At 36.3% G+C, this 60,982-nt stretch overlaps 4 protein-coding genes and 1 pseudogene across 5 annotated transcripts; 2 read left to right on the top strand and 3 right to left on the bottom strand.

Moving 5' to 3' along the window:
- The first annotated feature begins 1,145 nt into the window (after positions 1-1,145).
- LOC127943128 (regulator of G-protein signaling 21) lies at positions 1,146-4,449 on the top strand. 2 transcript variants are annotated; one of them, XM_052539323.1, is made up of 5 exons: positions 1,146-1,944; positions 2,081-2,140; positions 2,258-2,319; positions 2,436-2,602; positions 3,545-4,449. In XM_052539323.1, the coding sequence occupies exons 1-5, from the start codon at positions 1,829-1,831 to the stop codon at positions 3,737-3,739; spliced, it is 600 nt and encodes a 199-aa protein (XP_052395283.1). In that variant the 5' UTR covers positions 1,146-1,828; the 3' UTR covers positions 3,740-4,449. The 2 variants fall into 2 exon arrangements, with proteins under 2 accessions (XP_052395283.1, XP_052395282.1); XM_052539322.1 differs by having other exon boundaries at positions 1,151-1,944; positions 2,255-2,319.
- A 3,253-nt stretch (positions 4,450-7,702) lies between these two features.
- On the top strand, positions 7,703-11,089 carry LOC127943129 (regulator of G-protein signaling 21-like). Its single transcript, XM_052539324.1, has 5 exons — positions 7,703-8,858; positions 8,942-9,028; positions 9,236-9,297; positions 9,596-9,762; positions 9,852-11,089. Exons 1-5 carry the CDS (start codon positions 8,752-8,754, stop codon positions 10,029-10,031), a joined length of 603 nt encoding a protein of 200 aa, XP_052395284.1. The 5' UTR covers positions 7,703-8,751; the 3' UTR covers positions 10,032-11,089.
- Positions 11,090-14,615: 3,526 nt separating this feature from the next.
- Positions 14,616-20,712, bottom strand: LOC127943444 (ubiquitin carboxyl-terminal hydrolase isozyme L5). Its single transcript, XM_052539918.1, has 11 exons — positions 20,497-20,712; positions 17,517-17,580; positions 17,337-17,442; positions 17,122-17,247; positions 16,978-17,039; positions 16,752-16,882; positions 16,611-16,674; positions 16,426-16,528; positions 16,234-16,347; positions 15,147-15,245; positions 14,616-14,829 (listed from the first exon to the last, which is right to left on the bottom strand). The coding sequence occupies exons 1-11, from the start codon at positions 20,570-20,572 to the stop codon at positions 14,785-14,787; spliced, it is 990 nt and encodes a 329-aa protein (XP_052395878.1). The 5' UTR covers positions 20,573-20,712; the 3' UTR covers positions 14,616-14,784.
- Positions 20,713-21,514: 802 nt separating this feature from the next.
- Positions 21,515-22,451, bottom strand: LOC127942596 (uncharacterized; annotated as a pseudogene).
- An 18,663-nt stretch (positions 22,452-41,114) lies between these two features.
- On the bottom strand, positions 41,115-49,869 carry b3galt2 (UDP-Gal:betaGlcNAc beta 1,3-galactosyltransferase, polypeptide 2). Its single transcript, XM_052539738.1, has 2 exons — positions 49,183-49,869; positions 41,115-45,886 (listed from the first exon to the last, which is right to left on the bottom strand). The coding sequence occupies exon 2, from the start codon at positions 45,631-45,633 to the stop codon at positions 44,320-44,322; it is 1,314 nt and encodes a 437-aa protein (XP_052395698.1). The 5' UTR covers positions 45,634-45,886; positions 49,183-49,869; the 3' UTR covers positions 41,115-44,319.
- Positions 49,870-60,982: the final 11,113 nt, after the last annotated feature.

The following is a 60,982-nucleotide window of genomic DNA, read 5'->3' as shown; positions in this document are numbered from 1 at the left end:
GTGAACACTTCAATGCCTTCATCCATTTTTAGATAAGCTTATGGAGACAAAACACAAAGTCACTTATTACGGATTAATAGAGATTAAAAAAAAAAAAACACTACTCATATATATATAAATCTTGTAAAATATAATAAATAAGTGTATAAACAATTGTGCTATAAATGATAATGGAATAGGATTGAGTAAGATGCAGAGATGCACTAGGAAGGAGGGGTAACAAATAAATATAGGGATATTGCACATTTTTATTGCATTAGCATAAGTGGGGAACATTTAACTGTTCATGAGGTAGATTGCCTGGGGGAAGAAACTGTTCTTGTGCCTTGCTGTTCTGGTGTTTGCGGCTCTGAGACGCCGGCCAGATGGCAAAAGCTCAAAGATGGGGTAACTTGGATGTGAGGGATCCAGAGTGATTTTCTGAGCCCTTTTCCTCACTCTGGATGTATACAGTTCTTGAAGGGTGGGCAGGGGAGCACCAATAATCCTTTCAGCAGTCCGAACAGTTCTCTGTAGTCTTTTGATGTCTGATTTTGTTGCTGAACCAATGTAAAATGTACTTTATTTTTTATTTTTTACAAATATCCTGAATTATTAGTTTTTTTTTGTTGAGTTGCACCAAATTGCATTTTACAAACTAATGCAATCTTGTCCTAATAAAATATCAGATGATCTATTTTCAAAGAGGTATTGACCCTTTAAATACTGTCACAGGAGGGGCCTGATATCACATGCTGTTTTCATGCATATTGTTTTGCACCACATGACTTCGATTTTGATGAGCAAGTTAAAAAAGTGAAGTTCAAAAAAATGTATTCATTTAATTTGTAATGATTTTAATTTTTTTGCACCACATCACTTTGATTTAACACGTTTTTAAAATATATTTTTTAAATGTCAAATGTATTTTTACATTTACCATGATTTTGTGGAACATTTTACAACCTGAACTCATCTATATATATATATATATATATATATATATATATATATATATATATATATATATATATATATATACCACAAGACTTTAATTTAATAGATTTTTAATTTTTTAAATTAACAAATATTATAAATATATTATTGCTTTAACCTGACTTTAACTTCTACAAACAAAAGTTGAATAAATATTTTAACTGTTCAACAAAACAATTGCAAAACGTGATTTTAATTAGTTGGATCAGCAAATAACCATCTTCAATACTTCTATATTTCTGGCCATACATCTCTTTGAAAAGTTTCATTATAGGTTCTTCTGATCAGCATGTTGGTTCCTAAAAAACCCACCAGAGACCTTGCAGATCTCCAGCACTTGTCCTCTGACATCAGGCAGTAAAACTCTTTTGGTTCTAATTGAAGCTTTTATTTTCAGCGCAGGTGAAGCTAGTTACTCATTATCTAAATGTTTGCGAACGGAATCATTTGTGCAACTACTTCAATGCTAATAAAACAGAAAACAAAGAGTGATGAAACGGCCAGACCATCTCATTTGCCTCTTATTTCCATTTGTGTTCCATTACAGTTTGGCCCTGTTTACGTCTGTAGATAAGTGAAAGACCCAAAACATGCAAAGTCGACATTTGCTTATCGGCTATTTTAGCAAGGTACATTTGTATTTACATGGCTAAAAATATGGAGGAACCGGCTATGCTTTTCGCACATAAGCTGTTAGGGAGGAGGGGGAGGGTTCGATGGGGCTTCCTCTTTGTGGTCCCTGTTGGTGACACCAGCACCTAAGCAACCGTCGCAGGGCATAAAAAGCAGAGCCGGATACGCAGAAGGGAAACCTGTAGAGCGTCAAGTGCAGTATGATCACTAGCAGGAGCGCATGGCTGTGGATTCCTGGGCAATAAGCCCTCGCTCTACCATGCCTGGCCTAATCCCACAACCTCTCCCAACACATTTCAACATGGACAGAGACGACTACAGGAGAAACAAGACCTTGTAAGTGTGATCTACAGGCATTTGCACTCAACTATCATCTCAGGGGGAATCGATTGTGAGTCCCAGCATGCTTTAGTGTAGGTTTGCATGTGTGAAGCGTAAAATGCCGACAACAAAGCTGACTTTCTCTCTGTAGAGGAAAGAACCTCATGTGCCGACTAAAGTGTTTGTTCACCAGTTCATCTGCTCCTGAGAGGTAAGGAAACAGTGACACATCTTATAAGGACACCAGGTCCAAAATTAGTTCAAACAAGAGTTATTGCTTCTAATCCAGTTACGGTCAACTAATCGAACCCCCGTTTGATCTCAGCAGGCTAAGTTTAGAAGACACCCAACAATGGTCGCAATCTTTGGAGCGTCTTCTCGGCTCCAAATGTAAGTCTTTTCCCAAGCTATTTTTGGCATCGGTTTGCTGAGGTCAGAGTAAAGTAAAACACGAGTAAATTAAAGAGGTGCTGGTTTTCATTCGCTCCGTGTGTTTTGACGCGCAGATGGCCTGGCCACATTCCGCACCTTTCTGAAGTCGGAGTTCAGCGACGAGAACATCGAATTCTGGTTGAAGTGCGAGGACTACAAGAAGATAACGTCGTCCCATAAGATGAGCTCGAAGGCGAGGAAAATCTTCGAGCAATTTGTGGAAGCTGAATCTCCGAAAGAGGTACAGGACACACAAGTCAACACCCTGTCGCTGTATAAATCAGGCAGTGCTAGTAGTGGCTGTTGTGTTGCGATATGCTTTCAATAGTTTTTGACATGTTGCAGAGCCACTTTCTCCATTTGAATGAAAAGAACTTTATAGATTTCATTCATATTTAATATATATATAAAGTGTGTGTATATATATATATACATACAATTTAATATGAAATAAATGATTACAAATTTGCTTTCATGAATAATATAATAAAAATAATGAATCATTCATTGGAAGTACATTTGTATTGAATTTGTATGCATACTGTATACAGTAGTAATGTAATTATCATTCAAGTCAATGAATAAAATATACTATTATATATTTAAAATAATAATTATAAATAATTGCAGTGTAATGTAATAATGCTATTTAATGATACTAAACAATCTTAAAAAATTATAAAATATCTTAAGTACATTTGTATTGGATAAGTATCTAAAATAAAGGAAGATATGTATATAATAATATATAAATATATGTAAATGAAGTAAGAGTTATTCACTGCTAAAGTCTAGAAGTGAGTGTACAGCTGATTGGTTCATACTTGGATAGATTATGGACTTGCAACTAAAGCCGTTTTCCTGGGGCCACCATGGGGCCCCCAGCAGAGGAGTCTGACCCCTGGAAACGGCATATCTAAAGCGCATATAAATATAGAAACAACGTTTCATTGTGAAATAAACAAAATCTGATTTCGGCCTCTTCACAGCACAAACTATGGCTTCTGAACACCTTAATGTTGCATTGTTTTATACTTGGTATGTCACGGTCTGTTTTATTTCTCGCAATTACGACTTAATTTCGCAGATTTACGATTTAATTTCTCATTATTTGGACAATACATCTCACAATTGGTCACTTCCAGTGTACACACAGTGTCAATGGCTCTCATTTGCATCGCAGATAAACATCGACTATCAAACACGGGAGGAAATCAAGAGGAAAGTGAAGAGTCCGACGCCGCAGTGTTTCGACGAGGCTCAGAAGATCGTTTACGGACTGATGGAACGTGACTCTTACCCCAGATTTCTACGGTCTGAGATGTACAAGACCCTTCTTGAGTCCTTTGCTGCTAATGCGGATAATGCTCAAACATGACTCTATGGATATATCACACCAAAGCTAAAACTGGAACGGTCTGGTCTTGTATGCAGGTCCAGAACCCTAAAGCTTGCGCCCCTGCTGTGTGGATCAGACCCCAAAAGACCCTTGAGACTAGAAGGAGACAATATGGAGCGATGGTTGGGAATGTGCCATTGATATCAAAGTCCAACACGTTACTGAAGCAGCATTAGTGCTTCTTAACCGAGGGTGCTTCCTGTGTAGATAAGGATGCAGCTCCTTCAAGCCCTTCCGGTGGTTTCTGAAGCTACAGTGTGGGCGCAACACTATTTTATTTTCCTGGCACTTCCAGAAGATCTTTAAGAACTTCTTCACCATGTCCTATAATGACTTTAGTAATGAAAAGCTACCTCAGCCAATTGGTTGAGTTAGTTTGGACACTTTTGTGAGAGGAACTTGACACATCCTATTTCAACATCAGTGTCTTCTTGCCACACAGATGTATAACATTAAAGAAAGTGTGACTTTATTACCTTCTCGAGAGGTCAAGTTTAAATATATATAATATACAGTTGTAGCATATGTGCCACACACAATAACTGTAGGCATTACCTGTAATGTTATAACGTTTAATTTAAATAAATATGTTTTCTATTTATTAGCCACAGCCACTGGTTGGATGTTGATTTTTGTTCTGTCCACTGTCATTTTTGAGGAGAATAAAATAAAGATTAGACACTGTTGAACTTTTGACTCGGTTTCCTTTTTGTCTTTGGTTTATGAAGCCCTTTGCTTTTCTTTTTAGCGAAAAAAATGAAATGAAATGAAATTGAAATAATTCAATCACCTAGATCACAGATTTGCATTTAAAAACAAGCTAAATATTTCTATACTTTATATTATGCCTTACGTCCAGTCAAGTAAGCTAAAAAGACACACACACACACACAAAACATTCAAAAATCTTTATTCTATTAAGTATTCTGGCCAACAAGATGAAATGATTAATGATTTTGATATTCTAGCCGATAACCGATAAACGGCAGATATTATTTCCCCAAAAAAACACATTAAAATGTCAAAAAATTCCACTATCGCTTAAGTTTTTGGAAACAATTCCACTATCGCTTAAGTTTTTGGAAACAATTCCACTATCACTTAAGTTTTAGGAAACAATTACCGATAAATACTGATAAATGAAAAAATAACCAATATGGTGTCAGTATGCTGTGTATTCCCAATGAAATGTCTTAGCTTGTACAGCTTTGTCTCTTTTTAGGAGATAATTTATCCTGTTTAAAAGATGTTTTCACTGCAAAACAAGATAGTACATCCACTACCGATACAGTATAAAATACCAAATACATCACTAAATGTGAACTTTACAGTTTCTGTCTACTCATTCGATTAATATAAGAATTATTTTCTTCTAACCGTTGGTCACCAGGTCCCATGACTACACAGTGAAACAATTACCTTTGAAACGGGAACAGACAAGTTTCAGTTCCCACAGAACAGGGAATTAAGAAAGAAAGACTTCTAAGTGCCAGAGAAGTGTGCATCGCAGCGGCTGCTGAAAAGTCATGAGATCTTGCAACTCGCATATTTCTGCTATTGCATGTCTAATGTTGCTAACCTCGTTCTTGACGCAAAGCCTTCCTCTATGAGACTTGCCATTTAGTAAACACTTCACACTAATTGTAGGGACTGTCCCGCTGGAGAAACTTGAACGTGTTGGTCAAGGGCACATAAGCAGAACTGTGACCGGAAAAACGGACTCCTTTTAGGGACTTAAGTCTTTAGACATCTGTTTCATGGTTTCTCGTGCAGAACAGTAATGCCTAATTTAGTTTATAATGAACTTACAAGCTTTAAATATAGAGCCATTCAGTAATGATGTCTATTTACAGTCAATTGGGAATGGTAATGTGCCGTGTCTAAGAAGGAAGATTTCCCAGTGACTTGGATATGCTAGAAAATGGTTAATTTCAAGTCATAAATATTAGCTTGTTAGCCTGTTCGCATCTTGTGTTTACAGAGCACATGGCAGTTTTGCGTGTACTTTATGTTGTAAAAACATAACATGAATGTATGATTTAGCCATTTTAATAACAGACATAACTAAAAAAACAATCATTCTGTTTCGGGACATACAGCTCTACCTTTGTTAGGTTTTGGAACAGAGCTAATAGCTAAGATAAAACTGTTGTTCAAAGATGACCAAAAGAGTGTAGCAAGGGGTGAAAACTGGTCAGAAAGATTCCAGAGATGAACTGTCAAGCTGGACTAGAACATGACTGCTTTATTGATTTCAATCTGTGAATAGTAATTCATTAGCATGTTAGCATGTTGTATTTACAACGCACACAATGGTTATATATTTAATGTGAGTGTACGTATGTAGATGTTATATGTAAATGTTGTTTATGTGTAATTTATGTTGTAGAACACACATCTTACGCTTACGTAGGCCACAACAGGTTTTGTGTAATTTATGTTGTAGAATATAACATGAACGTTTATTCAAGTAATGCTAATCAACGTCATTACTGAAAAACATTCATTCTGGACAGATTAAATGTTGTACTTTTACTTCTCGCACACACACACACAAAAACTACAAAGCATGAAGGTTATTTCAAGTTCACCAAACAAGCTGGCTCTTTTATGGGAAAAACATTGTGCACCCTCACCGAAAGACAGTGCTCTTGATTTCATGCTAAGGTACTTTTGGAGTCCCCCCATGAGTACAGCACGTGTGTCATTGCTGGGAAATACCTAGTGCGTAAACATTTTGGACTATCGTCTATTCGAACGGAAACTTGGCAACAATCTCGCTGCGAACCACTTAAGAAACACACTGATATTTACAGTCTGAACACCATAACAGATGATAAATCTTTTAAAAACACTGGGTCTGACATCTGCAAAGCTGCACGATATGAATGGGGTCATAAAAATGGACTTTATATGGAGCAGTTGTAGCGAGTCCATTTGGAAGGTCTCCTAGCGTGTCTTTTTCCCAAAAATGCTGATCTTCTGATCGGCCGAGGTTTACTTAAAAAAACCTGCCTCAACAGCAGATGTTAATCTTTGCAATGACAGTATGACATAACAAATAGGAAGTGGTCAGAAAAGCTCATTGTGTTGCAAAAAGATATTATTCATGCAAAGATGTGGAAAATGTGGAAAGACAGCATTAGAGATGAATTCTTTTTAATTGGGCCGGAAACCAATAACCTTGCAATGACCTTAACAACCAAGTCGCACAATTTTTTTTTATTTTTATGTGAAATGTAGAAAATTCAGTTCTTTGTTAGTGTATCGCTTCTGTAAGTGCATGGAAGCTTCAACTTAGTCCAATTTTAATGATCCCATGTCTATGCAAATCAAACTTTTTTCCATACCCTCTTTAGCGCCATATAAGGCATTGACACTAATCAGGTACGCATATCAGAATTTGCATCTCATTGACTAAATGGATGGAAACATGCATAGTTCTGATGCCACACCGGTGACAGGAACAAACCGCTCTGTGTGTGCTGTTCAGGGATGGGTCCTCTTTCCAGCACCTATGGCAGAAAACCAGTATTTCATGTTCAAAGTGAATAGGATTAGGTGAATTACACAGTGTACCATTACTATGACAAATGCATATTTCATAACTATTTCCATCTGGGTTCTAATTTGAGACATCACATGCATGAGGATTTGTAGCTAGATATGTATGCATGTTTATATATAAATATATATTGTAATATTTTATTTTATCTATATATCCATCCGTCTGTCTATATAAAATGTGTATATAATATATTGTAATATTCTATCTATATGTCAAATATTTATATCGAAATTATATAATCATAAAGGCAAACTGCATATAACAATTTACTGTAAATATATATCAAAAGTGTAATTATAAATAAAGCATTTATATATATATATATATATATATATATATATATATGCATATCTGTGATCCATACAATGTTCATATGCCCAATATCATAATTTCGCCATCTGACTTGAGAAATGCACTTGTTGGATGCGGTTGCAGTCTTTTGAATCTGACATTTAAGTTGCATCAGAAATAAGTTAGCATTTACCATTTAGTCATGCAGTTTGTCATACAAACAGTTCCTGTGCAGCAGTTAAATCAGATATAAGGGACGTTTTTGCATTAGGCTCCACTTTTAAAGACAAAACCAATTCTCATGCACAAGAATGGCTAAAAACGGTTCGTCTGTCATGCAAACATGTTGACTTAATTTAGTCAAGGGTTCAATGCCGTTTATTTTGTCACAGATGTTTACTCTTTTACCACAGCACTGTGTGTTCATTGGTGAAACCCTTGAAACACACGAAATGTGATCTACTGCTCTTTTTCTTCAGGAAATGCATTTTTCTGTATCATCTAGTAAATCTGAAATCCTTCACCCGATGTAATAAGCACACTGATCAGTTTAGCCTGATGCTTACAGTTAAAAAGCAAAAATGGCACAGAATAAAACATGTTTTGTAGTCTGACTCACATCCAAAGTAATTAAAATGCTGAGCTCTTTTTTTTTTAGAAACTCGTTTCTATAAATAAAGCACTGTGGAATGCTGTTTGGGAACAAACCTGTTTGCTTAGTACTGTTTGTCTGAGACGGATATTGCGTCAACATCCTCAAGTTACAGACGTGACTCAGTATTGATCGTCTTGAAACGTACACGTTCATGGTCTTTATTTTCACAACTTTGCGCATTCTGTAATAAAAACATTCAAAATGATTTAATAACACAAATGGAAATTAAGGGGAAAGGGTTTGCATGGCATCAAATAATGTTAAATAAATCAAAAGTTAATTTCACAGACATTAATCCTAATCTAATGCATTCCAAGTCAAAAGCTGGTGATTATTTGAGAAAGAGCTGCACACTCACACACTGATGCAGGGCGGCCAATCAGAGTCTTCCCCTGTTGATAAGGCCCCACCCAAAGCACAGAAAATGGTATAAAAGCCCCACACTGCAAGTCACTGTATGTTTCAGTTCAATGGAAAATGATGGATAGACTGGCAAAAATGAAAAAGTCAACGCAAGATTCGAGCAAGGAGCGTTTGATCTACTTCAGGAACCCTGATACGACTACAGAGCAGAACGAAATGAAGTGAGACTTTTATCACTTTGCTTTTTGTTTTATGCAGAACAATTAATCCGTGGTTGCTAATCTTTCTGGATTATGATTAACAGACAAACAAACTGGAGATCGAGAATGTTTTTTAAGACTTTTCCTGTGAGAGAATCACGCCATACAATGCCACAGATAAAATCATACGGGTGAGCATTAAAAATACTTTGCATAAATCACTAAGCATATGTGCATGTATTAAAGTGGGATAATGGATTTATAAAAAAAAAGACATCAGATGAAAATCTAAAATTTTAATCTAAATAAAATAATAAATTATTATATTAAATTTAAATACAATTATTAATTATTTAATTATTAATATATTTTTTTTCATTCTCTTTAAATTCCCACAGGCCAACTACTGTAGAAGTTACTCGATGGGCTCAGTCTCTGGACAACTTGCTGAGTAGCAAATGTAATTATTATTTCACTTTATGAATTTTATGTCCATATTTATAATATTTTATTAAATCATTTTTTATATATTTTCTTTTTAGAATTTCTACACATATAAAATATTTATTTGTTATTTTTAATATATTTAATATTTATTAATATTCCATAATATATATATATCTTTTTTCTTTTTTTTATATATATCTTTTTAATCACACGCACAGGTGTACAAAAAATGTCTTATTTTTTTATTTTAAGTTGGAAATGCACCACATAGTGTAATGTTAACTGATTGATTTAATATCCTCATTTCTCAGGTGGATTAACTGCTTTGCGACTGTTCATGAAGTCTGAACACAGCGAGGAGAACATCGAGTTCTGGATGGCTTGTGAAGAGTTCAGAAAGATCAGGTCCAGATCAAAACTCAAATCCAGGGCAAAAACCATATACGATGAATTCATCAGGCCAGATTCTCCAAAAGAGGTGAGGTTTAGTCAATGACAACAAAGTGGACTCATTTTCATTTAGCTGCACCACACATTCCCTTGATTTCTTTCAATTCTTCGCTCTAGATCAACCTGGACTTCTACACAAGAGAGTCTCTTCACCAAAGCCTTCTGATCCCAACGCAGTGGAGTTTCAAAGCAGCCCAAAACCGAGTTTACTTCCTGATGGAGCACAACTCGTACCCTCGGTTCCTGGACTCTGAACTCTATCAGAAGCTCTGCAGGATTGCTGCAGGAGAGCGATAATGTGTTCAGTCGCTGTATTTCAACAGATGGCCGGTCCGTTTTAGAATGCTGTGCATCCAGTGTTTCATGTTCTCTGTAGTGATAGTGCTACTGTGATTTCAGTGTATTTAAATATTGCATATTTTGCACAGATTTGTAAATAGTTAAGACGAATGTCTGGCATTGGTATTGAATGTTCACATATGTGAACCTGGAGCACAAAACCAGTCTTAAGTCGCTCTGTATATTTATTAGCAGTAGCCAAAAAAAAAATATCGCATGGATCAAAATGATCGATTTTTCTTTTAAGCCACAAATCATTAGGATATTAAGTAAAGATCATGTTAAATGAGGATATTTTGTAAATTTCCTACTGTTAATATATCAGTATATCAAAACTTAAAAATTAGTAATGTGAATTGCGAAGAACTTCATTTGGACAACTTCAAAGGGGATTTTCTCAGTATTTCGTTTTGTTTCCAACCTCAGATTCCAGATTTTTAAATAGTTGTATCTCGTCCACACATTGTCTGATCCTAATAAACCATACCTCAATGGAAATCTTATTAATTCAGATGATGTATAAATCTTAATATCGAAAAATTGACACTTAAGGTTTTGTGGTCCAGGGTCAAATATATATTATGTTTTGGTGTTTACTTGTAGGTCTTTTTTATAATTTTTTTTGCTTTTCAATGCAATAATGAATAATTTTTTGGATTAAATATTTTTTTAATTGTCATTCCAGTACTTTCTGGAGTTTTGGGGGCACTGCGAATAAAACAAAATGTAAGCAAAAGGTGTATAAATGTTAAGCGGCTGACAATGGATTTGTATTTTATTTTTACCAGCATTGGTTAATATTGAATATTTAATTATTCATGCTTATTTCCCCATGTTTTTTTTTTTTTTTTACCTTTGCTATCATCTAACCGTTTCTGAAAGTTAATCTCTAAAAACACCAATTACAATAATAATAACACAAATTTTTGGATTGAATAATATTCATTAGTCCTTCCATTATACTGTAAATAATAATTGTAAATACTGTAAATAAAAGATTATTGGATTAAGTATTACAGGAAACTACTGTTTTATTCTTTCTACTTCTACTTCAGAATGTAAAGTTTAAATTCAAGTGCACCATGGTACTTGTCAATCTCTGTAATTATTTGTAAAATTTACAAGCAATATATGAGTGATAATTACTTCTACACAATTTTTTAAGCCTACCTTTCTAGACTAATAATGATAATAATTATTATAATTATATATACAACCAAAATTGTTGCGTGTGCTATATGATAATCTGTGAGAACAAATTTCCCGTTAAGGGAAAATAAATTATCTATCTAAAATGCTATAGGAATATTGTTATTATATACAGCAAATCCTATCACTTCCCAACTTGTTACACATTTGTTGATGACAGCATTCCTGCTTCATATTAATTCAAGTTGAAGTGTAAATTCAGTTGCATCACAACAACAGAACATTTCATAAACATCCTTGCACTGCTATTGGTTGGGCAAACAACTAGCCCCGCCCCAAACTCACAACATTAATTGCTCTGATACCTTTAAAGCTATTTTTAGACCAAATAAATGCCTTTCAAGTAAACGATCAGATCAGTTCAACGTCCCATGACCAGTTTTACAAGTTTGTCTCATTAACCAAAACAAACTAAAGTGCAGTTTGCGCAACAAGCTCACCCACATTTGATGAATTACTGCAGACTTCACCTCTCCAAACATTTACAGAATACTCTCGCGTACTCACGTCATTTCACTGGTATATCAAACTTTATCATCTTCCCATTTAAGGCATGACTGAAAGACCTGAGATGTACCTGCAGAACAAAACAAAACTCACGTAGAGAAAAGCACTGAATGCACATAGTGAGCAGAACATTCTGAGCTTAACATGTTTGTTTTGTTCCAGCTGCAAACAGCACACGTTTGACACCGCTAAGTGTGTGTGTGCAAGGGGTTTAATTTACCTCCAAGGCACATCTGTGTTCCTTCTGGTCCTGTAGATGACCTCATGGCTGTCCGACACTGAACAGACACCAAACACTGCGTCTGTTTAACCGATCCAAGAACGTGTTCACAGACTCAACAGCTATTTACAAACAGAGCTGGCTTTCTTCAACTCAATTCCCATGGTTCACCTTCATCTCTGCAGTGGGCCTGGGACACTTACTGGATGCAAAGCTTGAAAATATATGAATCTCAAAGCATGTTTTTCAAAGCAAAAAAAGAAAAGATGAATGGGATGACCTTTACGGAGACCTGGACTTCATTACCACACTAAAAATCAGCTTGGGATCAGTTGGTTTAAAATTCAAAGGCAAAATGTATTAGAAAAAAAAGTAAACAAAATACAAAACTGTATAAACAATATTTTATCAATTCAGAATTGAAAATGTGTACTTGTGATTCACACACACACCAAAAAACAAATACAAAAAAAAACAAAAAAATAATAAATAAAAAAACACCTTCCACAAATTTTGAAGTATGACTTCAGAGTTTAAAAATACTTTTTTGGGGCCAATAGATACATGAACACAAATGCAATTTAAAACAAATTTAGTGAACAAATAATAGTAATAATAATAATAATAAATATATATTTATTTAATATATTTAAATATGAATGAAGTGTTGAAAAAGACTTCTGAGGGAAGCTAAAAAGCAGCTATAGAAAATGTGTTTTGTAAGGCCGCACCAGAATAACCTCTCGAGACTTCTGTAGTTTGAAGGTATTCAACACATGTTGATAACGCAGATGTTTGGAATAGTTCTGAAATTCAGAACATGTTCACAACTTGCACACTATTAAAGACATAACTCAATTTTGTTGTTGTTGAAAAGAGTAAGATTTTTCACATAATAGGGTCGAACTTGACACTTTCACAGTGCGTGCGCGCGTCACACAGCAGGTAATGACGATATCATCATCACGCACCGGCGCAGTTTCACGATATTATCATGGCCTCGATCAGCTCTGACGGCTATAATGTAAGATAGCGCGTTCTTTCACGGCGTTGTGACACGGTTATCATGTACTACAGCGGCTCTGCGAAGATCACTAGTAGTCTGGGGAGTTTAAAAGAATGTAAATAAACAGTCCGGCGGCAAATATAGAAAGCAAGTCACTGTGTAAACGACTGTCGCGCGCTGCGAGTACAGATGAAAAACACAAGGCTTGCCAAGCTCTCGGCTGATTTAAGCCTCTGCTTTAACGCTGCAGATCACTGAAAGGCCCGTTCAGCTTTTTTTGAACACTTAAGTTTCCATCACTTAATGTATACGCCTGCACGAGAAAGGCAAAGGTCCGAAATTTCGAAGAAGGGTATATGTTATACCTACAGTGCTTTTGCATGTTATATTTATAGCACCTCTAGCGTCATCAGACGGAATTGCACAAATTACCACCGCTTTCATGCAGAGAAGCGGGGATTGGATTTTTTTTTTTTTTTTTTTTGCATGAATAAAAGGTATTTTTCATGTTATGTATAAATTAAAAACTTACTTAAACTTGAAATAAAAATAATAAAAATGCCGTAGTATATAAATAAAGCCAAAATAATACTGGCCTCTCTCTCTCTCTCTCTCTCTATATATATATATTAGAAGAAAAAAATAAGACATTGAAATTACCCATTACTCAATCAGTGAATATTTCTGAGTAATTTCATTTTTGAATTTAACATGACTTTTAAGTCACTGCAAAAAATAATAATATAAAAAAATAAATAATAATAATATTAATAATAATAATAAAAAAACCTGATGAACATTTGTACAAAATGACTACAACTCATATATAAACAATAATGGTTTATAAATAATATAACAATGACATGGCCTCATATATTTTGCAATTAAATACACACATGGAAATTACATGGAAATATTACCCATTACTCCACCAGTGAATATTTCTCTAGTAGAAATAGTACTTAGTTTCATTTTTTTAGGTCAATGTTCGATTTTAAAGTCAATGTAGACAAAAAAAAAGATGTTGAACATTAGTCCTGTTATTTGTCAATGGAAACATACATATACATATTTAACACCTTTTCTGCATTAAAGCCATATTGAATAGCTAGTGAGTTATTTTTGAGGATTGCAAACATGCAAATAGAGATATATTTTCACTACTGGTTGCTAGAGTTGGAACAACAATCCTGACCGCAGTCTCTCTGCCCATGAGTCTGCGTCACACTCCCAAATTAAACATCCCAGATGACAGGAAACATCAGGACAAAACCCAGCTCTACTTACAGACATGAAAAACACAAAACCGCCATGTAAAGCAACCAATTCTTTGAAAACAAGAAGCAGTTTGACATTGCTTAACAGACTGGAAGAAGTTTTCCATGTGTTATTAATATAGATTTATGATACATCATAATTTAAAATCTTTCTAGATTCGGCTGTTACTGACCGAAGAGATTTTCCATTCTGATTATGCGCATTATTAATAGATCATGAATAACAGAATAATATATAACTTAGTGCTTTAATGTACAGTATTTTACAGCAATTTAAGTAGACTTTCACTGTGTGCTAATAAGAAAAACATGAAACAACACTATTACTGAACAAATGAAATTTATATGAAAATAAGACATTATTTAAACATCTCTTCGCATGCATGCACAGACATGAAGGAAATGTCAGCTGCTCGTTTTATGGATAATAAAGACAAATGCACATCAAGATATTCCGTGGCATAAAATTAAACCGGGTCTAACAATGTGGGGTTACTTGGCTTCTTGTATTTTTTTGGCACTTTGTTTTTCCTTTGCCTGAAGAAACAGAGAGGAGAAAAAAAAAAGACAATTTCATTTGAGAATTTTGAATATGAATACTGGAATATTTCCAACACTGCACTCTGGGTGTATAAATGCAAATGTACTAGCGTATTATATGGATGCTCTTACAGCAGAACTATAATAAGTTTTATTTATTTTTATATTTTTTGCATAATACCATTTAAAGTTCATTGTCTTATTTGCTGTGAGGTTTCATGCAAATCCAATTACCAAGAGAACAACTGCAAGCTCAACAGCGTAGTTCAAGCTAACGAGACAGCACTGTCCTCTAGTGGTGTGACTGGACTTACCTTCTCCACCAGAGGAATCAGCTGCTGATATTCAGCCAGCGTCTTCAGTAACTCCATTATAAAGGGCAGGTAGTTGTGCTTCCTTCTAATGTTCTCAACCTTCAAAAAAAAAAAAAATATTCTAATGTTTACGTTTCATATTCTTATACTTTATTTAAAAAGCATTTTGCAACCACCACCACCACCACAACAACAACAACAACAACAACAACAACAACAACAACAACAACAACAACAACAACAACAACAACAACAACAACAACAACAATAATAATGTTATTGTTTTCATCACTGGTCCTTTAAGTTTTCTTTAACTTTGTTATAAAATATCACTTTATAATAATTATAAAAATATTTGTATCATTCATTTATATTTTATAAACAATTAAAAGTAAACATAACAATTATTAAAAATTATTATAGAATTACAAATATTATTATTATATAATATATATAATATGTGAGTTATAACAAGTTTTTTATAATACTTTTAATAATAATATTACTATAAGAGTGATATTTATAACTTCAAAAATAAATAATAATTATTATTGTTATAAAGTTACATTTGTAAAACTTATAGTTTTTGAAGTGTCAATGAGGAAAACAACAAAATTTAGATATTTGACATTTCATACTTTATACCATATTATAGTACGTATTAATATAATTCACATTTTTAATTAGGAAAATAATAATAATAATAATATTACTATTATAATAAAATCTATTTATAACATATATAACCTAAAGGCTATCTTTTTAATGATCAATGAGGCAAAAACAAAAAATGATATTATTAATAATAATGTTATCTTGTTTTAATAATATTAAATAAATATTTAATAATGTTACATTTTATGATGCATTATACTCATTTGTAATATAAACTTTTAAAAGACAAATTAATAATAATAATAATAATCATAATAATATTATGATTATTATTGTTAAGTTATATTTTATAACATGCATAAATAATTTTTATTTATTGTTTTTAAAGGCTCAACAAAGAAAACCATATTAATAATACGCTATTAACAAATGACTTTTTAAACGCTCACTGACGGACAATAGAAGTGCATACTTTGTATCTTTTAAGTTTTTGGTTCTCTTCATCGATCAGGAGCTGGTACTTGGCGATCTCTGACTGGATAGAGCTGAGATGATTTCCACTCTGGTCCGTGTCCATCGGCTCTTCCTGTGAACAGCAGAGACGTCTTTAAACAATCTTCAACATTCGGTCGTTCCAGCATTTGACGCAGTCAGAAGATCTCACCTCAGCGAGCTGCGCCTGGAGTTCAACGATCTTCTTCTCATAGATCATCTTGCGGTCTGAAACAATGGCCATCAAGTTGAATCGAATCTCACCCTCGCTGTATCTGGATGAGTTCAAAAGCAGAAATTCTTTAATAAAAATAGTTCTGTAGAAATATCACCGGCTCAAACCAGTTTGACGCTTACTTCTGTATTCTTTTCTCAATGACGGGCCGCACAGCACTGATCCAATCATCCTGGTCACACACACCTGACAATATAACAAAATCATTTAAAAACACGAAAAAAACTGCTCAACTACAAACGATTGAATGCCGATTCATCTACCCAAGTCTATGGGTCCTTCACGAAGTCCATCCAACTCATACAATCGACCGTTAACAGGAACGTAGCTCACAAAATGAAAAGCGTCCTCTTCTTTAGCCGACGACTTCGCGTCAAACTCAAACATCTGTTGTCTACAAAAAAAAATAAAAAGACAATTTCCAATTATATAACATTTGTCATATGGTACAACAGAAAACAAATGAACATAAAAGCATGTGAAAATAACCTGGCGAAGCTGTTGTGAACTTGTCGAATCACTTCAGAGTTACTGAGAGCAAGGCCCTTCATCTTAAACATCAAAGACAAAGACAAGCTTAATAAACAATAATATTGAAAAATATCTGTTAAAATAAAATACGCACCAACTTACCGCAGCGTCAAAACTCTGTGAAAACTCTTTAAACTCGGACAGCGTTTCCCCGAGGTGCATATCAGGATGCGTACAGTTTAACAACACACTGACGATCGCTTGGGTCGCACAAGCATTATTGATGACCTGAAACAGTTTGCGAATATTCATTTCTGGTTATCCTTTTTACACTTTGTTACAGATCGCTGGATTTAGTGAAATGCATGACTGTGCACCTGCTTGGCGAAGAAGATCTGATCCAGCCTTGAGTCTTGAACTATAGACCCCGCTGGCTCCTCACCGGGTTGCCACTTGAAGAGGAAAATCAGTCCATGAACGGGCCTGGAATGATTTAGATGCAGTTTAAACACTGGAGGAAGACTGGATATAATAATTGATTCAAGGATGTTGCTTACTTGAGATTTTCAAAGTTTTCTGGCTCCATGCTCCATATCTCTTCCACCTGTGCGCCTTTGCACCCTGATGACAACAACAGAAACATGGATCGATGCTTAATCGAAGATTCAAAACCCACAAATTCTGCCTGTGTATATTCTGAATGTAATGTTCAAATGTACCAGTAGGGGTGCACGATTATGACAAAAATCATAATTGTCGATTATACCCTTGAAATTGTAATTGCGATAATTAATTACTTTTAGTTATTTTCTATAATATTAAGCCTCAAACGTAAACTATACATCAGATTGGTTTCTTCTTTAAATTAGGGCTATCGAAAAGTTAAAATATGAATGGCATTATAAAGTTATACTAAAACTAAAATTAAAATCAAATAAAAAAACCTTAAGATAACGCAAAAAAAAAACGCATCTTAAGTGCGCAGAATAACATAAGTGGACTTTGAATGATTACGTTATTGTGGCATCCATAATTGTAATCGCGATTAGTAATTCGATTAATTGTGCAGCTCTATGTACCAGTATAAAATAATTCTAAAAATCCTGAATCTTATGTTTGATTACACCATTGACAGTCCAGAAACATTTAAAAATACCAACAACGTTCAAAAATTGTCTCAATTGAATCAATAATGCCTAAACATGATGTGAAGTGAGGAACACTGGGCAAAATGCCAGAAAAAAAATGTTTTTGCAAACGATGCTCATATTGTTCACATTTTTACACAAAAATATGAACTGAATCCTCAGATATTCGGAACGTGACAAAATGATTTGACTCTTTGCAACCTGCATATGATATTCAAAGACACTGAATCAAATGTTTGGATGCATAATGTCCACTTATTAATAAAAAAATGTATTCAATATTCAGAACACACAAATGATGTACAGTAGTGTTGACATGACATGCAAATGCTGCTCTATTATAATGAACTGAATAGGGCTGGGATAAACGATTATTTTAAACGATTAATCTAGCGATAATTTTTTCGATGCATCGATTAATCTAACGATTAATTTTTTCAGACCGATTCGATTTCGATTATCTCCCCATTAATTGACTACTAACAATTTATACATGTTGATTTACATATCTGAATGAAAAAAAAAACATGAATTCCTTAACATTGCAATATATGTTTAAATTACAAAATAAAAGACCGACTAAGAATGCATTTGCACTTGTATAGAGATAGCATTCAATAAAACCTTGAAGCCTTGAAAACACATAGTTTACTGAAACAAGCTTACTGAACACATAGGGCCTAGTTTACTGAAAAAAGTTATTCTTTAACATGAAAATAACAACAACTTGATGTCTAGCATTCAATAAAAAAGTTCACCCAAAATACTTGTTTAGAGCAATTGAAAGAATACAGTATCCAATGTAAACTTGAGGGCTTTAAGCTAATACAGAGAGTGCTTTTCCAAAAAAAAAAAAAAGCCAGCAGCCTGTCATGAAGAAAATCAAAATCTCCGAATGCTCCACGTGAAACTTTGGTGTTCCGCCCTTTTTCTATCGTGTCTAATGATTTTGGTAAATATGCACGAGGGAGAGAGAGAGAGAGAGAGAGAGAGAGAGAGCAAGACAGTGCTCATGTAGTTTGAAGACTGTGAGTGCGCGAGAGCGAACAATGCCCATATTTTGCGTCGACGTAACCGATGACCTCGACGCGTTGTCCCATCCCTAGAACTGAAGGTTCGAACACAATATGAATGTCCAAAATGTCCACAAAAATATGAATCGAATGTTCAGAACGTGTCCAAATATAGAGTTGAAATGTTTGTAATGGGACCAGGGGCCAGCTGCATAAACTTAGCCTCGGTGTTAATACATTGTCTTAAGAACTAGTCTGACCAACTAGCAGTCATAGCATAGTCCACCCGTACATGATTTGGGATGCACCTTTACTTATTTAATGTATACAAAAAAAAATTCAAAATTCAAAATCCTCATCACTAATGTCTTGACATTTGATGTGTTTATTGAACCAATCAGATAAGAGTGAATGGAGAGTCAGTGACAGCCTCATATGATTGACTTCAAGAAGGTGGACCCGCCCCCTTCCTCATGGTCGGGTGAGAGAATCTTGCTAAAACTGTACACGATTGTATTCGGGTTACTTGTGAAACTTTTTGTCCTACATATGCAGTCATTTAGACATTTGCAAATTTTTTTACTCATACAGATTGGTTCTATGCAGTCAATCCGTTTTGCAGTTTTTTAAACTGTTGTTTTTGCTTGCGAATCACAGGCTTGCAGTGCTTTGGCCGTATGTTGGCCAAAAAAACAAGAAAAAAACAAAAAAACAACTGTGCCAAAAGTGTAAGCGCATAAAAATACAAGTCCAAAGTATAGAAATCATATTTATTTTGTATCAGCATGAAGCAAGCTGCAGTTTCACACTATCTACTTATTTGTATTTTTTATGTATTTTTTATTCTTTTATTATGTGTTTTATGTTCTGTCGCTGTCATTCTGTTGTACTGCGGAGCTTCTGTCACGAAAACAAATTCCTCGTATGTGTAAACATACCTGGCAATAAAGCTCATTCTGATTCTGATAACGGTTAAACAAAGCAAGTATTTTCTTACGTGCTTGAAAGACGATTTACACCTTTACAAAGATAATCTTGAGCATGCCAATTTAATTTACCCTTACAGTCTTATGTACACTTCCCCAACTCTGCATGCAAATCTTTATGGCATCATTTTACCTCCATACCATTAGACACAGGTTAAAAGCAGCAGCACTGTGTCATTCCGCTTTTTATTATCAAGTGTAGAGCAGCGCTGCCTCCCATTCAATTAATTCTGTGAATTATATGGATTTAAACGACATTGCAGGCAGGCAATCACACCCTATATAATCTACAGATCATGCTGAAATTCATAATCACTCCGCTGAAGCAGGACTGAAGCCCGCCCCGCACCGCTAGTGTAACGTTATCTAATATAACATTAGTGCACTCACCAAAGCCCTTGATCAGCTCTGTGAAAACCCCTGGGTCGCTCTCCATGAGACACCATTCCCCAGCGCTTCCAGCCATCTTACGAATTATTATTATTGTTTATTTTTTATTGTAAACGGAAAAATGTGTTCGTGTAGCGGTTAGACAAGGCTAATGGGACTCACTCGTGCATACGGTACTTTTCCCGGCATTCCTTTCGACATGCGTCATGTTTCTGCTTCACGTGGTGCTTTAGAAATGTGAGGCGCGCTTCTGCCTCCACGTGTCCAGGAGCGAATTCGAGCCGTTCTTTCAAGCTTTTTATTTAAACAATTCAATATTTCAAAATGTTTACATTTTCATTTAAAATATGCCAATATTATGTCAACACACGCTTTATATTAATAGATATATTAGCATTTAACAGGGCTTTCAGACTAGAAACAGGGTTGACATAATTTTTTTAATGACATTACCATTGAAGCCAAAATAAATATAATAATAATAATAATAAATATATGTTAATTTAATAATAAATATACAGTTCAGACCATTTGTTTTCTCGCAAATTCGAGTTTATAGCTGTCAGTAACAGTTTGTCTTTGCAATTGCGAGATCCAAAGTAAAAAAAATAAATAAAATAAAATAAAAAGTGTGAAAGGCATTTTTTTTTTTTCGGATTTGCAAAAAAAAATCTGAAATATAAACGGGCTTCCATACATTACTTCTTAAAGCCAGAAAGATATTTATTACCATCAATAATTTGTTTACAATGATGAAAAATAAGGTTTTATATCAATCCAGTTCTGTGCTTACATCACAAAAAAAAAAAATTTTTGTAAAATATTTTATTTGGAATATGTATGTACATTAAGAAAGGCTGAGGTATTGTACTCAGGTAAAAAAATGTAATCTAAAATGCTTAGTGTAATACCATTTGGTATTGTTTTTTTTTTTTTGTTGTTTTTTTTTTCAAGAAAACATACAGTGCATGATAACACCAAAATAACAATACTTACAACAAAGTCGATCAATCAAATACATATTAAAATGCAACTACTTAACCTCTGTTTGGGCTGTTCAAGGGTGACCAATGTGTATAAACACATATTTTTATTGAGCACTGCCTGAGCCCTCGGGGCTGGTACTCAAACAGCACGGCCTACACTGTTCAATAAGAGACAGAAGTTTCCCCTGCTGGTGCAGCTGTTTTGTATCTCTGCCTCCTCCAATGCACTGCCTGCTAATAAAGACTCTTAGCACCTGAAAGAGTTGAAAGGATTAAGTTCAACAACACTATCTAGACTAGAACAATATATCTCATTGCATGAATAATTCCAATCAACATCCAGGACTGGAACTGTTTTTTTTTACAAATAAATAAACAGCAAGACTCACTGTTCTGGCACCTGTCATTTGTGCTAAGGTCTCCTTGAGACGTCTACCATCATTGTGCTCATCTAGTTCAACAACTTTATATGCAGCTCCCTCTTACAGAATGGGCATGTGGTTTTGGAGAATATCACAACACAGTTACTGGAGACAACATTCTGTATAAAAAAGTTCCAGTTTAATCCAACATGAAGGTAAGTTATTAATTACATAATTTTGCTATCTGTCCATGTCCATGCAATTAAAATCAATAGGACCCGCTGTTTGATTACCAACATTCTTCAAAATACTTCAGGAAAAACAAAATCTTTTGGGTGGACTATCCCTTTAAGTTGGTAGTAACTAACTTAATGAGTTTGTGTGTGTGTGTGTGTGTGTCAGACGATGTAGCCATTATTTCAAAATAAAAATAACTGTTTTAAATGATTAATTCACGAATATAATACTGATCTGGGCTGAGTAAAAAAAAAAAAAAGGACAGACTTTTATCTTCGACTCACTATGAACCAAACCAAACCAGTATAAGCACCTGGACAAATTGACATGAGCCTGACAACCCAGGAGCTGACGAGGTGAAATTGCCCATTCTAGATAAACGACATAAATATGCCAACTCAACTCATAACTCAAAACTACTATTTACACAACAACAGACTTAGATTTACACAGAAGATGACCTTGTCATAATCACTGGTTTGTAAAAAAGACACGTTGAAGATCCAAGGAAAGCAAATGCAGTTAGTGCAGGTACAAGAGAAGGTCACCTTCGGACTGTTATTGTGCCGTTCCCGGCTGAATCAGGTAAGGATCTCACAGGGGGGATTTAAACATTTAATGAACCTAAAACAGCATCAAAATTCTAGAATGACTTTGTATCATTGCAAATTCGCAACAGTATTCCGCCATAAATCATACACGGCATTGATTGGTTCACCAGCGATGAGAAAAGGAACAGATGTCACGTGATTGGTCACACTTTACAGTACTAACTCTATGGCCAGTGGCACACCCAAACCTTAACATCCATTTAAAATAAACCCTTAACAGTAAAAGTACATTTCCTCACATTTCTATAGCTATCTTATTTTTAATATTTAAGATTGTGCTATCTGTTTCACTTCTGAAAATGAGAGCATGTTTTAATGAGACTCTAGATTCATTAGTCACTGGACGAAAACAACTAGAAGAAAAACAAAGTGCAGTAAATGGTAGCTATTTGAGCTACAAACCAGTGTTTGCAGTTATGACAGTACATTAATATGATAAGAATTACCAGTTTGCAGTATCAACCAGCATAACGAGCTGTTTTGTACAGCCACCCACATTCAAATGAACATTAAAATTAAGGGGTATAGAATTGTTTTATTTTGTCCTTTTTTTTTTTGTCTTTGTCCTTCTAAGTTTGTTATTTTATCCTTTATACTAAATATCCATTGGGTGGCACTATGCCATTCTGTAAAATACATTACACAGAACCAACAAAGGATTATTTTTTTCTTCTTGTGATCTCAGTTTTCCATTTTTTGGGTGATTTAATGGTGCTCCCTATCTCTGATTTTCACAAAAGCTGCCATATTACCATTTGCAAGAAAAAAAAAAAAAAACACATAAGGCAACCCAGTAATCCTTATGAATTAACCGAAGAGAATTAAGGCTGTTCTTGTCACTTTGTAAAAGAACATCAGTTATCCATCTCATAGTTATTCTGTCAACAATACGTTTCGAAAACCCAAACAATGAGAATGTTAAATTTTAAAGCACAGAAATGGCCCTAAAATTGTCCTGTAGCCTGAGGTTGCAGCTTTCTCTCTTTTAGCAGATTTGAAACAAAAAGAAACTTTGAATAATTTATTGCTTACATATTTTAAAGTTTAATGGCCTGAACTCCATACTCATTAACATTGTGAAAAGAAGATATGCATTGTCTTCACTTTTCCCTTTTTTTGTAATAAGCCTCATAAGTTTAGTTTGTTATCCTAAATTTTCAGAACCTGTCCTTATTGGAACTCTGTTGTAATTCACTCTAATTTCAAACCAGGTGTTTTTTTTTTTTTTTTGCATATTTCTCTCCTGATTCAGACGAGATTACTTTTCACTGGAGAAAGCAATTGTTATGGATAAAGTACTTGTATTTCAGATGAAAACAGTAGTTTGAAGTTAAGCAAATTTGTTGATTATAAACACACAGCCCCCACTCTGACGGCACCCATTCACTCTGACAGCAACGAGTGGACTCTCATTCTGACGGCACCCATTCACCCATGCTTTTCCATAATGAGAAGTATTAATGACGACAAAATCGAGTCAAAAACGAAAGTTTTCTAGAATGTTACTAGACCTGTGGGACAACATAAGACAAAAAAGATCATTTAATTATTAATTATCTTATTACGAAAAAACAAACAAAACAAAAAAACACAGGCTTTTATAGTGCAAAAGCACACTCACTCTTCTGCGCTACAGAGGCCTTCTTTTTTCATTTGCCCTTTTCTGATCCAGCAGTTATCAAGGGACTGTGTGTAAGCCACACGTCACAGTAATGGCGAAATCCTCCTTAGTATTTACAGTCTCATGACAAGTAATGACCGCCATACACGAACCGTCGGCGAACTCATTCCCCACCACATCCAGGAGCAGACGCCCCCCGCCCACGCTCCCTTCAGTGCGGTGTCATCGGAATATGCCCCGCTGATTTAATATCTGTTTGCTGCATGCATTTGCGGGTAGCCATGCAATCAAGCAAGAAGCCACTGCTGCGGCTGCTCTCATAAATCACCGTCCCTGGCGGACAATCACGCCTGGCTTTATGGAGGCAGGCACTAGTGAAGCCACTGATTACATTCACTGCCTTATTAAAAGCGTTCCCGCCGATGGAAAGGTGCGCGTCTTTATTTATCGGCCTGGTGTCATTTGCGGACGCTCTGTCTTTCACTCTTAAATGATTTGGCACAGTAATGGAATGACGCCTCATTGGAGTTCACAGGAGGAGAGGGTGCCGTTCCAATAATCTCTCGAGTATCACTTCACTGAACTGCCCGCGATTCCTCCCTCCTGTCAAAGCCAACTAACGTCTCCCCCTGAAGAAGGTACTACAACAGACTCGTCTTGGCAATAAGCTGTGGCATTTCGTTAGAGAAGGTTACTGCACTTAGTCACATAAGGGCTTGTCTCGAAGGCTGCATTTTGCACTTTCAGGTGGGCTTTGGACTTTTAGACTAGACAGAAGCCATGGTTGCAACTGATGGGGTGAAAGATGCAGAAATCTTTGAAAGATGACAAGTGGAGTTCTGGGTGTAGAATGACCGATTGGATCCATCCATTAATTGTTAAGATATTAGTCATTACCTTCGAATCACAGTTTTAAAATTAAATAAAAAGCAACAATTTCAGTACGACCCAGTATTAATTCAGTGTTTTTTGTGAAGCGCTATAAAGCATTCCTCGTATAACTTTCCATGACTTTTGCACGCCCTTTCTAGTCATTTATACAGTTACTCTAAGATTATGAAAAATATTTTTTATATTGATTACATCAATTACACTTGAATTTTTTTATTTTTTTGCTATACAGCTCTAAAATACAACTTTTCCATGACTTTTTGAGATATTCCTCATTTACATGACTTTTCCAGACCTTCAAATCTAAAAAATGGGTAAAATTTACAGTGAGATCCAGTATTATTTAATTCAATGTATGTTGTGACACAAAAAATCAACAACAACAAAAATTACAAATTGTGTGATCCAAGTCGTACTGTGTTCTTGTATTATTTTCAGTGACGTCCACATGGCCTTTATTGTCATTAATGCTGTATTTCTAGGATTTTTAACATTTCTTTTCCACATAGTTTGACACACATTTCCATTTGAATGTCAGTTAGGAGTTAAAATCCCAGATTAAAATACATAAAAATTGTATAATAAAAATATAAATCCAGTAGGATCCAGTATTAAGGATTCTTTGACAATAAATAATAGTAATAATAAAAAAAATAAAACAATAAATCCCAAAAATTCACTATTTTTGCACTAATTTTGATAATGATGTCAGCTAGGAATCCATGGAACAATTACACTTGACATTTTTTTTTTTTTTTTAACTAGCAAAAATAAGTATAATTTATTATTTTTTAGAACTTATAAAAAAAATTATTTATGTATTTTATGATAATAATAATAATGAAAAGTGTATACAAATTTTTCCAAGACTTTTCCATTATGTCAGCTATGAATACGTACTTGAATTTAAATTTATATACTATTCATGTAACTGTAAATGCTAGTTGTTCATTAATTTGAAAATCTACTAATTTCCATGACTTTTGACTCACCAGATTTCACAAGTTTTCAATGATCTGGATTCACAGCATTAAAAAACATAAATGAAAGAGAAATAGGTCATAATAAAAATGTATATTTCACACCACAGTAAATCAATGCTAACAATAACAAGCAAGTATAGTTACTGCAAATGTCAGGGAAAAAGACGGCTGGGTTAGCAAATTCTCACTATTCTCATTGCGAATTTTTTTTTGCTTTAAAGCACAAACACAAATTGCTTTTAAAAATACCAAATTATAACAGTCCACCACACCAACAGCTCATCTGCAATAAAACAGCTGAGCCTTGCATTAGATGTATTTGCTTCTACCACATGAACACATCAGGAAGTGTAATTCGTCTGAAATAGAGTTCAGAAATGATATGAGCCAAAAATGAGATCAAATGGAAGAGAAACGCAAGATAAAAGGACACAGAAGAACAGCAAGGGAACGTGAATTAAATAATAATAAAAAAACAGACTTGAAGAAATGAAGATAACTGTGATAAACTGCTAAATATTACATTTTTTATTTAGCTGGTATCATGATAGCAGGATTTAAATGGAAAAAGATAGTGTGAATGGCCCTCAGATGTGTTTTAAAACTGTATGATGGGGGCTTCTGCTCTGTATTCAGGAGGGATGGTTTGCCCTTGGTGGCATTTGTTGAAAGGTCACACATTGGTGATCCCAGTTGTTCAAGGTCTCAGAAGGGATTTCACAGCTTCTTGAGCGCAGTAATCCACTGGTGTCCATTCAAGACGGCAAATGAAATCCACCCCAAAGAGGGACTGGGGGAAATAGATACCTCCACCTGAGTGGAGCGCCGCTATAATTGGACAGTTCCAGGTGTGAAGAAGTGTGAATCATATTTTGATTGGGAGGAAAAAGCAATATGTCATGGAGGCTTCACAGCTTTTCAGAGATACAGTGCAAGGCTGGTTCTGCTGTGTTCAAGAGAGAGAGGAAAAAACCTAAAGTTGATAAAGTACAAAACCTTCATTAGCTACTTCTTAAAGGAATAGTTCATCCAAAAATTTAAATTGACTTTATTTGTTATCACCCTTTAGCCATGTAGGGTGTAGATCGAAACAGATGTTGAGGAAATAAGCATTGCTTCACTTGCTCATCCTCTGGAGTGAATGGGTGCCGTCAAAATGAGAGTCAAAACTCACCTGATTATGACATGTTTGTTATTTAGTTCATTAAGTTCCCTCGGTTCATTGTCAGTCGTTGTTTGTCTTTAAGTGCACACTGTAACACTAGCTTGGATACACCACGTTTATTCTTTGATTAGAAAACATATTGTAAAGTGGTCTGTAAAGTGATTCTTTTATAAGATCAAAAACCTTGTAAATTTGTGTCTGTCTACTTGACTTCAATCTGCTTACATGTAAAATTAGGTTAGCAATCAGCTAGCAGCTAAGGTCCTGTTAACACCTGGTCGCTTCATGCATTTTTTTCCCGGTCTGATATTTATCTGTTAAAATGGTTCCATGTACACTTGGCCACATATACGTTCCCACAAAAATGGAGGTAAATCTGATTTTAATTCCCATATATACGTCAATTCAACAGATGTCACATCAACGAATGCAAAATATATATATATTTTTTTTTTTTTCTACAATTTGTTTTACATGCAACTCATTTTAGTTGCATGTACAACAAACTCATTAAACTGTGAAAGTTAGAAAAAAGTCTCTTGAAAAAGAAAAAAGATGAACGAAGTCAGCCTTTGACCAGAACAAATAATAACATGAACAGAAATGCAAATGCTACACTAAACTAGTTTGATTTTATAAAACTTTATATTAAACTATCTAATAATGCAAAGATTAGAATTGAAAACTCATTGCACTTTAATAAAAGCCTACCTCCCGAAAACAAAGCCGAAAAGAAAAGAGGCTGAATTAACATGGGACATAAAGTGAAAAATTAAAATGACATACAGGGACAGACTCAAATATATACACTCTTAAAAGTACATTTTTATTTTTTTGGCAGTTATGTTTCCACAAAGAACCTTTAACAGCACAAAAGCTTCTTATTATTAAAATGTTCTTCACACCAAGACAAAAATGGTTCTTCTAAGAACTGTTGACTGATATTTTCTTTTGAAAACTGAAAACCATTCTTCTATGGCATTGCTGTGAAGATCCGCTTTTTGAACCCGTAGCAAATTTGCAGAATTCATATTACAATCAACTAAACCGTTTAAGCATTCAGTGTAATTTCAAATCAAGAAAATATTTTCGTGTCCATAGAAAATAACTTTCTTACATTGCTAGTGCAGCAGAGCATGAAACAAGATCAGGAATTGTTAAAGGGACATTATCCACAAGCAGTCACAGAATCAGAAACTTGTGTAATTTGTGCACAGAAGTTTTATTAACTAAACACTTACACAAACTAGTCTAACAAACACACACACACACACACACACACACACACACACACACACACACACACACACACACACACACACACACACACACACACACACACACACACACACACACACACACACACACACAGTAGATGAATGAAACCAGATAATGCAGCTATGGAAAATGAGTCGGTTAACCAAATGAGTGAAACCATTAGTGCCATTTTAAACTTGGGTCTGATACTAAACCTCAGTTTTGGTTAGTTAAATGTGTGATATTTGCATTGCCTTGGCCGTTGAACAAGCATCTGGATGCAAGGAGATAAGAGTGCAGAAGAAGAGAGAAGAGAGCAGCGGGTCACGGATGTGAGGCCTTTTAACTTCTGGTAACTGTTGATTTTTCTGATGTAAATAACGTTATGTGAATATTCACAGGCTGTTTTAATTTTGGTATAAATGCTTTGAGATAATATTTAGTGTTTTCAAGTCCTTTTATTGTAGCACCCAAGCCTCCCAATAATCGCAATAAGCATTGTGCTTTTTTTATTATAACACAAAGTCTCATGCTTCTGTCAATTTTAAGATCAAAATACTACTAATAAATATGTTTTACTCTCTTTTATTCGTAGTGAGATAACTACATTCACCTCAGTTCAAGTGGCATGTGAATCAAGGACATTTTCCTTTTTAATATTTGCAGCATGAAATAAACATGAATAAATATTTGAATGCATATTGAAAAAATAATAATAATCAGAACAATTCAATACAAATGAATGTCTCATGAAACTGATCAATTAGAGTTTCAAAAACATCTATAAGCTTATGTTTTACTGCTGTGAGGTTAGTGTTGAGAATGACAGGTTGGATGCTTTTTATTTTTATAGGTGTAATTTTTTAATTATCACTCAATATAACATGATTTTATTATCGTAATTGTGACTTTATTCTTAAAATAGTATGACCTTAATTTTATTTATTTCGTTATTTTTCAGCGTGACACTAAAATGCCGCTGGCTTTTTGTACTGTATGCAAACACTATCTTGGCATAGCGGCCCAAAAACAAAACAAGTAAATAATTGTAAAAAATTAAGTTAATGATACTGGCTCCCCATATCTCCATAATGGATGAAATGCACTGGATTACATAATGAAATAGTTTTTAATTTTTTATTTGAATGATTTCGTTTTGAAGTAGTAATTTATAGCATTCTATAAATATGTTTATCATGTCAGTGAGGCAAGCACTTGCTGAGTTTCAGTTCAGTTTGTGTGAAGCCTCTGTGCTCAAGATCGAGACTGCAGAAAGCCATCCTTTTTTCTTCTTCTTTATTTTACACAAGCACAATATTTTGTTGATATTGTGATAGCACACAAATAAAACTATTTTCAGTTCTGAATGATGGATACTCTGACCTTTATGAGAAAAAAATTATGCCATATTTTAATTTTCCACTCACAAAAAAGTGATCGTGTTGGTGCCTCCATGTACTTCAAATCGCACTTCAGCTTCCACTCTTCATACAAAGGATCAGGTATGTATCACACATTTATCTTCATTTTTTGTACTTTATATTGTGAAATGCATTAAAAAATTATTCAAATTGTCTTTATTTGAGAAGGTTATATGCTCAACTCACTGTCTGGTGCTGGCCACTGTAAAATATAAAATATATTATTGTAAAGCATAACAAATAATTGTGTGTCTGATCCAGGTGTTACAAACCTTTTAAGAGTGCATGACAGACACATTATACTGAATTGATTTTCTGTACTTCTACAAAACAAATAAATCAGAAACCTAAATAGAGGAGGAATCTGAGACCTGAAATATTCTTGATAAACTCTCTCGTCTCCATACTGTACGCTTTGAAGGTATTCTCAATCGTATCAACCTGTCACTTGATTTGTCAGCCCTTCATTTCCCCTCCAAATAGGTGGCCTGGATCTTAAGACCCATCTATGTTATCAGTACTTTTCCGCCCAAGACGTTCAGCATCCTCAGCATTGGAGCTTTTATCAGTTGGCTTCAGAAACTCCTGCTGCCCGCCAACAGCTTGCCTACTTTATCTCAGGCAGGAATTGCGTTGACCTTGCAGCATCTCCTTATCGAGGCTAAAATAATCTTTTTTCACAGTAAAACACATCATGTGTTAAATGACAAGTATGTTCCCTCCTCTACTTCACATTGCGTGACTGCCGTCTCTCTCTTAACATTTACCATTTCAGCACTTTATACTAAATATTGTCTTTGAAATGGCTCTTCTTGTTGAAGGAACAAACTGTATTTCAGTAATTTCGCTGTTTGCTAAACTCTAATAGCTGATGTAGACTGTCTTAATGTAAAAAACAGAATACATTGCATTGCAACTGATTGCATGGTTAATCAGCATATGTTTTTTAGTATTGTTTCAGCACCCGATTCACAAAAGGTACAAGCGTATCAGTAAACTATGCTAATACATTTCATCATTTAATGAAAAACTGTTGCCACAAACAAAGATTTCTTTTAATTAAATGTTTTGTTTGATACAATTTAAATTGCAATTAAAATCTTTCCTTCTGTTTAATACAATTTTGAGTATAATGGAATCTTATCAAGAAAAACATATTTAAAAAAAGGAAGTTGGCATCTTTGTAAAGATGAACGTCCTTAAAACATTTCCTTCAGTGTCTTTCAAGATGGCATGGGTCATTTGATCAAGGTTAATGATTTATCTGTGTTAACATCTATTTGTAGATTTCCTTGAAAAGGAAAGACTCCGAACACCCAAATGCTCCCCAGGCGCTGCAAAGAAAAATGGCTGCCAACTGCTCCGGGTGTGTTCAAATTCTTAGTATGTCCTAATCATAGACAGTAAAAGAAATGGACACAGCGACCCCATTGGAACTCAATTGAGACAAATGAAGCCCAGTTTTAGCGTTTTTTAGCACTTCCGTTTCTGACGCGCAGACTCAAACGAAGCTTGACGACGTCATCAACCTGTCTGACAGATGTAAATCTTCTAAGTGGCTGTGCGTGCAAACTGCCATCGTTAATCTTGCAGAGACGGCGAGCTTGAGCGGGGAGTTCTTTGTCGTGAGTGAGCAGGAGTAAGTATTCTGATTAATTATTTTGTATAGTATTTCAAAATGTAACGCCACTACGCCATATTAAGTTAATTGCCTGCGAGCTTCTCCTCCTGTCTGTACGGTAATGCGACAGAGAGCCGAGTGGTTATGACGCAATCGTTAGCCTATTTTTTACAAAAACTGTTTATACGGGGCCATAATGTAACCTAGAAGGTAATGGAGCCCTTTATACATTGTCGTGTATCTTTAGAAATAAATAATGGACAGAGTCTTTAAACGCCTCAGATGTAAAGTTATTCGCTGTCAAAGTGACGCCAAAATGAATGGGAGTCAATGGGAATGCTAACGCAAGTGAAGTTCTGCTAAAAGATGGCAGCCCCCACCCGACTTCAACTTCCGGTCGAGTTCCTTGCCCCTTGGTCCTAATAGGCTACACATCACATCACTTTCACTAACCATGAAGAGACTGGTTTGAAGCTCAGATAGTGTGACCATTTACTACACTTTGTAATTCTTCTAGTTATACAAGTCTTGCACATTTACAGGAAATAGCTTTCTCCGATGTTAACAAAATAAGGTTAAACACCACTCAACCAATGCAGTGAGTTGGGGTGGCACTAAGGGTGCATTTGAAATCACGCACTGGCTAGTAGGTACTACATTTGATTTGAAACTTACTTTGCAACCTTTAAAAAAGTTTGTTCCATAGCAAATTGTTTTGAACTAGTGGTTTGGAGAACATATAAAACGTCAAAAGTCACGTGATTTTAACAAACAAAGCTTTGTAATGCCATTATTGTTCTGAAATGCTTCAAAATTTCAATGGTTCACCAATGGTTTTATACATGTTTGGCCCGAGTTTTTGTTGCATTTACACAGTTTTGACCAGCAGGCGTCAACTAGCATGAGGAGTTTTAAGCACTTTGAAACTGTGCATCATTTTGTGAAGTGATTCAATTGATTCTAATCTTTAAAAAGGTTTCACTATACCTCTGTTATTTCCATCTACTGTTTTTCTAATACTGTGAATTCAGAGATACAGTTATTTTGCCATACTTTTTTTTCACATACTGTGTAGTATCGAAATAGGCATATTTGGACACATCATATGTTTTTTTTTCTCTTCCAAATATGCACCATTTATTTTAGCAATTCCGTTTTGTGCCACTAGGGGAGCAATAATTACACATTTAAACTTCAACAATCGTTAAGGCTTATTCACGCACGTCCTGATTTTGCCAAGTCCGATGTGTTCCTAGGTCAACATATTTTGTTGACCCTGGAACAACATTTTACTCCAAAAAATATATTCTTAACCATATCCCTACACCTAAACCTAACCTTAACCATGAGTAATCCCTAAAATCAGAGGAAATGATAGATGAATGACACTGATGTACAAGCACCAAACACTGATTTTAAGCATAAACTTCACAAAATCTATAAACTGGTTCTTCGAATCTGATTGGTTAATCACAATGTTGTTCCAGGGTCAACAACGATGTTGTCCCAGGAACATCTCTCACTTGGTAAAATCAGGTTAGGCCTTATTCACACCAGGAATCATAACTACAACTATTGCGATAAAGTACTAAAAATTATTCTAAATGGTTCTAAAATTGTTATAAATACACAATAGTGGAGTTCACACCACAACTATAACAATATCGGGATAACTTTCAAAATTATTTTTTTTCCCCAGCTGATGAATGACAAAATAATGACAGCTAATCAGAATCCATTAAAATTTAAAGGGCTCACACATTTTAAACAGCAAACAAAATTGAGGAGAAGCTCTACAGAGCAAAACACATAGAACATAAAATTCTCTCAAGTATTCACAATTAGTTTCGCGACATTGTCTTGCCACCTTTGAAGTTTCACTGAAAAAGACTAAGCCTTGTTTTTATTTCACTACACAAACTCTTTAGCTAAATTCACTCTTAAATTAGACAGATCTATATTAACTGTTTAGATGCACTTGAAATATAGCACGCTGGTTAAAGCATGTAAATGCATCAAGAACAGCAAAAACTGAAACTTCATGCAGTGACAACCATTTTACAGAAATTCAATGCAATGTGTACAGAACTGAACTGAACAGCGTATTTAAATGTGTATCAGAATTGTGTTTTTTCTGTATGTGGTGGAAGAAATCACACATTACTTGCATGTTGGTTTGTTCTGACTCATGAATGATGCCAGATTTGCTAGGGGGGAAAAAAAATCACACATTTCTTGCATGTTGGTATGTTTTGACTCATGAATGTTGCCAGATTTGCTAGGAACCCCCCCCCCCCCAACCCCCCCAAAAAACAAGCTCATATAAACCACAACGTCCTCAAATCCAAATGTGTAATCTTGGAATAAGCTACATACCAAAATATTGCAAATGTATTAACTCCATAAACTGGATTGCTTTATGAGCCGTGCCCAAACAACAAGCTCAAAGACACTTAAAGGGATACTCTACCCCAAAATGAAAACTTAGCTGGTGTGGATTAGAGTTGTTCCGATTCCGATACTAGTATCGGAAATATCTCCGATACCACAACAAATTCTGGCATCGGCATCGGCGAGTACATGAACCCATATACCGATCCGATACCATTTTCTTAAAAAAGACCTAGTTATGACCGCAAGCTTTGCCTAACCGCTGCACGGTTCTTCTTCGCTGCTCAAAATGCATTGAAAACACAGGAAGTTGTGCTGTGTTGCCACAAGCAACCCCTGTTTAGAGCAGCGAAGAAGAAATGAAAACGCGTTAGCAGCCCTTATCTTTGGCTGTGTCCAAATTCAGGGTCTACATCCTTCGGAGGACGCATTTGAAGGATGTTACGTCACAGCGCCGCGACGAAGGCTGTCCAAATTCGTAGGATCCTTCAAATGCGGCCCACAAATGCGTCCTCCTTTTCCCCGAATTCGAAGGATGGGTGTGATGGATCCTTTCGCGTCCTACCTATCCCATAATTCTTTTCGGCAGGACGAAGCGAGCGGTAGCGGAGTGGGGGAGGAGTATTATTTTCGATGTTTTTTAAAAACTGGCTTTTCAAAAAGATATATTTTCAGTGGTTTTCTAGTTAGGCATTTTGTTTTAGCGTTAAGCATTTTTTTACATGTGTACGTGTATATGTAAAATAAAAAACTGAACGTTTACTTTTGTAAACTAGCTTCTGCCTTACTGCCTGTGTGAATATCCCCTTACACACAGCTAATTTGTTAGTGATTGAAGCTGTTTTAACGCTTCTAAGGACGAAAGAGCAGACAGAAGTGTTTATAAAGCTCCGGGGAGAGAACGATGAGCTCTTCACCGGCGTCTTGCTTGGCGCTGTCACGGTTGCTAGGCGACAGGATATGAGCAACGGTTAAGGGAGGGAACTGAAAGAAGGGTAGGCTGTCCAAATTCACAAACACCGACTTCCGGTTTTTGCGGTCGTCGGAGGACCCATCCTCCTTCAACCGGGTAGGAAGGATCCTAAGGAGGATGCAGACCCTGAATTTGGACACAGCCATAATATGACTGGATCACTCATCACATTCTAAACTGCCAAAACACAGTGAAGCCGCTACTATATTATAGATCAGTGGTTAGCAGTATGTCTCTGTAGTACCGGTAGTTACAGACTCTCGAGTATATTCAGTACCGGCAGCTGCGTTCAGTCGCTTCCGTGTAAGTCAAAGCGCAGGGCTCCAGACAGTAGCCGAATATATACTAGTGTCTGTGAATATTAAACTGCAAAATACTATTTAAATATTACTCCCGCAAAATCTACATCTCTGTGGGTGACTGGCACAGATGCGCGAGAGCTCGCTGTTTTGTAGTCTCTGCTGTGTGTCATGAGGACACGAACGCATAAACCGTCACTTCATGAGAATTTACCGTTTCATTTGAGAATACTGTCATATCATAAACACAGACACTCAAAGATCTTCATGGCAGCCCATTAAAATAAATGTTTGGTTTACATGAGTAAATTGACAATATATAAAGCTACTGTTGTAGCCTACAGTAATAATAATACGTCTCTATAATAATAATAATTATGCCTAGATGGTTGCTTGTTTTTTACTTGTTTTGTTGTAAAGAGATTATCTGATTAATAGATCTTTTTTGTTGCAGTTTTTTTATACAGTTATATTGTAAAACTTAAATACCTTTTTTAGTTTGCGGTGTTAGATTTTTGGCTGCATTTGAAGTTCTTTTTTGCATAAGAAAATAAATAATACTGTCAAATTCATGTTAGATAATAAAAATACTGTAATAAATACAGTAGTTCACCATGTATTTGTTCATGTTTTATTGAGGGATCTGTCTGAAGCACACCATAAAAAAATTCTAGCAATTTACACAGGGCTAGTAGTATATACAGCTGTATATACAGATATACACCCAGGTATCGGATCAGTACTCGGTATCGGCCGATACCCTGAGCCCAGGTATCGGAATCGGTATCGGGAAGAGAAAAAGGGTATCGGAACATCTCTAGTGTGGATTCGTATATAGTTATCGTTCCTGGTGTGAACAGGCCTTTACTTGCCAAGTTTATGTATAGAGTATGAATCACACACACATACACTCTTAATTTCTTCCCACTCAGTCCAAGGTGTCTTTCACAGTTTCATATATCATTCTCTCTGGCCGTCTCTCTTTACACTTTTGTGCGCTGTGATGTGTCTGTCACTTTCTCTGTCACTGCCACTCCCCTCCACCACAACTCCGCAGATCAATGGTTGGTTACCATGGCAATGCAACAGCCCATTTCCTCCAGAGCCTCCGGTGGATCATAACACCAAGGCTACCTGCACCCAACCATACTTCCTCTGGCTCCGAGATTTGAAGCCGTCACCCACCCGTGAACATCCCTCTCAAGATAAACAGCCAAGAATAGCTGTTCACACTACAGACACATTTCAAATGCGCATACCATTTTTGTGATCATTTCCTAATGCGGGGCAAGATGTTTTCAAAAACAGCAGCGTCTCACTGATGCACCCGCCGTATAACGTGCCATGTTCACGCTTGAAGAATCTGCTCCCGCGGAGCGGAGGAAGTCATTTGTTTTTCCTGTCATTCCTGGATGCGCCCTGCCCCGCTTCCCACCAGCGCTCGCTCCAAACACATTGAGCTGATCCGCTTTATTTATGGAATGACAGATGGGCCAATTATCATAAAACCAAGAACGGTGCCCTTTCCTTTTCAAACAGTTGACTTCATTATCTGCAAGAGTGGAGGGGAGGATGGAGAGGGAAGATGGCGAGCTCCGCACCCTGCCTGCACCTCTGGAGCCTGACCTCACAAAACAAAGGTTTCCTCGCATAGAAACAAGTCCTGCGAGATGGAGCAATGGGAAGGGGCTGGAATAAGCTCGCGATTGGCTCTTTAACTGTGTGAGGAACTTTATCTGGAGGAGATTGAGGAAATTAATCAAGTGCTTCTGCATCAGCAACACCTCACGAAAGGTGATTCTGAGGAAAAACGAAGAGGAAAAACGAAAAGGAAAAACGCACCCTAAACGCTCCCACACTTTTGTGACGTAATGCCTCTTGGGTAGAAATCTGCCACAGAAATTACCCCATGCGGCCACAGCAGAAATGTTGTGGGGTTTAGGGTTTAGGGTGCGTTTTAGGACAGGGCCTATAACCGCTGACAGGACAGCCCACCCTTGCTCCACTCCACGCTAATATATAGCACCTACAGTGTATATATATATATATATATATATATATATTATATATATATATATATATATATATATATATATATGTGTGTGTGTGTGTGTGTGCGTGTGTGTGTGTAGGACATTGGAAGAAGACTGTGTGGTCTTAGGGGTAGGTTACCCTAACCCTAACCTATGTGTTTTAAGAAGCTTTATCTACAAATTGTCCACAGAATAAGTCAAAGCACTTGCTGGTGATTTACTGCAGTTACATATTTAGAAAATCATTAATTTTTTATGACATGTAGTACATGACTGAACTTGTTTCAACTGTTCTCGATCCCGTTCCTGTGTTTTAGTTCTCAACAAGCTTAAGTGAAATCCCTCTAGATCGCCTAATGAAAGCTGTGGACATTAGAGGCCTTTCAAAGACCTCAAGGGAACCCCTGATGCCTTCCTCAAGTTCTGCACGACATACCAGACTGACACACGGACTGTCTATCTGGTTATATTACACATGCTAGGGAAGCAGTCAACCCTGGAGTCTTGCTCCAGTTGACAGCTTGAAGGGTATGTTACCATGAACTGTGTTTCATGGGAATTGAGATGTAAAGCTTTAAGACCCTCCAGCAATCAGGCAGCTTTATTATATATATATATATATATATATATATATATATATATATATATATATATATATATATATATATATATATATATTTTAGATAAATATGCTTTTCCAATTAAATAAATGACAGCTGAGAGTAGCAAGGGTTCTTCCTTTTGGGAATTTTCAAAGCAGAGTAGTCAAATGTATCCGAATGATTCATAGGAAAACATTAACATTGTGGGGATTTTCATTTATATGATTGTTAATGGCATTCTCGGAGGGTTTGAACCATTTTGGTGATCTCAAGTTCAGATTAATACTATGCGTCATAAATTATGAATCCACTGTAAACAGAAATGGTCAGGGTTTGCCGCTTTGGCACAGACTCTGTGGACCACTAAATCAATTGATAGCGCAATAAAAAATTCATGCGAACTTGAAGGGTTTGAAACACTGAGCCAACAAATTCTTTGAAATGTGAACTATTTTATAGCATATTTCTTGTTATGGACTTTTAAGATGTTATTTTAATGTCATAAATGTGAGGAGATCTGTCAGGTTTTAATTAAACCAAGATAAAACGAATTCATTTTTAAGTTATTTGTTGTTGTATAACCAACAGTCTTCAACGAAAATGCATGTCATATATCAGGTTTGAGTCAGACTCAAATGAATATTTATTCAATATTTATGAATATTCCGTTTTTTATGAATAATTAACAACTCGCTGTGAAATACACAAGCCTTTTCATGTTGCAGTATGGATTTTTTACACAGACAAACATGTTTTTAGAAGGGATTTTCAGTAAAAACATACGCTATAAAATCTTATAGCTATTATCATATAATATCTTGAGTAAAAATGCTTTGGAGTTGCTGGATATGAGAAATTATACAAAGATATGCACCCATTAATTTTGCTAGTTGTAAATGATCTCTTGCGTGTTTGATTTCGATAACACATTGTCCATGATAATTAGTTGCACTCCATCACCCTGTCTATCTGCTGCTGCAATCAGGAACTTGTGGAAGAGAGACAATTTTGGGAATATTTACAACAAATGTCAGCCATCACCCGAAGTTGACGGTAAAAAATAAAAATAGTGTGTGCCTGTCATGGGGTTACAAAGGGTTCATAAAGTGTGAATGATTCTCAGAGGCAACAAGTCATTTAGCCAGAAGTAACAAATGGCCACTGGAGGCCATTATGTTGGATATAAAGCTTGTTTAGAGTGTTTCTGAACAGATAAAAGGGGATCAGGGTTATAAAGGATGGGTTCTTGTTGATGTGTGTTATGTGCAGAGATGTATAGTAACGAAGTAGAACTACTTCACTACTGTACTTATGTACTAAAAGGCGGTATCTGTACTTTACTAGAGTATTATTTTTTTCTGCTACTTCCACTTTTACTTCAGTACATATTTTCGCTGAGTTTAATACTTTTACTCCGATATTTTTTTTATGTGCTGCATCGTTACTCGTTACAATTATAAAAATGTTACGAATCATTCCATTACAAACCACTGCCAGAACTGTAGATGGCAGGTTTGATGAAGCTGGCACATCATTGAGCGAATCAAGCGATTAAGAAGACTGCGCATGACTGAACTGCTGTGAAGAGAGAAATGAACACAGAGCCGAGCCAGATAATGACTCTTTCACGAGTCAAGAACCGGTTGCATCGGTTCTCGGATGACCAGTAACGTACGGTCCTTTCTGACAGTTCGATTCAATAAACCAGTTGAAGAAAACAGTTCACAGATTCTTTTGCGCTCGACGCAATGGCGTCATTGGCGTTGACTGCACCTGGGCTCATAACATTAACACAGAATTAGTTCAGAATCAATCACCAAAAGAATCAGTTCGTTTCAGACGCTCTGTGTGTCGGTTTGCTTCACGCTAAATCACACATGCGCAGTATCATCAGCTCCTCGGTTCACGAATCGGACGCGTCTGACAGAAACGGTTCTTGACTCATTTGTTTTAACTCAGAGGGAGTGTCAGACACATTAAACAAGTTAAGCTTAATTCATCAGTGGATTAATGCGTATTGGAGACGCGAACCATTTAAAACGATTCAGTTCGATTTGGTGAACTGTTTCAAAAAGATCCGGTTACATCGAATGATTCGTTCGCGAACCGGATATCACAAACTGCTTTGTTTTTAACTTACAACAGTCACGGAAGAGAAGACAATGCTGAATAAAGTCATAGTTTTTGCTATTTTTGGACCAAAATGTATTTTCGATGCTTCAAAAAATTCTAAATGACCCTCTGATGTCTTACGGGTTTGAAACAACATGATGGTAAGTTATTAATGACATAATTTAGCAAATTGGGCTAACTAACACTAGTAACCGTTTTTTTGTTTACAAGAAGTTACAGTCAAATGAATTGTGATTGTCCTTTAGGTTAATCATTTGAAATAGTAAAAACAATATGTTCAAACTTTTGACTTCTTTCTTTAATAGCTACATAACACAATACTTCTACTTTTACTTTCAGTACTTGAGTAGTACATTTTAAAATTAACTACTTGCAATACTTAAGTACACAAAATGTTGAATACTTTAGTACTTCTACTTAAGTGTGGTGCTTAAAGAGCACTTCCAACTTCTACCCAAGTCACTTTTTTGATAGAGCACTTGTACTTTTACTCAAGTATGGGTCTCTAGTACTTTATACATCTCTGGTTATGTGGTCAAAAACAGTGTTGGGGTCTGTTCCTTGTCTGCTTTTTCAAGAGCCTTTTATAGCAGTGTTGCTATCATGAAAGCAAGTCCTTCTCAGCTTCTACACCTCAAAACAGATCAACACATTGATTTGTCCATTCGGACATCTACCGGAAAACATAGCCATTACTACTCAGAGAAATTGTGCAGTGTTGTGCTCCTTAAAGGAGATGTGTCTAGGATATGTCTAGTCCTAGAAAGTGCTGGTCTAGGACTATATGTCTCCTCACTAAAGTTCTACTTTGGCAAACATCCATGAGGAGAATGTTTTCAATCAGGTCTGGAATGGATTTGTTTTGGACAAAAGTAATCCTGCATCGCTCAGTTCTCCTGTACGTTATTCATCGTTATGTGGGAGTCAATGGGAAATGAGAGTATCCATTATAAATAAAAGAAATTAAAAACATGCTCATCACAGAAGTGTCATTTGTGAATAAACTATTAGATATGAACACAAAGAACATCATTTAACTGACTCCAATGTACTCACACATTTTTATTAATATTTTTACTCCCATTTGCTGTCTTCACAATGTTCTTACACATTAAATTTTGCATGGTCTGGTAGCCTTGCAAGGAAAAAGTGCTCTACCTAATCCGACTTGTTGGATATTTCAATTAAAAAGGTATGTTTACTTGCACAACAGATCTTGTGACCTTGGTTATTAAAATAACAGACTGTATGATTAAACAGTGGTTACTATTCACTGGTTATAAAGGAGAGGTTTAGGGCTCCGTTGTACATGTCCCAACAACGATCCCAATTTGTCACCCGTTCCCACTTGAAAGGCGCCATCAACTCAAAATCATAAGACAGTGAAGCATGCAGGCTCAGCAATTACCTTCCCTAAAGTGGACACTGCATGCCCATTTTCACAAGTAAGTATGATTCTTTAGGGTCTTCATGAAATGTCTGCAACATATTTTCTAGGCTTTAAGGATAAAAAAAAAAAAAATGAGTGAATGGATTTTTATTACTGTAAGGTGGTGAGCCAAAGTAAAAGTGGCAAAATCTGGCAAAACTAAATTCGCTGTATATGTTTACACGTAAAGAAAAAATGACCATGCAAAATTACACCTTACTGATTCAATGAGAATTTCTCTTTTTCATTCTCTTTGCTGTGCTATAGGCTTGTGGCACTATTGGGACATTCATCATACTCTGGTACCTGCTATATTTCTGGAAACACGTCTCTGGGGCAGGGCCTTTGGCGACCCACTCCATCATGGTGGACATCAAGAGTTCTTTTCCCAGGTTCACTTTTCACACGTTTAGAGCAGCGCAGGTTTTCAATACTGATCAGTCACAGCCTCTTTCCTGTTCATTCATCACTCGCCCCCAGTTATCCCCCCACCCCCGGTTTCTCTCTCTCTCTGATAAATCTGTGGAACAAACTGTTGTGGATGAAGTGCGATAATCTTTCTCTGTGATTGCACGCGGCACGGCGGAATGAAAGATGCTTCTGTTTTATATTCTCTCGCCCTTGGCCACGACTTTGATTCCTATTAATTGAGGGAGATAAATGCTTAACAACAGATGAGGATTTAACGGATTGCAATGCACTGGAATTGCAAGCTGTTGTGTGAATTGACTGCCGTCTAGCAAGAACATAATTCTTAACAGATGGTTTTAGGGTCTAAAGCAATGAGGTCCTAGAAATCTCCTGATTCTCTGGAAAATTTGCACAATTTGAGTGTTACATTCGCACATTTAAATGTAGCGATTTATTTATAGTCCATTTGATGCATCAAATACAAAATATTTTAACTTCTAATTTTTTCTTACTATATTTATATTAGGCAGAAGGGATGTGGAATTTCAAGAGAATGCAAGTAAATGTATGTTTGCTCTGTTAAAGTCTGTAGTTAGTATTTCTGGGTGGATGTAAAACCAAACTTAAAGACAAGTATAGGCCTACAAATGAAATGACTCATTATGCCATAATTATGTGAAGCTCAGAGTGCTAATGATTTGTTAGAAGAACAATTATAAAATGATCTGTTTTACATGATACATCATCCATGACTGCACTATGAGATAAACGACTGCAAAATTCTCAAGTTACTGCAGTTCATAAACAAGTCTTTACCACTTCCTATTTTTTGTTAATATATTTATAGAACACAAAAGTGACATGAAAACAAGTAAATTGTATCTTACTCTGAAGTAAAGTTCCGTCTTTTATTTTCAAAACAGTTTCATTTGTCGAAGTTTTCCAACAAGTATAGGCCTGTAAATGAAGCAGCTGGATGGTTTGTGCCACAATGGTTATATTGTGAAACTCAAGTGCTTATGATTTGTAAGAAGGGTACACTGAAATGTCTTCGGAGTCACCTGTAATTGATGCGCAAATTCTGCATCTAGCACTTATCGTAGTCACTCGAATATGTGGTTAATTTAAATTAGACTGACAAATGAGCAATGAAAATGATAAATAAACCCTTCAAATGTTGCCAACGTCAATTTAATTGGATTACTCTCTGCTAATGTGTTGCGAAGCCCCCCCCCCCCCCCCCAATTATATATTTTGACCCAGGGCAACATTATCTACTTTATCGTTAACGCATTAGTCTTCGGTTCCATCTGGGGACTGATTCTGGGATTTTTCAAGTCTCATTTTAATTTAACTAGTAGAAAATGGCGATTTGAATGTTGATATTGCTCCTTAATGTTTTGAAATTTGCATGAATTATGCAAATGTTGACAACTAAGACATGTTTAGTTTTGCAGCTGAAGGGTGCGCAACTGTCTGTAAATGTCAATTAGAAGTCAATTATTTTCAGTAATGTTTATTGTATCAGATTTATGCTGATGACAGTTTGTGGGGGTCACTGAGGTCAACTTTTCATGCTTTGCATTGGCTATTTGTGAGTTATGACAATTTTACTGTATTTCTTTAGTGCAATGTGCCTGATCTATATAACTGCATTTTAAAATTGGGTTTCAGCTCTGGCTGAGTAACATTATTTTGGACTGTGTCATATTAATTGAATAACACTGGAAGAGACCACACCTCCAAGCCGATATGTTTAAGAAATACATTTAATAAATAGCTTTAACTTGCCCTAATCAAGGGCAGACCTGTATATTTAGTCAGTGTAAAGGTTCGAAAAATATTATTTTGATCCGACATCTACGATGCAATTAAATTCCATATATTATCTTTTACACATACTGTTTTTAATTTGGTTTGGTTATAGTAAACCATTTGCAGGTTTTAGGTAGATAGAAAAATCAACATCATCTCAATGTCAGAGGTGGACATCATTGAGAATAAAATGTTTCACAGTACAGATACACCACCATATGATATTCTTGAGTTTCTTCTTCTTTTGTATACAGAAACAGTGAGGATCTCAATATTGGCCCTTGGTTATATCACTTGAACGTTAGCTTGTAGAGGAAGTTCAGCAACCTCTTAATATGTCCCGGTTAATTGGCACCTGAAAATGGCGGGGTAACGCCATTGGATGGTTTTTGTTGTGCATGCTAGATATTGCACGTGTCACTTCCCTTTAAAAAGACAGGTTTACAATACATATCTCTCTGAAATTAAAAAAATAGTTTTAATCGACAATACCAAAAAAACACTTGTGCTGTTCCCTACCTCAAAAACTGCTGAATTTTGCACATGCTGTGATAATACTACTGTACCCTGAGCCCTGGCTAATCACCGAAGACCTTCCCACTGCAATTTCCTATGGCGCGGCCGCCCGCTCTTATCCTTCGCCATGTTAAGGCAAGGATTGTGCTTGTTGCTTTGCAAGTGACTCCAGTATTTAATGAGTTCGTTGGGCTGGAACTGGTGGGAGGTGATCAAGTGACTGTATTTGCAGCTGGAATACGACACTCTCCAGTGGTTGAAGAGAAACTCATTTGGTGGTGGCACTGGGTCGATCCGCAGTTTGGCCAGGCAGATTCCCACATACACATCCTCGAGGTGAAGGCGGCGAATGCTCAACGAGGCGTTGTAGATTTTCTCCGCCATGTCCCCCGAGAACACATAGCCCGTCCCAGAACAAAAGATAGGGTATCTCTCGCTGGAATACAGCTCTGGTGGCATGTACCACTTACTGTCCTTGTTGCGGTTCGGAGCGTAGCCTCTCATTAGGTAGCCCGTGAAGTAATTCTGTCGAGGTGCCATGTTTGGCTTCAACAGCTTTTGGATGAGATATTCTGTGTTGACAAACATGTCACTGTCCGTCTTCATGACATAGCGGGTGTGCGGGCAATAGCGAGCAACCCAGCTCATGCCCATTAGCGTCTTGATGGTAAGGTTGTAATAGGTGTCCAAGAAGTCCTGCTGGATGATGTCATGGTACTGCAAGCTCTCCTCCTCAATGGAGCTCTGAGGATACGCATTAGGTATCCTTCCCAACAGAAAGAGCCGCACGAACCCATAACCCATGGCCACGCTCTCATTGCCCCAGGTCTGTCTGATGGCGTTCCTTGCCTCCAACTGCCTTGGCGCTGCAGCAATTAGCAAAACCAGGAAGGGACTGCTTTCGTTGCACTTGTAGGGCTCATTAAGCAGCCAGTGATAAGGCTGGGCTGCCAGACGCCCTCCCACTCCCATTTCCCTGTGCAAGCTCTTGGTGTTACCGTTAGTGCTCGAATTGTTGCCACTCGGCGAGAACTCCAATCCCACAATCCCGCGCGCAGTGATTTCAGCCTGGTGAGAACTAAAATTGAAGTAAACAGACGGTTTGGGGAGCACATAACCATTGTCTTTCCAGAGGCTTCGCAGTGAGCTTTGGTTTCCCTTCGCACGTTCTTTGTGGGGGCGCAAACCCCGCATGGTATAAACCAAGGGGTTGTCTCGCAACCAACTCCGGCCCTGCAGCAAATCCTGGTGGCAGTAGATGAGAAAGAGGGCGAAGAGTGAGGCCAGCGAGAGAAGGCCTGCTACATGTGTGCGGAAGAGCGACCGCTTGACATTCCAGGTCATCTTGATGGGGCAGCAGTGTCGCCGACGCCACTGCATGATGTAGAGCGGGGCTGCTTAGCAAAGCGCGGCGGTCACAACCAATCACATCAAGCATGTGTTGCAAACAGCCTGAGGGTTATCTGAGCTGGCAGATGGGTGTGTTCAGGGCCGCAGGTGGGCCTACGAGGGAGATGACTAACTTGAGTTGCAGGAATGCGTTTCTCTGACACTCCCCAGTGACAGACGGTCATGCTTCGGGGCAGTTCCCTTCTGAAGGACGACTGCTTCCTCAGACTGATGTCTCTGTGATCTAAGAATGAGGAGATAAAAACAATGAGTAATACGGAGAAGTGTCGCAGTACAATGGATAGCAGAAGATCTTAAATTACGTTTACTGTGTACCGTGTACTGCTACAGTAGTAGTTTTTGTTGGTAGATGGCATCACCTGCAAAATCCTTGGTGATTTTGAAACAGCCAAGGTTTATGACAATATATATTATCTCTAAACCACTAACGTTATGTTTTTTTTTTCAGTCTCCTGCATTTTGCGGTACATGGCATCACTGTGGGGGAGATTGCTAACGGGGATCTTTGCATATCATGAGCTAACCTTTACTGCCCCATGTGAGAGTTTAAATTGCAGGTTTGCACAACATGGCATTCAGTGAGAACACTGCTGCCTCAGAGGCCCTCTAAGCCACCTCCCCACCCAAGATGCACTCTAAAAGCCAGAGAGGGGAAGCATCCGTCAAAATGAATTTTCAGGCTCCAGCAAGCAGTGTTGCAGCATCCGCAGCCAGTGATAACAGCCCTCACCCCTTATTCACCCTCCACCTTAAACTTATCAACACCAAAGGGAAAGGCCTCCCTGCCAGCAATTTCCTCTCTTAACTGTTGCTTTCTCACACTTGGGCTTATTAGATTCTAGAACCTCCTCCCAGTAACGGTAACCTAAAAATAGGAAAGAAATAATTACAGGGGTCTTGTTTTTGTAAGTCATGTTTTGTTCTAGGATTGTTTAGAGATCATAAAAGGAGGGAGTGCTCATGAATATTATATGACAAATACTGCACATTTTTTTTTAAGTTTTTCTTTTTTTAAGCATTAACACACTATGACAAATAGGTAATTTTAATTAAATATCTGAATATAATTGAATCTTATGTACAATCATCATTTATGATCTTTCATTATAGTCCATTTTCTTATACAAATTGCAGTGTTGACTGCACTCATCAAGATCAACCATTTAACCCTGTTAAGTAAGTTATTCAATATTTTTACACTGTAATATGTTAATTATATATTTAAAAAAATATATATTAATGAGAAATATATGCCTTATTGAAATATGAAATAACCCTTTTTCTGTTTTAATATAGTTTAAAATATAATTTATTCATGTAATGGAAAATTGTAGTGTTCAGTGTCACACGATCTTTCAAAAATAATTTGAAAATGCTTATTTGCTGCTCAATAAATATTTATTATTTTCATTTAAATAGTTGTGCTGCTTAATATTTTAGACTAAACTTTTTTTTCAAGATTATTTGATGATTACACAGAACAGAATTTGAAATTACAAATGTCTTAACAGTTACCGTTGCCAAATTGTATGCACCCTTGTTGAATAAAAGTAAATGCATAAATAAATAAATGACCGACTCCAGACTTTTTTAATGGTAGTGTAAAAAATTGTGGTTACGTTTACTGGTTACAAATAAAACCACACAAATTACAGGGTTATAAACTGAATTTGTACATATCCCAAATATTTTTTGTTGTTGTTGTGGTTGCAACAGCTGAATGAGAGGATGATAACCTTTTCAACCAAATGTGCTCACCCAGCATGGGCAATTACAGTAAGATGGAAAGAGGCTAAGTCTGGCTTTACTTTAAAGGTTAATACACTTCAGAACAGAGCCAATGAAATGCTCCAAAGGTTTCCATTGTCATCCATTTGATATCTTGTAATGAGAGCCTCACTAGAGAACGCTATGTACTGCACTCACTCTGGTGCTAGGTCTTTTAGTTTTTGCCAACACGCATGCTTGTTTGGAGGAACAAGAGACTACATAAATATTTATGCATTTGTTAACAACGGAGAGGAATTCGCAATATCAGCTGCTTTCATCTGAGTTTTAAGCTATACCAGTTTTTGCTTCATACGGTTACGGAAATTAGGAGCGTGATGTGGCCACAGCGGTCAGCAATTAGAAGAGCAACATGAGACTATTACACTTCTAACAGGAAACACCTGCAAACAAAGTTTATATGATGGAGATCAGCATAATTCAGCAAGCAGTTTATCCTATAATAATAAATGCGGGAGCTTTTTAATGCACAGTTCCCACAGGTATATATATATATATATAATTATATATATATGAGATATGTCACCATATTTTTATGTTTGCTTAAACATATACGTAATATGGTGCATACTGAGACACATTCGGGCCATGCTTGACATATAATTGCACTCATTGCTCAAATGCCAGGGTCTTTATAAACCTCATTCAGAAGTTTGTGAGCGTTCCTTTGAAAGGTGAGTTTAATGAATCACATATCGTGAGGATGAAGCTCAAAGCATTTTATTCTCAGAGCATCTGTCATCCATAACTTGGACTGAGATGAATACCATCCCTCCAGTTCTGCTGAGAGAATTGTAGCCAAATTAACACATGCACGCACACGCACACACACACACACACACGCACACGCACACACACACACACACGCACACACAGTGGAATAATTCATACAAGACAATTGAAGCATGCCAGCATTCATCTTGGACATTGCATACTTCAGCAGGTTGTTTTTAACGTGTTTTTTATTTTATTATTATTTTTTTTTATGTCAATTTGGCTTATGTGACTAATGTGATGTTTCATCTCCCATTAGAGCAAACAGGTTTGTTGATTCGTGCACATTACTGTCACAATCTGCCGGCCTTTGTGCTGAACAACGTTACAGTCCTTTTAATGAACTGCAACATATTTGCTGCATTAATATTAATAAAATGGCCCTACTTCAAAACTACATTTAGTCTTTATGCGTACATTTGCATTTTGCTCACAATGTTTTGTTATCTGGGTAACTGGAAGAAAGACTTAACAAGTCCTAGCTGGTCTTTTATAAGATCACCACAGCTTAAAAGTGCTTTTCGAGCCGTGGGTGGTGGTCAGTTCGCAAAAGTCCATGCCTCACCCCTCACATTAGATCTGGGGTACTTCTCCACATTTTCACCACCTGGCAGCAGCTGCATTTCCAGCAATATGTGTGTCTTTTATTGGTCCATCTGCTATCAAATTGATCTCCAATACTGCGGTCTTGGGTGGAAATTTGTATTTGATGTTTTTAAGGCTGCTGGTGTGGACAGTGTTCATGCACTTGATATGCAAGTCTTCTGCATTCATTGCCCTTTAAACATGGCCATCTACACACAACTTAAGAGTCGAACTAATTACTGATCCATTTTCATCCTCAGTATGCATTTTGGGGTTTATAATTAAGCTCGTTACCCTTAAAGAACAGCAAAGAGTAATTAGAATAAGGAAAAACAATATTATATTTAGATATCTATACATTGTGAGACCTACCTCACTCTGTGACAGAGAGGAAAGATGCGCGCGCCGTCTGTCGACCCACACCACGCGCCATCATTCCCTCCAGCACTACCAAAAAACCAGAAGACAGACCCTCCAGCTACTCGCAAGAACTTAGTCTCATTTCTTCGTTTTCCATCTTGAATTCGCGAAGCCGAGCCCCTCCTTCCATCTGCCAGGAGCTATTGTTGTCTGGCGCTGTACACATCAGGCTTTATTTCCCATGAATTGTCTGTGGTATACTATCATTGAAACCGCTAACGTTACTTTCGCTTCTTCTTCAGTTAAAAACCGAATGCCTGTTAATTTCGCCACTGATACAAACAGCAGCGAGAGGCGGGAACGAAGAATAAAAAAAGAAAGAAAAAAAGAACTTTAACGGTCACATTCTACGTCGCGCGTCTGCGGTCATTATGAGGTAACGTTACGTCCATTGAAATAACGGGGGGTGGAAACAGCGGCGGAAAGAGAGTAGGGCTGCTGTGGAGGATTTTCCTGTCAGAATAACGGTAGCAAGGCCCCTCTGTGTCTGGTCCAACGGAACACGACCCTGAAGTGCAGAAGACGGCAGCGAAGCCTCCCCTTTTCCTCAAATGATAGGAGGGAAGCAGCTGTTGAAATAACGCCGCTGCTCAGACTGACTGACTGACTGAGCCCCTGCAACGTCACCACCTACTTATCGGAGAATACCACGTGATCCATCTAAAATCACGCCCACTCTCCAAATCCCAACCAGACCCCTTCAGTCCCTGCGTCAGAGCGGAGTGAATTCGTTTATTTTGACTAAACATTTTTTTTTTTTTTTTGCAATGAGAATTGGTAGTAAGAAATTATTTTGTAGTAAATGTTTTGCCAGTGTGTGTGTGTGTGTTTAGCTTGAAACACTCGCTCCCCCCCCCCCCCCATTAGATTAGATTAGATTCAACTTTATTGTCATTGCACACAAGGCAACGAAATGCATTTAGCATCTAACCAGAAGTGCAATAAGCAGTAAGTAGCCTACAGGATATACAGTGTCTACAATATGTTACAAATGTACAATAAATATACAGATAAAGCAGTACTATGGACATACTTTAAAGTCTTTTAAATAGTATCAGCATGATATACAGATAGGTGTACTAAGAACTTACTATACAGATGGATTATGTGTATGTTCACCAAGCAGAAGCTATGAACATAGGAACATCATTTACACAGTGCAATAGTCATTAAAAAAGTGCCTAGAAAAACTGTTTCATGCATACTGAGTTTTTTACACTGTTAAAGAGTTGGATTCCCATGCTAAACATGGACAAAGTTTCAGAAATTAAGTTGTACGTTTGAAGGAGTATTATTGTTCCAAAAATACTCCTTCCGGTTTTTTTTTTTTTCGAGTAAGGGTCTGTGTAAGGGTCGTTTATTTCTTAAGGATAATGCAGTCCCATTGAAAAAGGATCACAATCGTGTTGGAACCGCAGGCAGTGAGTAAAACTGCTTAAAATATCTCTGTGTTGTTAACTTAGCTATCAGTGCGTAAGCACATCAAGTAAACAACATGCGATGTTGGCATAAAACTGCACTTCCCACATGTACACCTTTAAAGAAAAAAAAAAAAGACGACATAAAGTGGAACTTTATCATTTTCCAAAACTGCTAAGCAAATATATGCAGTTTCAACACTTGTTCAATTTCAGCCCTCGGGATCTGATTCTGGATCATAAATATACGCTGAATCTGACTGTTAGCCATGGTTTGTTTTGGATGATGGTTTTTTCCTCAGGGTAATGTCACAGCTTCCAGACGCTCTCAACGCAAAAGCCTACGCGCGCTCGTGATTCTTTAGCTCCGCCCACACATCACGCCTCCAGTCGGTCGTGTTTTTTCCGGAAAAAAACGGCATAGACTATCTTTCTCTTATAAACATAATAAAACTAAAGACCTTTTGGAGATATGAAGGATGCAGTACTACTCTATAGGTACTCAAGATTAACAGGAGATTGAGTGGAAATGAGCATTTCACCCCCCCTTTAAACAGTCTATGGTCAGGGTGAGAGGAGTCCTTGAGGCGCTGGTGAGCATTCTTGACCAGGCTGGAGATGTTTGTGTTTCAGGACAGGTTATCCAAGATGGTTCCCAGGAACTTGAAGCTTGTTGTCAGTGCACCATGTGGCCAGGTGCTGTATCTCCTCCCTGTAGGCAGTCTCATTGTTTTCTCTGATCATCATTTTAATTTTTCATTTCATTTATGCATTTTAGCAGACACTTTTATCCAAAGCAACTTACTTAATTTTTAAACCAGTATGTGTGTTCCCTGGGAATTGAACCCACATCCTTTTGTGCTGCTAATGCAATGCTCTACCACTGAGCCACAGGAATCACTGTGGTATCATCTGCAAACTTGATGTTGGAGTTGGATCCATGCACAGGATTGCAGCCATGGGTGTAGAAGGAGTAGAGGAATGGGCTCAGCACACAGCCCTGTGGTACGCCGGTGTTGAGTGTGATGGTGGTGGAGCAGATGTGGCCTGACCTAACATGCTGAGGTCTGTTGGTCAGAAAGTCCATAATCCAGTTGCAGAGGGAGGTGTTAATGTCCAGGTGTCCAAGTTTTGTGGTCAGCTTGGAAGGAATGACAGTGTTAAATGCTGAGCTGGTCAACAAACAACATCCATACATATGGGTTGTTATTGTCCAAGTGTGTGAGTAACGAGTGCAGCACTGTACATACTGCAATATCTGTGCTTCTATAGGCAGTTCTTGAGGTGTGTTTCTCACAAGACCATGGTGCTACATAAATACAGATATACAACAAAGTAAAACAGTATAAGCCTGTTCAAAACTAACCTACTGACAGATTTTGACTTTAAATATACTAAATGAGTACCTATACTTAAACTAAAAAATACAAACTATACAAATGCTACACATAAACACTGTACCTATATACAACTAACCTACTGAAAGATTTAGAATAAGTATATACTATATATAAATGTTTACCTATACAAAGCACTTCATAAAAATATGTGTGAGTGCTATGTGGCAGTAGTCATTCAGGCACATTGGGGAGGAGTGTTTCGGCAATGCCACAATAGATGTGAACTTAAAGCATGTTGGCACAGTTGCTTGGGTGAGGCACAGGTTGCTCTGCACATGCCCTGCTCTGCACATTAACTGCCTTTAGCTTTAATATTTTCAGGATTCCCACATCTTTTGACCAATGAATTTCCATTATTTTATGATTACTTTTCTAGTCATCCGTGATTAAAATTATTTTCTTTTAAACCTCACATATAAAAAATTATTATCAGCAACATAATTTAGAGTTGATAATTATGATGATTATATTCCTAATATGTTCCTATTTTGTAAATTAGTTTCCATTCCTGGAATTCACAATTTGTAAATATTTTTAGGTTTAGCTGTGAACCGGTGCAAGAATCCTGAGAGGTATGTACTATTTTTAAAGCTAAAATTTCTACTGTTATTCATCAGGACAAATGTTAATTTCATTTGCCTATTGTGATAACATGCCCGAGCAGCAGGACATGTAGACAAAACAATTACTAAGTAAACAAATGGTTCAAATATATATATATAAGTAAAAGAAATAGTAATTAAATGGTTTAAAATTAGGACAACTTGTCCCAATAACAATGTGACAACTGTCCTGTGTGACAACTAGTCCCAGTCTCACTGACCTGAAATGAGGCGAGTTCTCAAATCCATTGTCTATCAGCCTACAACACATTTCACATTTTCGGAGGTGTCTAATTTCACCTTTTTCTAATTATCCAATCCAAGGGGAAATGCACTAAAAGCTGACTTGCCCTGTGTCAGCACTGGCCGCAGGCTGTTGTGAATACCACATAAGGTATCACTGTGGTTTCAGTGAGTCTGAATAATTAATAGAAGCCCTCTCGTTGACAGAAGTACTTTGGGAGCCATTAGCTCAGGTACCTGACCAGCGTGAGCATGTTATAGAGAAAGAGGTGATTCTAGAGAGATTGATTTCCCAGCAAACTGATTAATCAGAAGTTGGCACATTAAAGAAATAGTTTACCCGAAAATGACCCAACCAAAATTAATAATTACATCAGTTGCTCACCAACGGATCCTCCGCAATGAATGGGTGCCTAAATGGGAGTCTAAACAGGTGAAAAAAAACTTCCCAATAACCCATAAAACACAGAGTCTATAAATTAATGCTGTGTGTTTGTAATAAACAAATTCATTATTAAGACGTTAATAAGACTTCTAACTGGAAAAACATAGCTCCAGTGAAAAAGTCATCTTGTCTGAATCAGGAGAGAAATATGCACAAGCACAATTTACCGTACAAGCAAATCAGTTCTAAAACATATATGTTGTGAATTTTGATGTGAGAGGAGAACAGGGATGAATTTTTCACTGAAGGAAGCATTAGTATGGATTATGAACTCATATTTTAGCCAGAAGCAATGATTAAAATTAAAACTCCTTAATGATGGACTGTTTCTTACATTAATACGGCTTTTTGTTTACAAGATGCTGATGATTGATGGACTGGAGCTTTGTTGTAGATTGTTGTGATGCTTTTATCAGCTATTTGGACCCTCATTCTGACGACACTCATTCACTGGGATCTATTAGTGAGCAAGTGATGTAACAGTATATTTCCCAATCTTTTTCGATGAAGAAATGTTTTGGATGGCCTGAGGGTGAGTACATTTTGAGCACATTTCTATTTTTGGTTGAACCATTTCTTTAATAATGTGAGATTTATTTGGGTAGGGATTTCCTAGCAAACACCAAAAGGCAAAACATAGCATAACTGATTTATAATATTCTAGATTGCCAAAAAACAGTAGGCTTTTACGTAAAAAATTACACTGTAAGGCAATGTATATATATATATATATGTATTGTTCAACTTATTGAACTTTGAGTTGTTGAACTTTTATTTTGAATAATATGGTATGCCTCGGCACATAGTGTATTGTTCTAGTTTGCAGAGACAATAGCTCTGTTCCAAACCTAATGAGCTGCTTCACTGCCTACATAAGCAGCTACTTTTCAGGCAGCATCCGTACTGAAAGGAAAATTGACTTTCTTAATGGATGTTCTTAGTGTAATTGTGAACGATTAACTGTTGCATGTGTTTGCAATGTGTAATCAAAATATAATAACCTGTTCGTCCTTTGAAACTCCACACGAGTTAGCGCTCTGCATGGGAGACTTGACTTATTTATTGTCACTAAACTGAATCTGTATTTACACATTGTATCTGTTCAAAACCAAGTGCTTGGCATTCAAGGTTATTTTCCATGTGTGTCCCTGGAATTGAATCCGTGACCTTGGTATATCTGGTGACATGCTAAGTTATCTACTGTTCTAAGAAGAAAAAAAAACCCTGCTTCACAATAAACCTACTTCAAAATGCCTTTAGAAATGAAAGCTTTCATAAGGTTCACTGGATGGACAAATCACTCTCAAGCATGCAAAAGGGAATGCGGCACTTGAAAATGCACCCATTGTTGATTCCAAACAGAGTTTGACATTTGCATGTTGCTAAGCTAGCAGACAATTTTTATTGCTACTTCAGTACTGAATAAAATCATCCATTTTAATAACAGAATAAACTGCAGTATTACATTTACTAAAATTGGAATGGAACAAATAAATAATATTATCAATTCAAAAACACATCACATTTCTGAGAGATGTATAGAACCATGAAAAGTACTTAAAATATAATCCTAATAGACTGCTGAAGGCTAGCAAAGGTTTACATATTCCTGATAATGGTTAACTTTAGCAGGAAACAGGATGTTTGCAGTCAGTGAACTCATGGCCAAAACACTCTCAAAAGCATGAAAGACATCTTTACAATTCAATGAGAGGCTTGTGTTGCTTACACATTATTAAAATTGCTTCAAGTCAAATAGTTTTAAATAAGCGCCTAATGTCCAAATGTCAAATAATGTCCAAACTTTGATTAAAAAAAATCTGCTAGTTAGAAAACTTAGATATAGATATACACAGAAATATAAATGTATATATCTAACCTGTGTAAATTAGAACCATGCACAAAGATTACTGCAAAGATGTAAAATCTTCACTGTAAAAAAAATGTAAAATAACAAAAAATGTAGAGGCCGTTCACATATAATGAGTTGTTGCATTCTACTGCACTGCCTTTCCTTTATTTTCCTCTGTAAATTTGCGCTTGGTGGACATGCTTGACCATGGCTGTCGCATCTTTAGCAGCGTCTCAGATGACATGGTGTAACAAAAATTCAGCGCTCTCATTAAATATATTTTTAGAAATGCAATGAGTTTGCTTCCTTCATTTCTGAGAAGATCATCCATATCAGGAAGGCGATTAGCACGTCCTCAAGTAATGCAGAGGTCAGACAGATTCGGCCGCAACATCAAAAAGTTGCACTATGTCTATTTTTGAATCAACTGATAGCAAAATTTTGGAAGAAATAGTGCAGCACCTAAAATCGTCAAACTGCTTTCCTGACACACTTCCAAAATATTTTTTTCAAAAATATGCTTAACTGTTTAGAATTAAATCTCTCACTTATTTCTGGGACATTTCTAAACACCCTGAAAACTACAGTTATTAAGCCCCTCCTGAAAAAGAGCACTCTTGATAACACCATTTTGAGGAATTATAGAGCAATATCAAATCTTTTATAGGCAAAATTATAGAAATGGTAGTTTTTAATTAGCTGAACAAATACTTAAACTCAAATGGATACCTGGACAATTTTCAATCAGGTTTCTGACCACATCACAGCGCAGAAAAAGCACATTAGATAATAAATGATATTCGCTTAAATTCTGACAAAAAAATATCGGTGCTGGTATTGCAGTGCTGCGTTTGACATTGTCTATCATAACATACTACTAGAAAGACTGTAAAACTGGGTCAGGCTTTCTGGGATGGTACTCAAATTGTTCAGGTCATACTTCGAAGGGAGAGGTTATTATGTGAGTACAAAGTAGGTGAGCATAACTCTAAGTGGACGTCCATGATATGCGGAGTCCCACAAGGCTCAATTCTTGCACCGCTATTGTTTAGCCTGTATATGCTTCCACTAAGTCAAATAATGAGAAAGAACCAAATTGCCTATCACATCTATGCTGATGATACCCAGATGTACTTAGCCTTATACAGCCCCATTGACTATTTGGAAACAAATGCATGCCTTGACTCTAGAGGTCAAACAACTAAAAATCAAGTCAGGAATCTTGGTGTGATTCTGGAGACAGACCTTAGAAACTTGTACATGCCTTTATCACCAGCAGGGTGGATTACTGTAATGGTCTCCTCACCGGCCTTCACAAGAAGACCAATAGACAGCTGCAGCTCATCCAGAACTCTGCTGCCAGGATTTTGACTAGAACCAGAAAATCTGAGCATATCACACCAGTCCTCATGTCTTACACTGGCTTCCAGTTAAATTTAGGATTGATTTTAAAGTACTTTTACTCTTTTATAAATCACTCAATGACCAAGGACTGAAATATATTGAAGATACGCTCACTGAATATAAACCTAACAGACCACTCAGATCATTAGGATCGAGAAATACCAAGGGTTCACACAAAACAAGGGGAGTCCGCCTTTAGTTACTATGCCGCCCGCAGTTGGAATCAGCTTCCAGAAGAGATCAGATGAGCTAAAACATTAGCCACGTTTATATCTAGATTCAAAACTCATCTGTTTAGCTGTGCATTTGTTGAATGAGCACTGTGCAATGTCCGAACTGATTGCACTGTATTTTACACATTCAATGTATTTTATCTAAAATCACTTTCTATTTTTAACTGTTTTAAATTCATTTTAAATCAATGTTTCAATCATTTAAAAAAATTCCAATTCAATTCCAAACTTTACCAGCTGAAACACGAATCTACTATCCATAATATTGCTTTTTTTTTTCAAACGTCCATAAAGAATAATCAATGAACAAAATGTTAAGCTAACGTATATTTCTACTTCACACTGACCTCATATTTGTCTAGCACATAATGCAAATGCTGATCTTATTATTTAACTTCACATAAACAATTGTGGTAATGTATGTGTACACAAACATCATCAGCGCCCGCAAAACATTGTGACATCTGGCACATACTAGTTATTTCCAGAGACACTTAGAGTGTTTCATATTGTACTTGGACCGAGCTGTTGTGACTGGACCTCACTCATCCTTTGTTTACTATTTTCCAGTATTTGTGCTTTCAACATCAAGAGCAAAGATGAAAGACGACGCTCAGACTTCAGCATGCAAATTGGAGCATGAACAGCATGGGAAGTGTCGAATCACATATAGTTGTTGGTTTGATGTGGAAACAAGCACAAGAAAGAGCTGATACCACAAGATCCACGGCAAACTGAATACAAAAGGCCAAAATACAATATTACTCGGTTAGACCTGTTTTGGCATTGTGTCAGAAATGATTCTGCAGTTTGTGCACTACATCTGCAAGTTACAAAATAGTAGATGCTGGTAGGGTTGTAAAGTATTTGAATAAGTATGCCATTATTATGTTTTATTTTAGGGATGTTTTATGTGAATACAATTGAAATCATGATTTGGGTAACACTTTCTATGAAACCCATATTTATAATACATTATAAAGGTATTCTTAAGGCATTATAATGAATGCATAATGCATTATAAAAAACCTTATAATATGTTATATCAACTCATGAATAATCATAACAACAATTTTAATACTTACGTATTTATGTTTATAAGTTTAAGAGTATGATTATTTATTATAATACACTATGAACACCATATTAAATCTACTTCATTTAGAATATAATAGACTGTATCATATTTGACATTGTTTATTTCAGATCTGCACAGTATATTTCTACAGCTTGTGAGTGGTTAGGTGTTGAGTGTTATTTGTGTGTTTCCTGTGAAGCTAATGTCACTACATGCCATTTAACTCTCATTGGAGTATTAGCATACTCGAGAATGGTAGAATCTAGTGTGACAGAATAAGATAATGTACTTGCAAATACACTTATAGTCAGTTTATCTGTTGGTTGACCATCAAAATAAAGTGTTGGCATATATTTACAGTAGCAGACATACTAATACTCTAATAACCGCTAGTTGATATGTAGTTACAGAGTTACTATCAACAGCTGTCTAAAGGGTACCATCAAAATAATCAAACTGATATTACAATAAAAATAGTTCAAAGCAAATGTGTCATATAACACATTCATCTGATCTGTTGTCAGATCTTATGGCTGTTTGAGAGAAAATTTATTATTATTATTAGTACTTATAAGTGGTCTTTGACCGCTTTAAGTAAAGTAGCATCAGAAAATGGCAAGATGTGAGACTTATAACTATGAGAAGTATAATCCATTGTAAAAGTGGATGCAACGTGTTCATTTTTATAAATAATCATACTCTTAAAAACTATAACCACAATTAAGTAAATATTATAATATATTAAAACTGTTCTTACGAATATTCATGAGATGATACAACATATTATAAGTTTTTTTTATTTTTTATAATGCATTATGCATTCATTATAATGCCATAAGGATACCCTTATAATATATCATAAATATGGGCTTCATAGAAAGTGTTACCATGATTTGTTATCATAATGACCATTCTAATATGTAGTAACTATTAAAGATAAACTATGTTCCTCTAAAAATCCCATGCACCCTTTTTGACTAATGAATGTCTGGATCATGGTTACTACAGTTATTTATTTATTAATTTATTCTATTTTTTAATAGAATTTCCTGAGGATATTTCCAATTATCAATCTCTGAAAATTGTTTATGTGTATATATATATATATATATATATATATATATATATATATATATATATATATATATAAACACACAGACATTTGCACACACACACTTATTTTTACACTTATTTATTATTAGTAGTAGTATTTTTTAAAGTAGTTTAATGGACAAAGCATTTATTTTCACATTACATACAGGTTGATTCTTTAGTCACCAGCAATGTATTCTAACCTCTAGATGAAGATAAAAAGGAACATATTTAAATGCAGCTCCAGATCTATTTCAGGTATAGTACTTTCTCGAGATAGAGAGAGAGAGAGAGAGAGAGAGAGAGAGAGAGAGAGAGAAAGAGAAAACAATATCTAATTATTTGCATTGATGATTCCATGTAGAACTTTTAACATCCATAGGACCTTTCCATTCTATAAAAGTTTCTATATAATGAAAGAAGTTATTTGGATCATTAAAATGTTCTTCAGACTAAGAAAAGAAATAGTTATTTTAATGTTCTTCTAAGGTATCACTGCAACCTGCCCCCCCCCCCTTTCAAAACTTTAATTTGTACTGTATTCATTAAAGTACTTTTTTGAGACTGTTTATAGGTTAATTAATGATTTCCAAAGTTGAAATTCCAAAGTTTAAGTGAAACAAAGTAAAACAAATGTTGTGAAGATATTACATTAATTATTTCAAAATGATAGAATTCCAAGGTTTACGTGATTTGGCTTAAGCAAGTGTATTACAACTTTACAATGGGCTCTGATGTCTCTTTAGTGGTTAAACATAAAATATCATTAGTTTTGGGTAAATCTAACAGGTAATCTTTGGTCTGTATTCAATTAGTCTATATGTTAAAATGAAAATAAAAAAGGCAAATTGATATAATATTTTGTGTCATTGTAATGACTGTATATATACACATTTCCCTGAACTAAGTACATTTCTGCGATTATTATTATCTTCAAATGAATACGAAAGGAGGCAGTGGTATTTTATATCCTATTTAGTTTTATTGTAAATATACAGTGAGGACAATTGCAGCAGCCATGGTCAGCTGACTGAAGTTATCAAGTATGCTGCTGTTTGCAGAATTACCGGACTTGCATCGTCGCCGACATCACACTCCTGAGTCCAATACGCAAAGTCTGAACTACCGAGGATGCAGGTCCAAAATCAGCATACTTTGTATTGAGAAATACACGCAGACCTACGTCACCAGTCTATTTGCCTAATCTTCCCAGTACTTTAAACTGTGGTGGAAACCCAGAAAGCAACAGGTCTGGGGAGAAAAAAGTTCCTGGGAAAAAAAAAATGTTCCGGGTAATTTCAGTGGAAATGCGGCATTTGTTTACAAAAGGAAATAAAATTTACACAAATGAAAACACATCAACCAAAATCCTTATTTACAACTATATACAAAGAAAAGTAAAATAATGCAAATTTGAAAATCCTTGGAGAATAAGAGAATGAATGGTGCTAAACTAACGAAAATGACAAAAGCAAAACATTCACAAACTAAAGCCGCGTTTCCACCACTGGAACTTTACCCAGGAACTAGGGACTTTGAGCTGGTACTCCATGTGTTTCCACTGCAGGAACCAGAATCTATATAAAGTTCCAAATAAAAAAAATGCCCCTCAGAAAGTCCCTGCTCATGAGGTATTACTTTTTCAAAGGTCCGGAAGTTTCGGGGGCGGGACTTGGGTGCTAAACATGCTGAGTAGCCTTGCAGAACTCACATTTAGCCAAATTCAATGTTAATGAAGCATCAGCAAGTCGTGAAACCCCATAGCAAATACTCAGTCCAAAGACACATGCTCAGGCCAGGCAGTTGTATATACAACCCAATCATCTAAATATTCACTACAGTTAGGTACATCCACCATCACTTTGTTTACTAACCTTTGAAAGGTAGCAGGTGCATTTCGAAGGCCGAACGGCATTACATTATACTGTAGGAACAAATCTGGGTTTACAAAAGCAGAGATGTCTGTTGCCCTTGGTCTCAGTGGC

Source organism: Carassius gibelio, chromosome A22, assembly GCF_023724105.1.
Source record: "Carassius gibelio isolate Cgi1373 ecotype wild population from Czech Republic chromosome A22, carGib1.2-hapl.c, whole genome shotgun sequence".
NCBI classification, from domain to species: Eukaryota; Metazoa; Chordata; class Actinopteri; order Cypriniformes; family Cyprinidae; genus Carassius; species Carassius gibelio.
Note: the sequence above shows the minus strand (reverse complement) of the source record. Positions and strands in the feature narration are given on the sequence as shown.

Bases quoted from the DNA above. Each gene is read 5' to 3' on its own strand.
- b3galt2 (XM_052539738.1), bottom strand. From the start codon at position 45,633: ATGCAGTGGCGTCGGCGACACTGCTGCCCCATCAAGATGACCTGGAAT.
- LOC127943128 (XM_052539322.1), top strand. From the start codon at position 1,829: ATGGCTGTGGATTCCTGGGCAATAAGCCCTCGCTCTACCATGCCTGGC. The intron at 1,945-2,080 runs GTAAGTGTGATC...TTCTCTCTGTAG, and splicing joins TACAGGAGAAACAAGACCTT to AGGAAAGAACCTCATGTGCC. The intron at 2,603-3,544 runs GTACAGGACACA...TTTGCATCGCAG, and splicing joins AAGCTGAATCTCCGAAAGAG to ATAAACATCGACTATCAAAC.
- LOC127943444 (XM_052539918.1), bottom strand. From the start codon at position 20,572: ATGGCTGGAAGCGCTGGGGAATGGTGTCTCATGGAGAGCGACCCAGGG. The intron at 17,581-20,496 runs GTGAGTGCACTA...TGTTGTCATCAG, and splicing joins AGAGCTGATCAAGGGCTTTG to GGTGCAAAGGCGCACAGGTG. The intron at 16,348-16,425 runs GTGAGATCTTCT...TGCTGTTCACAG, and splicing joins TCCAGGCGCAGCTCGCTGAG to GAAGAGCCGATGGACACGGA.
- LOC127943129 (XM_052539324.1), top strand. From the start codon at position 8,752: ATGATGGATAGACTGGCAAAAATGAAAAAGTCAACGCAAGATTCGAGC. The intron at 9,029-9,235 runs GTGAGCATTAAA...AAATTCCCACAG, and splicing joins CCACAGATAAAATCATACGG to GCCAACTACTGTAGAAGTTA. The intron at 9,763-9,851 runs GTGAGGTTTAGT...TCTTCGCTCTAG, and splicing joins GGCCAGATTCTCCAAAAGAG to ATCAACCTGGACTTCTACAC.